Source organism: Coregonus clupeaformis, chromosome 10 (assembly GCF_020615455.1).
Source record: "Coregonus clupeaformis isolate EN_2021a chromosome 10, ASM2061545v1, whole genome shotgun sequence".
NCBI classification, from domain to species: Eukaryota; Metazoa; Chordata; class Actinopteri; order Salmoniformes; family Salmonidae; genus Coregonus; species Coregonus clupeaformis.
In genome coordinates, this window is record NC_059201.1 from 56143137 (window position 1) to 56204084 (window position 60948).

Consider the following 60948-nt stretch of genomic DNA (forward strand, 5'->3'; position numbering starts at 1 on the left):
GATAAATGAGGTGAAACAAAAGATCCCAGAAATGTTCCATACGCACAAAAAGCTTATTTCTCTCAAATGTTGTGAACAAATATGTTTACATCCCTGTTAGTGAACATTTTATCCTTTGTCAATATAATTGATCCACCTGACAGGTGTGGCATATCAAGAAGCTGATTAAACAGCATAATCATTACACAGGTGCACCTTGTGCTGGGGACAATAAAAGGCCACTCTAAAATGTCCAGTTTTGTCACACAACGCAATGCCACAAATGTCTCAAGTTTTGAGGGAGCGTGCAATTGGCATGCTGACTGCAGGAATGTCCACCAGAGCAGTTGCCAGAGAATATAATTTTCATTTCTCTACCATAAGCCAACGTCGTTTTAGAGAATTTGGCAGTACGTCACAACCGCAGACCACGTGTAACCACGCCAACCCAGGACCTCCACATCTGGCTTTTTCACCTGCAGGATCAACATAGGGGGGAGGAGTATTTCTGTCTGTAATAAAGCCCTTTTGTGGGGAAAAACTAATTCTGATTGGCTGGGTATGGCTCCCTAGTGGGTGGGCCTGGCTCCCAAGTGGGTGGGTCTATGCCCTCCCAGGCAGCGCCCCTGCCCAGTCATGTGAAATCCATAGATTAGAACATTTACATTTACATTTTAGTCAATTAGCAGACGCTCTCATCCAGAGCGACTTACAGTTAGTGAGTGCATGCATTTTCATTCTGGCCCCCCTGCCTAATGAATTTGTTTAAATTGACTGATTTCCTTATATGATCTGTAACTCAGCAAAATCGTTGAAATTGTTGCATGTTGCGTCTATTTTTGTTCAATATATTAATAATTTATAAGTAAAAAAATTGATGTACCAATCCCAGATCGCCCCTTTAATGGACTTAATTGAATAATTAAATCTGATGTCAACCAGATTTAATCAAACAGGCACCAACTCACATCTACAAAACTCTCCAATCCATTAATATGGAACAATATCACCACAAACTCTCTCGCTCTCTCTTTCTCACAAACACACACACACACAGCAGACACATACAATGTGTGATTGACTATAGGATATACATAAGGTTATCCTTGAAAGGATAAAGTGCACATTTGATTGTGATACATATCTCATAATAATCACTTACTCTCTCATAATTGACATCACATAATTATAAAGTACTATCTTACAATTATGATTTACTATCTCATTATTATGACTCTATGACTTAAATTTCTCATAATGACTTACTCTCTCATAATAATGACTTACTATCTCATAACTCGTAGTCAGATTTTCTTTTTTTGGTGGCGGGAATGAGCTTTCATAATAAGTGGTGTATATTCTATTTTATTGGCAAATTTAACATGGCCTTAAACCTTACTTAAGGTTAAGGTTTAGTGTGGGGACGTCCCAAGGATCCCAGATTGCACTAACGAAATGAACCCCACACACGTGTTTGAGAGGATCAAAACCGTAATGTATCATTGTGACTGACTGATCTACAAATAATGAGTCGTTATTTTTGATGCAAGGTGATTTGTAGATCAGTCAGTCGGCAGTCGCCTGCAGTCGTTTTAATGCGCTTGAACACAGCCATTGGGCTTGTTTGAGTGGTAAGGCTGAAGCATCCGACTGCAAATGAAAGTCCAGGAGTGACGTCGGGGAGGTGCGTCTGCTACAGCCGAAAGACGGATACTGATGTGGTTTTCCAATAGCAAGGCTCAGTGCAACATGGTTTCCACTAGTTATCACAGCTACAAAGTCAAACTCGGCTATAAAAAAGTAGCTATTTGGTCGTAATTTAAGGTTAGGCATAAGGCTTAGGTTTAAAATCTAATTTTAAGAAGATAAATTGTAGACATAGCCGGGGTTTATGACTTTGTGGCTGTGGTAACTAGTGACGACCGCGCAACGATGGTCACCGATTTGACAAAAGTGCTCCACTCGAACGCGCCCAATCAGTTCTCAGACAGATCAGTGCAGATCAGTGCAAACTTGTATTTAGGAAAATTACATCTTACAAAAATATAGATCTGTTTGGAGGAGCCAATACAGCTTTTATGGCAAAATATTTCTCCAACAACATATTTGCTTCATTGTTTTAGCGATAAAGGTCTATTCAACATAAATACAAAACATTTAATACAAGGGATAATTGAACAGCTGCAGATATACACTGCTCAAAAAAATAAAGGGAACACTAAAATAACACATCCTAGATCTGAATGAATGAAATAATCTTATTAAATACTTTTTTCTTTACATAGTTGAATGTGCTGACAACAAAATCACACAAAAATTATCAATGGAAATCAAATTTATCAACCCATGGAGGTCTGGATTTGGAGTCCCCCTCAAAATTAAAGTGGAAAACCACACTACAGGCTGATCCAACTTTGATGTAATGTCCTTAAAACAAGTCAAAATGAGGCTTGTGTGTGTGGCCTCCACGTGCCTGTATGACCTCCCTACAACGCCTGGGCATGCTCCTAATGAGGTGGCAGATGGTCTCCTGAGGGATCTCCTCCCAGACCTGGACTAAAGCATCCGCCAACTCCTGGACAGTCTGTGGTGCAACGTGGCGTTGGTGGATGGAGCGAGACATGATGTCCCAGATGTGCTCAATTGGATTCAGGTCTGGGGAACGGGCGGGCCAGTCCATAGCATCAATGCCTTCCTCTTGCAGGAACTGCTGACACACTCCAGCCACATGAGGTCTAGCATTGTCTTGCATTAGGAGGAACCCAGGGCCAACCGCACCAGCATATGGTCTCACAAGGGGTCTGAGGATCTCATCTCGGTACCTAATGGCAGTCAGGCTACCTCTGGCGAGCACATGGAGGGCTGTGCGGCCCCCCAAAGAAATGCCACCCCACACCATAACTGATCCACCGCCAAACCGGTCATGCTGGAGGATGTTGCAGGCAGCAGAACGTTCTCCACGGCGTCTCCAGACTCTGTCACGTCTGTTACATGTGCTCAGTGTGAACCTGCTTTCAACTGTGAAGAGCACAGGGCGCCAGTGGCGAATTTGCCAATCTTGGTGTTCTCTGGCAAATGCCAAACGTCCTGCACGGTGTTGGGCTGTAAGCACAACCCCCACCTGTGGACGTCGGGCCCTCATACCACCCTCATGGAGTCTGTTTCTGACCGTTTGAGCAGACACATGCACATTTGTGGCCTGCTGGAGGTCATTTTGCAGGGCTCTGGCAGTGCTTCTCCTGCTCCTCCTTGCACAAAGGCGGTCCTTCTGCTGGGTTGTTGCCCTCCTACGGCCTCCTCCACGTCTCCTGATGTACTGGCCTGTCTCCTGGTAGCACCTCCATGCTCTGGACACTACGCTGACAGACACAGCAAACCTTCTTGCCACAGCTTGCATTGATGTGCCATCCTGGATGAGCTGCACTACCTGAGCCACTTGTGTGGGTTGTAGACTCCGTCTCATGCTACCACTAGAGTGAAAGCACCGCCAGCATTCAAAAGTGACCAAAACATCAGCCAGGAAGCATAGGAACTGAGAAGTGGTCTGTGGTCACCACATGCAGAACCATTTCTTTATTGGGGGTGTCTTGCTAATTGTCTATAATTTCCACCTGTTGTCTATTCCATTTGCACAACAGCATGTGACATTTATTGTCAATCAGTGTTGCTTCCTAAGTGGACAGTTTGATTTCACAGAAGTGTGATTGACTTGGAGTTACATTGTGTTGTTTAAGTGTTCCCTTTATTTTTTTGAGCAGTGTATATAAAAAATGCTGACAAATATACTGAATAAACCAGACATAGACAAATCAATAGCTTTATTACGTGAAGGTTGATTCACGTCTTTGATAGAAAAAAAGGACATGGTCTAAGTTCATGGTCTATGCCATGAAGTACAATGTCATGTCCAACAAACTAAAACTAAACCAAAAATAGCTATAGTCATAAAAATATTTATTTAGCATAGAAATGACTTCACAATAACAAAGTGATCATCAAGCACACATGTTTTTAATCATAGTCAGCTAATCCAAAAAGACGACAAAATTAAATACATTTTGTAGTAAGAAATAAAATCACAGCAAATGACAAACATAAAAGCACCTGATATTGTAGAAACATATTACAATATAAAATTGAGAATACAGTCTTGTAGATGACCGTTCTATTACCAAGGGGCCATAGCCTGCCATATAGCCCCTTTTAACGTTACATTACTGTAAGGATAAAAAAAAAGGGCACATTTCTTTATCAAAGAGCACTGTTCAGTAGTTGTATACAATGACACTGCATCCAAAGCCACACAGGCAGAAGAGACATTGGCACTCTTGTCCAGTCGCTCGTGATTTGATATGACATGAATTCTTTCTGTTCTGTGGTTTTCTAGGCTTGCGTCCCAAATGGCACCCTATTCCCTATGTCGTGCACTACTTTTGACCACGGCCCTACAGTATATGGCTCTAATCAAAGCTAGTGCACTATACGGGGAATAAGGTGCCATTTGGGACGCACACTAGGATTTGATTTCTTCCCCGCACGCAAACTATAATTTTATTCCTTCCCCGAACTCTGGACCTCCATGGCCTTCTGCATCTTCTCAATCATCCATCCGGGAACCGTAAAAGGCTTTAATTCAATTGGGGTCATTTTCAGGTCGGGGCAATCTCTGGAAAAAACATCAAATAAACAACACACAACAGAATCATAATCTCATCCTGACACCAGTGTAACACCCATTGAGCTTGATTTAGCCTGTTTGAGCTGTAGGCTATGGCCAACTCATCTGTGGCCACCAGGTTAAGTGTGCCTGGTTTAAGAAGTGAATATCCATCGAAGATACTCAGTTCAATGACAGATTAATTGACACTTACTGGATAAGATGTGGGCCGACAAAATGTTTTCCTTACTTGTAATCGTCACTCAGAGAAAGGTCCTGGACGTCCTCTTCGATAAGGAGATAGGCCTATAAAATCATTAAATGTTCAGATTAGCTTGCATTTGTTCATACATTACAATATGTAGAAATCGCTCCGCCATTACCTGGTTGCTAAATTCTATCACGTTCGCTTAATTTCAGCTTCTGTGACAAAATAAGTAAAAGTGTAGAGAATCATACAATCTTAAACCACTGTGAAATATATTTTCAATAAGCAAAGATATTGTATTTTAAGCTGTTTGAAGCTAGTGCTTACGAAGCAGAAAGCAGCTTAAAGTAACTGTCCAGTGAAAATCTAACTTTTAAATGTTCATATTCTGTTAACGCATACCCAAATAATGTGGCCAATGCATAAATTGGAGAAGAAAAAAAAACTTCAAAAACCCCACCTCAAAGTTGTCTCACACAGACCGTTTAGAAAATGCTTACCATGTCATACTCCTGAGGAGGATGAGCTGGCCAATCAGCGGTCTAGAGGAGGATGAGCTGGCCAACTCACATTAATATTTATTATGACCAGTATACGCCCACAGCATTCTGTTGTTGGGGTATGCACACACCATTCCAACACAGAAAAGCAGCTTTTAACATACTAAATTACTATAAACCCAGCAGCGTTGCAGTTCTTGACACACTCAAACCGGTGCACCTGGCACCTACTACCATATCCTGTTCAAAAGGCACTTCAATCTTTGTCTTGCCCAGGGGTTCCCAAACTTTTATGGCCCACGACCCCATTTTGATGCGAAAATTCTTGCGGCCCCAACCATGTGAATAAAATTATGTAATTAACAGCCAATGTTTACTTTATTTGGGGCTGTGGCAGTCAATTGAAAAACATTAACAGTATTTCTGATTATCTTCTCAACTCACCATCACATACTTTTAAATGTGGGGCTATGACAGTCAATGAGCTGGCGAAAGGTACCATGAGTTTTTAATGGTGCTTTCAAAACAACTGGGAACTTTGAAAAATACGGGGTAAAATCATGAGCTCTGAGCTCTAGAAAGAGGCCCGAGTTCCCGAGTTGGAATTCCGAGTTGGATGACCATTCAAAACTATTTTTCCTAGTCGAAGCTTGTTTTTATCAGAGTTCCCAGTTGTCTTGAACGCACTGAAGTAGGAGATTTCAGAGCCCAGTTGTTTTGAATGCGGCATTAATGCTCAGAGGGAGACGGCAGGGTATTCCCTTTGAGTCAGGGCCCAAAACTCCTCCGTAGTGACCCGTGAATGCGTTGTCTGCAGTATTCGGTCACATGACAGCTCGATCAGCTGTTCGATTTCACTTAATGGCATGTCAACTGAGCCAGAATCACAGTCCAATGGATTGGGAAGTAGGTCCCAAAATGCTCTTCCAAGCATTGGAGGTGAGCAGTCATCACTCGAGTGGGACACTTACTGATGCTGTTTTCTGTTAGGAAGGTGGCATAGTTCGCTTTTAAAAATACTTCTTTCCTCTGAATCCACTGAGTCGGTCACTCATCTGTAGAATGTTTTTGTATTTCCCCTGCATGCTTGCGTTCAGTTCTTTCAGTTTCCCAAATACCTGTATGTCTGTTACATAGGCAAGGAGACATTTTCTTTTCATTATACAGAAAGTCAACCAAGTTATTTTTTTTTACATCCATTGTGAATGACAACAGTTCCTCTCTCAATGTGAAAACTCTTTCCAACACTCCCCTTCGATAACCACCAAGCCTTGGTGTGAAACAGATCATTGTCATGCTCTGATCCCATATCTCCACGTAGTTTTGTGAACAGGCGTGTGCGCAGTGGATGTGGTTTGATGTAGTTTACAATCAAAGTTACCTGTTGCAGTATATCGCAGAGTTATGCGCTCAGCTCTTTTGCCATCAGTTGCTCTCGGTGTATCATACAATGCGTCCATATGGCAGAGGGAGACACATTCATAACTAGAGTGCAGAGGCCTGCCTGCCGTCCCGCCATAGAAGGAGCCCCATCTGTGCAAAAGTCCACCAATCGATCCCACAGAATCGGTTTTTCGTCAATATAGCCACGCAGCACACTGAACATCCCCTGTGCCGTTTCATGCTCGGGAATCGTGAGACAGAACAATATGTCCTTGTGAAAAGCATCCCCCAACATGTATAGCGAACAAAAGTCAATGCATGGGCATCTCTGCCCTCACAGCTAACGTGAGGGCCGAGCTTAAGCTGGGGAGTTTGAGTCGTTCAGTCAGTTTCCTCTTGATTGCTAGCAATAGCATAAATTATTCGATTAACAGTGTTATCTGACAAAGGTATTAATGTGAGTTTATGTGCCTCTGCCTCCCTACACATTACTTTCACCATATCAATTGCGGCCGGTAATATCAAAGTCTCTGCAATAGTGTGTGGTTTCATAGCGTAGCGGGCTTAGCCATTCACCGTAGGAATGATTCAAGTGCAATGGTCTAAGGGCACTCTCTGGTTGAATTTTATCTTTTAGAGTTGAATCATTTTCATGGGGTCACGACCTCTAGTTTGGGAACCGCTGGTCTTGCCCATTCACCCTCTGAATGGCACACATACACAATCCATGTCTCAATTGTCTCAAGGCTTAAAAATCCTTCTTTAACCTGTCTCCTCCCCTTCATCTATACTGATTGTAGTGGATTTAACAAGTGACATCAATAAGGGATCATAGCTTTCACCTGGATTGACCTGGTCAGTCTGCCATAGAAAGAGCAGGTGTTCCTAATGCTTTGTACACTCAGTGTATAACTCACATTTGTATGCGAATTTGGAAGGGTCGTCCACAAAGACCTGTTTGTCCTTTAGCCAACTTTGCATGACAACAAACATGACAGAGGAGTTTGGCTAAAGCACAAAGAGATCTGCAACCAGGTTAGAGTTGGGTACAGAGCTCTTACCATCTTTCCACCTGTGGCTCTCATATGCTGTCTCTCTGCCAACCAGTGTTTGTCCTGAGCATCAGCCGCATACTGAAAACACACACAGACACACAGTATTATTACATCATGTAAGCTTTGTAATGGTTTATGGTAGGGGATACTGGGAGATGGTTGTCTCACTCACAGGTTGGTTAGCATAATAGAGCAGTGATGCAACCTTCAATGCACATGGCCATTACTTTCCAAATTTCTTTGACTTTTAGATTTGATTGATTACTGTTTATAATTTATTGTATCTGCTACCGCAATTCCGTTTTTAGCTCCCAATGTACATATGAAACAAGAGGTCATCTACCTGGTCCATTCATGTCAGCGTCACAAAACCTTGAGGCCAGGGGAATTTTTATAGGAGGTTCTAATAGGTGGACATTTTTTGTATTAATAGGATAGGCATAAAGGACTTAGAGAGAGGTTGAGACCATAGCAATAGAATGTTGAGGCATGATTAGAATGTTGATTACTTTCTATGATGACATAGATCATAGAAATTCTGCTCGTCGTTCCAATTCATCCCAAAGGTGTTCGATAGGGTTGAGGTTTGGGCTCTGTGCAGGCCAGTCAAGTTCTTCCACACCGATTTCGACAAACCATTTCTGTATGGACCTCGCTTTGTGCACCGGGGCATTGTCATACTTAAACAGGAAAGGGCCTTCCACAAACGGTTGCCAAAAAGCACAGAATTGTCTAGAATGTCATTGTATGCTGTTAAGATTTCCCTTCACTGGAACTAAGGGGCCTAGCCTGACCATTAAAAACCGCCCCAGACCATTATTCCTCCTCCACCAAACTTTAAAGTTGGCACTATGCATTCGGGCAGGTAGCGTTCTCCTGGCATCTGCAAAACCCAGATTTGTCCGTCGGACTGCCAGATGGTGAAGCGTGATTCATCACTCCAGAGAACGCGTTTCCACTGCTCCAGAGTCCAATAGCGGCAAGCTTTATACCACTCCAGCCGACACTTGGCATTGCGCATGGTGATCTTAGGCTTGTGTGCGGCTGCTCGGCCATGGAAACCCATCTCATGAAGCACCCGACTAACAGTTATTTTGCTGACGTTGCTTCCAGAGGCAGTATGGAACTCGGTAGTGAGTGTTGCAACCGAGGACAGACGATTTTTACCCGCTACGTGCTTCAGCGGTCCCGTTCTGTGAGGCCTACCACTTCGCGGCTGAGCCGTTGTTGCTTCTAGACGTTTCCAACTCTAGCAGGGAAGAAATTTGACGAACTGACTTGTTGGAAAGGTGGCATCCTATGACGGTGTCACGTTGAAAGTCACTGAGCTCTTCAGTAAGGCCAGTCTACTGCCAATATTTGTCTATGGAGATTGCATGGCCGTGTGCTCGATTTTATACACCTGTCCGCAATGGGTGTGGCTGAAAAAGCAGAATCCACTCATTTGAAAGGGTGTCCACATACTTTTGTATATATACTGTATTTAGAACCATTCACCTGGCAGTTCAAATCAAATCATCAAAATAAATATTTTTTGTCACATGCTTCATAAACAGGTGTAGACTAACAGTGAAATGCTTACTTACAGGCCCCTTTCCAAAGTTAAAACACATTCACGAAAATAGTCATGGCCTCTAAACCTTCCAGCTTTCTACTGGACCATATTCCAACCAAACTATTAAGAGCTACTTCCTGTGCTTGGCCGCCCCTGTGTTGAATATAATAAACGGTGTCTTATCCTCCGGATGTGTACCAAACTCACTAAAAGTGGCAGTAATAAAGCCTCTCCTGAAAAAGCCAATCCTTGGTCCGGATCTTTTTTTGGGTATAAAATCGGCCTATATCGAATCTCCCATTCCTCTCAAATGTTTAAGTAAAAGCTGTGGCTCAGCAACTCACTGCCTTCTTGAAGACAAATAATGTATACAAAACGCTCCAGTCTGGTTTTAGACCCCATCATAGTACTGAGATCGCACCAGTGACGGTAGTAAATTACCTTTTAATGGCGTCAGACCAAGGCTCTGCGTCAGTCCTTGTGCTTCTAGACCTTAGTGCTGCTTTTGACACCATCGATCACCACATTCTTTTGGAGAGATTGGACACCCTAAAATCGGTCTACACGGACAAGTTCTTGCCTCATTTAGATATTGATAAAATAAAAATAGTGACATGAGGAATAAATATAGTGAAAAACAATAACAAGTAAAAATAATATGGCTATATACAGGGAATACCAGTACCGAGTCGATGTGCAGGGGTACGAGGTAATTGAGGTAGCTATGTAGTGTGTACATATAGGTAGGAGTAGGGTGACTACGCAACAGGATAGATAATAGACTGAGCATGTTATGCGTGTGTGGGTGTATGTAGTGTGTTGGGATGTCAGTGTACATGTGTGTGAGTGTTTGTGTAGAGACCAGTGTGTGTGTGCATAGAGTCAGTGCATAGAGTCAGTGCATAGAGTCAGTGCATAGAGAATAAGTTCAACAACAACAGAAACATCACTTGAATCTTGCGCCAAAGACTTGTCTATTACTAAACGGTATTAGAATACATGTAACTGAAGTAAACAACTGTTGCCATATCCAAGGACAGCAGATATTATTCGTAAAAATAATGAAGAACTGTCTTCTTACTTTCCTGATAACTCTCCGTAAGTATTCACTACAAAAAAAAATATCTAAGCTAAATAGTTTTTACTCAACCTCTTAACATTTGTGACAAAATATATCGATTTTGATTCTAGACAGAGACAACAAATTTTGCATAAAATTTGAGAAATAAACCGGCATGTTCTCAGACGGTTTATTACTAATTAAACCGTCTGGAAAAAATTTATTTTAGTTGATGCTTCTTTACTTCTCTCTGTTTCATTGCTCTTATTTTGTTATTCAAAACACATTTGGGATAATGCAGTAGGATCAGATCTGTATGTTTGATATACAACCAAATGTACAACACGAGAGAGAGAAGGAAAGAGACCGCGAGAGAGATTTACCTTGAAGAGTTCAGCATGTTTGATGTAAATCCTTCCTCTGGTGCCACCCATTCCTAAAGCCCTACAGATAAGCAGGGATTTTGGGATTCATTAGAAACATACCATAAAAACAATGCAGACAAATATACAGTTGGACATTGTAACACTCCATGTAACTCATTTCCATTATCTTTCTATTTTTTGTGTGAGTCAATTGAACATTGTTAATTCTCCACTTACTTATTTGCTCTGGACCCAAGAACAAATGTGCTTTCTTCATTCAGTCTGGAAGGGTCCCACTGTAGAATATAAATTGATTGTATAGAGAAAAGGAATCATACTCAAATCAATGGGACATAATATTAACAAACTACCTACTTTTAATCTTGATTTCATCCAAAAAGGAAATATTTTGAAATATTAGAATGCATGAGAGAAATTAGTTTTAGTTCCATGGTAATCGATCGATGACTATCACAGAACTATGAAATATAGGCTAATTAATAAATGCATTAACAAACTCTCACCTTTGGTCCCTCACGCTTTACAGACTCCAATGTCTTGGGCCTGGGCCTACAGAACAGTGGAATATGCTGGGTGAACATGCATATGAATCATGGCATTTTACAGCATACATGTTTGAATATTCAACTTAAGCTTGATTTACATTGCTGAGATGCGGGACGACTAACTACCATCACTTATATGTGAATTGGAGTTTGAGCATTCATGCATCAGTGCTTTTACTTGTATTTTGCGTAGGTTTTGACAAAGAAAACAACTGTTCACTGGCAGAAAGGTGAAACCATGTCTTGTCGAACAGGAGCACACACTCACGCATTGCTATATGTAACAGGTTTGTCGTAAGAACCGACAGGAGCGGTTGGGCGCCCTTTCCGCTGGAAGAAAATACATTACCATATTGTCAGTTACTCTGGGTTTTGGGTACGTTTATTATTTTGATGAAGTCTAAAAGTTTATTCTACAAGAAGGGCAGACTAGGTTACCTTTTTTGGAATAGGGCTGGCCCTTTGACTGGACTCATCCTCCAGTTTCACCCGCTGTAAGAAAATAGATATTGTCGCTGAGATGGAAGTGACAGCGATAGCGTTCTCTACTTCCCCTCCAAGAACTCTATTTATGATTTAGAGGCAATAAGACTAATGCAATGAAATCAATCATTCATACTTCCAGCCAGCATCCTCACTTTCAAATAACAACATAACTTGTTGGAAGCGTGAATCAGTGTATCATGTTCACATTAAAACAACTTAACTTATGTGACAACTTCATTTATATGAGACTTGGGCTCTATCTAGATAAGTATTTCTGCAATCCCTTGCATCCTATCTCCTCACCTCCTTCTCAACCATAATGGAGGAGAAGTTAAGGCCCTCTCCTCAAATGCACTTTGCGAGGAATCGAGGAAAGATGGATTGAGAAAGAGACATCGTTCTCTTCACTCATTTAAAACCTTCCTTTACCTTTACTGGAGGCTCAGGCCCTGTTCTTGCGACTGCCGCTTTCTCCCCGTCTGAGAAGAGATGTTTGGCCTGACAGGGGACAGGAAATGAACATTACACATAGACGTCTCTGCGTGTTAACCACACAATCTACACAGAGATACTTCTTTAAAATACATTTAGCTGCTTTCTTACATTTTCCAGACAGTTTCTGCAGGCTTCTCGGATCAGCTGGTCGGTCTGAACGTCGTCCCCGACGTTCTCCTTGACGTTGCTGGCTGCTTTCTCGAAGAACTGCGGTAAAGAAAGTCATACTATGAAGACCGCTCTCCACAGAAGAAAGGAGTCACATTTCAGAGGCAAGTAAATGCCAAAGTATTTGAGCATATCAATGGCAAAGTAGTGACTTTGTTAGTTTACATTTCAGATTTGTTAAGGGTGTAAACCATTCCGCGCTCTCGTTAAATCATATGAAAAGGTACTATTAAAGATGGCTAATAAAAAGCATGAGCTGGTGCACACAAAACAAACATGTTCAATATGGAAGCTGTGTTGAGTAAGGATTCAACATTTGATCAAATCCCCTCGAGAGAATTACGATAGTTGAAGTTATGAGTAAACAAATGCAAGTCATGAGAGTACGCACTGCGAGGAGATATTCACTTAGCAATGGGATAATTGCCATTTCCAATGAATGGAAGTTGGAAGAGAATATATCCAGCAGACTCACCTTCATGTATTTTCTGAACACTCCCATAATGTCCTCATTGAAGCTGGGCTGTAGAACCGTTCGGAGGAGGTCCATGGATATAACAGGATCTGTGTAGCTAGATAGACAAAGAAAGTGAATAGATTAGCTATATCACAACGTTTGGAAAATATGTCTGTGAAGTCATTCTCACAAAACAAATCATCACAGTTTTTGCTCTGTACTAAAAATGCAATATCTTAAACTTGACTGCTGACATGCACAATATTTGGTATTGTATTACTATTAAAAGTGGACTAATTAACAAAATACTAAAAATGTGTTTGAGTGAACTATCCCTTTAACAGTCAGTCAATTTACCTCATGGTCATCTGTGAGCGTCTGCCCCTGCGATGGACCTGTCTGTGTTTTATCATGATGTTCCATGGATTCTGGAAGAAGAGGCAAAGGATGCACAGAGTCAGCCATAAAACACAAAAACAGACATTTTAATTGAGTGAAGCGTCAAAGCGGACAACCCCGCCCGGGTTCAGTTAGGTCATTATAATTCAAAACACTGCATTCTAATCTCAAATAAATCACACACACCTCGCACACTCGCCTTTGGTGAGTTTAGGCCATCACCAGAGTGAGTCACTGCATGAAGCAGAGTCATCATCACATTCTCATCACATGAATAAGGCTATGTTGATTCACACATTCCAGTACATTAAGGGACATCTTAAATACTAGGTAGATATCGCCCCAGTATCTGTGCGTTAGAGATGTCAACGATGAGTATGACGTGTCTAATCTCTAACACCCGGGAAGCTCCGATTCAAACTCCCATTAGACAGCTCTGCCAGCGTTGTCAAAATAAGTTTGTTACTCACAAAATATGGAGTTTAGCTGAGCAACTATCTTTCATTTACTCTCGTTACGGTCTACATAAAGATGTACAAGCAACCGAAAGAACGCCTCTTCGGCACCTCCAATTAGAGCCCTGCACGGGCATGAATTTTAAGCCTGAGCATTGCCTATGCCCACGACATTCAGGCCCTACCCTACCCTGGCATGATTGCTTATGCCAAATTTAAGGCCCTGCCTGAAACCAGAAATAACTTCCTCTGTTAGTAAATCCATTAGCTGCTCCTCTGTCTATCACTCACTCCCTGCACGCAGCCAGCTCGCTCTGCTCATGGCAGCTCTGAGTCTGAGTATCCATAGCAACAGCTCCACTTGGGCTGTCTGCTCAATGAAGAGACACGAGACCGCAGTTAGCCGTTAGCTACGTTGTCTCTCTAAACTTCCTGTCTTATATTTGATGAGGTTGAAGCACTTCTGACACCATGTTATGATCTTAGTCAGATATGACTGTCCTGAGCCGCAGAGAATGCGTAAATGGCTCAGCTTCAAAATGTTAGCGATCAATTTAGTGATACCCAAGCCCTGCCCGTACCTTTGTTATTGATAAAAAACAAGCCCTATCCTACCCTAACCCGATGTACAATGTAACGTATGATGTCGGTCCAGTAGGGCTCAGGTCTGTTAGCAGACCTGTTAGCTGTTGTAGATGTCCGACCTGTGCGTAGCAGTAATGAGTGATTTACATTGGAAGTGCAGGATAGGCATTTTTTGGGATGCTTGTAAATTTTTGTTTAGACCTTTTTTGGAAGTACATACCGGCCGTAATGGGAGTAAATGGAGATAGTTGCTCAGTGAAACTCCATATTTGGTGAGTAACTAACCTATATTGACATTACAACGCTTGCAAAGCTGTCTAAAGGGAGTTTGAATAGGAGCTTCCTGGGCATTGGAGACACATTTTACATTTTAGTCATTTAGCAGACGCTCTAATCCAGAGCGATTTACAGTTAGTGAGTGCATACATTATTATGTTTTATTTAATTTTTTTCATACTGGCCCCCCGTGGGAATTGAACCCACAACCCTGGCTAACTACCAACTGAGCTACATCCCTGCCGGCCATTCCCTCCCCTACCTTGGACGACGCAGGGCCAATTATGCGCCACCCCATGGGTCTCCCGGTCGCGGCCGGCTACGACAGAGCCTGGATTCGAACCAGGATCTCTAGTGGCACAGCTAGCACTGCGATGCAGTGCCTTAGACCACTGCACCACTCGGGAGGCTGATCTTCAACATCTCTAACGCACAGATCCTGGGGCAGGTAGATATTTAAGCAATAAGGCCCGAGGGGGTGTGGTATATGGACAATATACCACAGCTAAGCATTATCGGGACATACGACAGGGGTCTGGAGAACGGAACACTCATCATCGGTGCTCTCAAAACTACGAGAGTCCCGACGTACTGATCCTAGCTCAAGTTCTTAGGATTTCACCCCGCTTATGAAAATTCGTCTGGGACGAAAGAAACTTGTAGTGTATACCCTGCCTATAAACTGTAGAAATTACAATCGCATGACATCATCACCTCGCTTCCACGGAAGAGTTGAGGAATGAGCTCGAGCTGTCAATCTGCGACAGCTAGCCAGATAGAAGCACATTTAAGAAGACTCAGTTGTGCACTTTATCGTAACATGACTGTCTAGCAATCACAATTCGTAAGAAAGTATTATTTGTAATGCATGCTTAGCTTAGTGCTCACCATAGTTTGTATGGGCGGCTGTTCAACAGCATCTTGTTGAAGCCAATCCCTCCGTCCCTCACTTCGATGAGCACCCATTTAGCAAGTATTAATTTGAAGACAACAGTCTGGGGTGTGATGATTGAATAGATCCTCGCGGTAGCTTGCTAGTTGAAGACAGCGACCAGGAAAACTTTTCTCTGTCCGTCTCGACGCTGTTGCAGAAGTGGACAATTCTCAAATTGCGCTTTGATCTGAAATATGTTTGTCCTAAATAAGACTGGATGCTTTTCTAAATTCGTTACTTACTTGAGTAACTTTTTACAAAACATTCCAGCATCAAAAGCAAGTCTCCTCTTCTAACCGCACAATGTTTGTTTGACTTAGAGGATGTGGTTTCTAGAAACCAAAACGAACATATTACTGCCATCTATTGTACGGGAGGTACCAAAATCTATTCAGCGCACGCGTAAAAGCGTGTTCGTGTGACGACGGCTTATAAACCATTGCAGCCGCCATCTTTGTAGGGGCTTCCAGCAGCAATTTATGACGATCACCAAATATTTTGGAATATACCGACTATTCCGCTCTGCTGTCACCTGTTTTTAATCTAGGAATAACACCTTACTGGGTGCATATTGGCTCGTAACATTCAGATTGTAGTGACTACCATGACAGTATACGCTTTTCTTTCCCCAAAGTAATATCACAGATAGAACAATGAGCCAGATGTTTCACCGGATATAAGTATGAAGCATCCGGTTGGCATTTCTACTCACCACCAAATATGGTGATGAGGAAGCCCAGTGGCCGGCAGTAGGAGAAATCGCGCGAGATGGATTTTGGCCTACATTATGCTAATTTCCCCATCGATAAACGTTTGATCTCAATACAGTTTTCTGTTCCTAAAACTAGAATATGTTACGAACAGAGTGGACTAAGTTTTGTAGACTTGACCCTTTTCCAACATTTAAAAAAGATGCGTTGTTTAAGACTACAAGGCCAAACTGAGTTATTGCACTTCAGAGTACGTGTTCCCTAAGATAAATATGCAAATATGCTAGAACGCGCCAATCGCTAGCTCGATCTTGGCTCTGCCCATCCCCTTGCTTGTTCTGTCCACTATGATTAATTCGCTCCCATTAGAAAGGACAGGCTGGGTTAGTTCTACAAAATATTTGGTGATATATACAGTGCATTCGGAAAGTATTCAGACCCCTTGACTTTTTCCACATTTTGTTACATTACAGCCTTATTCTAAAATGGATTAAATTGTTTTCCCCCTCATCAATTCCACTCATTTACACATAATATACCCCATAATGACAAAGCAAAAACTGGTTTTTAGAAATGTTAGCAAATTTATTAAAAATAAAAACCAGAGGGCCTCCCTAGTGGCGCAGCGGTCTAAGGCACTGTATCGCACTGCTTGAGATGTCACTACAGACCAGGGTTCGATCACAGACTGTCACAGCCAGCCGTGACCGGGAGACCCATGAGGCGGCGCGCAATTGGCCCAGCGTCGTCCGGGTTAGGGGAGGGTGTGGCTGGCCGGGATGTCCTTGTCCCATCGTGCACTAGCGACTCCTTGTGGCGGGCCGGGCACCTGCAAGCTGACTTCGGTCGCCAGTTGTATGGGGTTTCTTCCGACACATTGGTGAGGCTGGCTTCCGGGTTAAGCGAGCAGTGTGTCAAGAAGCAGTGCGGCTTGGCAGGGTTGTGTTTCGGAGGACGCATGGCTCTCGACCTTCGCCTCACCCGAGTCCGTACGGGAGTTGCAGCGATGGGACAAGACTGTAACTACCAATTGGATATCACGAAAAGGGGGTAAAAGTAAAAAATAAATAAAAAAAGGAATAAAAAAGAGATATGTAAAACAACAGATATCACATTTACTTAAGTATTCTGACCCTTTACTCAGTACTTTGTGGAAGCACCTTTGGCAGCGATTACAGCCTTGAGTCTTCTTGGGTATGACGCTACAAGCTTGGCACACCTGTATTTGGGGAGTTTCTCTCATTCTTCTCTGCAGGTCCTCTCAAGCTCTGTCAAGTTGGATGGAGAGAGTCGCTGCACAGCTATTTTCAGGTCTCTCCAGAGATGTTCGATCGGGTTCAAGTCCGGGCTCTGGCTGGGCCACTCAAAGACATTCAGAGACCTGTCCCGAAGCCACTCCTGCATTGTCTTGGCTGTATGCTTAGGGTCGTTGTCCTGTTGGAAGGTGGAGCAGGTTTTCATCAAGGATCTCTCTGTACTTTGCTCCGTTCATCTTTCCCTCGATCCTGACTAGTCTCCCAGTCCCTGCCGCTGAAAATCATCCCCACAGCATGCTGCTGCCACCACCATGCTTCACCATAGGGATGGTGCCAGATTTCCACAGGACGTGACACTTGGCATTCAGTTCAATCTTGGTTTCGTCAGACCAGAGAATCTTGTTTCTTATGGTCTGAGAGTCTTTAGGTGCCTTTTGGCAAACTCTAAGCGGGCTGTCATGTGCCTTTTACTTTTACTAAAGGCCTGATTGGTGGGAGTCCTTCTGGAAGGTTCTCCCATCTCCACAGAGGAACTCTGGAGCCCTGTCAGTGACTATCGGGTTGTTGGTCACCTCCCTGACCAAGGCCCTTCTCCCCCGATTGCTCAGTTTGGCCGGGCAGCCAGCTCTAGGAAGAGTCTTGGTGGTTCCAAACTTCTTCCATTTAAGAATGATGGAGGCAACTGTGTTCTTGGGGCCCTTCAATGCTGCAGACATTTTTTGGTACCCTTCTACAGATCTGTGCCTCGACACAATCCTGTCTCGGACCTCTACGGACAATTCCTTCGACCTCATGGCTTGGTTTTTGCTCTGACATGCACTGTCAACTGTGGGACCTTATATAGACAAGTGTGTGCCTTTCCAAATCATGTCCAATCAATTGAATTTACCACAGGTGGACTCCAATTAAGTTGTAGAAAAATCTCAAGGATGAGCTCTATTTCGAGTCTCTTAGCAAAGGGTCTGAATACTTATGTATAAGGTATCTGTTTTTAATACATTTGCAAAAATGTCTCAAAACCTGTTTTCACTGTCATTATGGGGTATTGAGTGTATAGTCGTGGTCAAACGTTTTGAGAATGACACAAATATTAATTTTCACAAAGTCTGCTGCCTCAGTTTTTATGATGGCAATTTGCATATACTCCAGAATGTTATGAAGAGTGTTCAGATGAATTGCAATTAATTGCAAAGTCCCTCTTTGCCATGAAAATGAACTTAATCCTCAAAAAACATTTCCACTGCATTTCAGCTCTGCCACAAAAGGACCAGCTGACATCATGTCAGTGATTATCTCGTTAACACAGGTGAGAGTGTTGATGAGGACAAGGCTGGAGATCACTCTGTCATGCTGATTGAGTTAGAATAACAGACTGGAAGCTTTAAAAGGAGGGTGGTGCTTGAAATCGTTGTTCTTTCTCTGTTAACCATGGTTACCTGCAAGGAAACACGTGCCGTCATCATTGCTTTGCACAAAAAGGGCTTCACAGGCAATGATATTGCTGCTAGTAAGATTGCACCTAAATCAACCAATTATCGGATCATCAAGAACTTCAAGGAGAAAGGATCAATTGTTGTGAAGAAGGCTTCAGGGCACCCAAGAAAATCCAGCAAGCGCCAGGACTGTCTCCTAAAGTTGATTCAGCTGCGGGATCGGGGCACCACCAGTGCAGAGCTTGCTCAGGAATGGCAGCAGGCAGGTGTGAGTGCATCTGCACGCACAGTGAGGCAAATACTTTTGGAGGATGGCCTAGTGTCAAGAAGGGCAGCGAGGAAGCCACTTCTCTCCAGGAAAAACATCAGGGACAGACTGATATTCTGCAAAAGGTACAGGGATTAGACTGCTGAGGACTGGGGTAAAGTCATTTTCTCTGATGAATCCCCTTTCCGATTGTTTGGGGCATCCGGAAAAAAGCTTGTCCGGAGAAGACAAGGTGAGCGCTACCATCAGTCCTGTGTCATGCCAACAGTAAAGCATCCTGAGACCATTCATGTGTGGGGTTGCTTCTCAGCCAAGGGAGTGAGCTCACTCACAATTTTGCCTAAGAACACAGCCATGAATAAAGAATGGTACCAACACATCCTCCGAGAGCAACTTCTCCAAACCATCCATGAACAATTTAATGACGACCAATGCCTTTTCCAGCATGATGGAGCACCTTGCCATAAGGCAAAAGTGATAACTAAGTGGCTCGGGGAACAAAACATTGACATTTTGGGTCCATGGCCAGGAAACTCCCCAGACCTTAATCCCATTGAGAACTTATGGTCGATCCTCAAGTGGCGGGTGGACAAACAAAAACCCACAAATTCTGACAAACTCCAAGCATTGATTATGCAAGAATGGGCTGCCATCAGTCAGGATGTGGCCCAGAAGTTAATTGACAGCATGCCAGGGCGGATCGCAGAGGTCTTGAAAAAGAAGGGTCAACACTGCAAATATTGACTCTTTGCATAAACTTAATTTAATTGTCAATAAAAGCCTTTGACACTTATGGAATGCTTGTAATTATACTAAAAACACTGAAGCAGCAAACTTTGTGAAAACCAATACTTGTGTCATTTTCAAAACTTTTGACCACGACTGTAGATTGATGAGGAAAACCATTAATTTAATAAGTTTTAGAATAAGGCTGTAACGTTTAAAAAAAAGTGAAGGGGTTTGAATACTTTCCGAATGCACTGTAAGGGGAATGGAAAAACTATGGTATCTAATATTTTTAAGTCTGTGTGAGAGCTGTTCAAATTATGGTTCAAAGCCCAAAACATGGGATGTCAGCAGATAAATCAGCATCTTGAAGAGAGCCTGAAAACTATAACTATGGTGTGCTAGTTTATTAGAAATGCAAATAACATACATAGTTTGACACATTTTACTGGGAGCAAATGTGATTCAGTGCATCTCTATGCTGGTTCCAATGGAGAGTATATGTCACAACATTGATAATTTACTCAGAGGAGACTAGGGAACTGAATGAATTCAGCACATACAGTATTTACATTCTCCTGGTTCTTTCCCATAGGAATCACATTGAGAAAAACATTTATGGTATTACAGACGATCTACAGACAATAAATGACCATAAGGGTAAACCGATAGGGATAAATGAATGTATTCATACTCATCCTTTATGTAAAAAATCTATGAACCGATTTAAGAATACAAATATATTTGTTATGATTTAAGTGTCAAAAGTGTCATGCAAAATAAATTCCAAACATAAAATCTGCTCTTACCAGAACAAAAAAATAGAATTATAAAAATAAACTCAAGTAGTAATTTTGCTGGTTACACCTTAAGCATTACTAATGCAATTATACACACGTCTACTTTTACATACAATATATATTTATTTATTTTAATAACACTTTGGTTTAGTTTAAAACAATTTCTATGTAATAAACTGTATAATACATAAACAGATTTATCTTAAATTATGTTAAATTAACTCAAATAAAAAAATCATGGATAAACAGACAACATACAATTATTATTTTTGCTATTAGAGTTCAATACAATTGTGTAGCATAGAGAAAAATAACACGTACTTCATACCAATTTTCTGTACAATATCTACACTTTGTTTTGCTGGTGACAGAAACATACTAGGATCAGGGTATGTGACTGGTGATCAATGCTCAAATGACGAAGAACGAATGGCTAGAGTTTGTCTCCAGGTTGTTGGGCGCGATGCCAAACTTCCTGTAGTAAGTATTATGTTCAAAGAGCAAGACAACCATCATACATTTGCAACAGCATAAACATAACCTTGCCTTATCCTCCAGCCCCATGCCTAATTAGTTATCTATAAAAACCTCAATCCTAAGTATATACAAATGGGGCAAAGGCAAGTGATGATATCTAGTAAGAAACTTATGCCTAAACTCATTGTACAAGCATTCAGACTATAGATAAGACTTTATGCTGAGATGGCATAGTAGTGCGTGATGATCATAGTTTACAAGGACAGAGACAATTAGTCATATAATGAAGGAATTGTACAATAAACATTTGTAACTTCTCAAAATTTTTATACATTTATTCTCTCGACTAGATGACTGAGGCGAGTCGCTTTGACGGTGTCCCTAATGGCACCCTATTCCCTACATAGTGCACTACTTTTGACCAGAGCCCTATAAGCCCTAGTCAAAAGTAGTGCACTACATAGGGAAGATGGTGACATGTGGGACGCAACGTTGACCTTCTGTTTTGCCTTTTAAAAATGTACATTCATTGTGCTGCCCAGTGATGCGTTCTAATCTCATTCTGGTGTAAACATATAAAAATATACAATTGAGATTGAGGGATTAAAAACAACATAACTATTCTATGTTTCATGCCATACCACGCACTACAATGTGAAAATAATGCAACCAGGTTGAACACAATCACAGAATTCCCCCAAATTATGTTTAACATGGGTATAATTTACATCAGGTATTACTTCATTTAGTGCTTTTCCGTATTTTAGAGAAGTGTATAGGGTTATAAGCGAGGGGACGTACTGTATTTTGCTCAACAAGCCAGTTTAACACATTTTGCAGTTGTTTTGGATTTACACACAGCGCAGGGGGAAAGGCATAGTAATTCAGCTGTTGTTCGAGCCAATGCTTACTAATGGTTTACAACATATTGCCATTGTAAGATGTATTAATGGCCTGTGTATTTGCATTTATCGATAAAAAAATGCAGATATGGAAACGGTGCGGATATGGAAACGGTGCAGATATGGAAACGGTGCAGATATGGAAACGGTGCAGAGACTTGGCCAATATGGAACTACTACTTTGTGGTATGTGTGAACTGCATAACAATAGTCCACAAAGAAATGCAATGTCTTCAAAGCCCTCAATCTCTCTCATTCAATACTCTGAGGGTTTTCCAGACTCGGTCCTGGGCTCCCCCCTGGGTGCACGTTTTGGTTTTTGCCCTAGCACCACACAGCTGATTCAAACATCCAACTCATCATCACGCTTTGATTATTTGAATGTCCTGCTAGGGCAAAAACCAAAACGTTCACCCCGGGGGGAGCAGGACCGAACTTGGGAAACCCTGCTCTAACTTACTGATGGCTGTCCTATGTACAAGGATTGCCTCTAAACTGTTCGTAGGCTTAGAAACATAGCTGCCTTATCACCCAACGACACATCTCCCGTCTGTAAGGGATAGAGGGGATTTGGACAAACAAAACAACAACACTTTTCCAAGGACTTTTTTTTCAATTCCACACGTCAAAACTGACAGCCAAGTCCTGCTGTCCGGGAGCAGATCACAATGTATGTTCCAAATGGCACCCTATTCCCAGGGTGCCAGCAAAAGGCCAATGAACAAGGAATGGAATTACCCAAAATGACTGACGACGACAGCAACAATGATAGAAAAGGGAATCCTAGTACCGCTACCACTAGCTACATTAATAAAATGCAATGAGAGATACTACAGTAAATAATGACCAGAATCATAAAAACCTAGTAGAACTAATATGAAATAGTCGAGGCAGAGAAAGTAAACCGATTTTAGGGGGGAGGCCCTCCTTCGTAGGCTACCCTAGCGCCCGAGCAGTCCAGGGCCAAATCCTCACACCCCACTCTCTCAGCACCAGTTGTAGAGTCCCTCTCCCCCCTCCCCCATCCCTAAAACGCACTCTACTTTCACCCATGTCCCCTCCCCTCCTTTTAAATGCTGGCTGCCTCGGATGGTGGCGTAGTATTTTCCAGAGCACTACTACCACCACTACTGCTGTTTTCCTGGCTAGAGGGTGATGTGTCCAAACTGGCCGATCGCTCAGGTGCCGTCTTGGCGGCAGTAGAGTCTTTGTTGCCCGACCCCCCCGCACTGGCTGGGGAGGGCGTAGTGGGCGCAGAGGAGGTGGATGAGGGGACTGGGGAGCCCAAGGTTGGCTGGGAGACCTGGTAGGCTGCCAGCAGCTCCTGGATGCGCTCCGGCGTGGGCTCCCACTTGGCGAAGCCGGCGGCATTCTGCAGGAAGATGACCGCCGTGCCTTGGACTGCCTTGTAGTACATCTCCTCCCTGAGAAAGAGACGGAGAGAAAGACATTTAAACTCCAACTAGACTGCAACTACGCTAGTGTCCTATTCAGGGTGCATCCAGGAGCGTCCTTTTCGAAAGGGCAACTTGGGCAATCAGAACTGAGGTTATCACAATACAGTTTCACGTATAAATGTGACTCATTTACCTACCCCAGCACAGGACATAGACTAAAGACCAAGAGTGTGCAAAGCTGTCATCAAGGCAAAGGGTGGCTATTTAAAGAATCTCAAATATAACATATATTTTGATTTGTTTAACACTTTTTTGGTTACTACATGATTCCATATGTGTTATTTCATAGTTTTGATGTCTTCGGTGTGTGTGTCTGTGTGTGTGTATATATATATATATATATATATATATATATATATATATATATATATATATATATATACATACACTGCTCAAAAAAATAAAGGGAACACTTAAACAACACAATGTAACTCCAAGTCAATCACACTTCTGTGAAATCAAACTGTCCACTTAGGAAGCAACACTGATTGACAATAAATGTCACATGCTGTTGTGCAAATGGAATAGACAACAGGTGGAAATTATAGGCAATTAGCAAGACACCCCCAATAAAGAAATGGTTCTGCAGGTGGTGACCACAGACCACTTCTCAGTTCCTATGCTTCCTGGCTGATGTTTTGGTCACTTTTGAATGCTGGCGGTGCTTTCACTCTAGTGGTAGCATGAGACGGAGTCTACAACCCACACAAGTGGCTCAGGTAGTGCAGCTCATCCAGGAAGGCACATCAATGCGAGCTGTGGCAAGAAGGTTTGCGGTGTCTGTCAGCGTAGTGTCCAGAGCATGGAGGCGCTACCAGGAGACAGGCCAGTACATCAGGAGACGTGGAGGAGGCCGTAGGAGGGCAACAACCCAGAAGCAGGACCGCTACCTCCGCCTTTGTGCAAGGAGGAGCAGGAGGAGCACTGCCAGAGCCCTGCAAAATGACCTCCAGAAGGCCACAAATGTGCATGCGTCTACTCAAACGGTCAGAAACAGACTCCATGAGGGTGGTATGAGGGCCCGACGTCCACAGGTGGGGGTTGTGCTTACAGCCCAACAACGTGCAGGACGTTTGGCATTTGCCAGAGAACACCAAGATTGGCAAATTCGCCACTGGCGCCCTGTGCTCTTCACAGATGAAAGCAGATTCACACTGAGCACGTGACAGACGTGACAGAGTCTGGAGACGCCGTGGAGAACGTTCTGCTGCCTGCAACATCCTCCAGCATGACCGGTTTGGCAGTGGGTCAGTCATGGTGTGGGGTGGCATTTCTTTGGGGGGCCGCACAGCCCTCCATGTGCTCGCCAGAGGTAGCCTGACTGCCATTAGGTACCGAGATGAGATCCTCAGACCCCTTGTGAGACCATATGCTGGTGCGGTTGGCCCTGGGTTCCTCCTAATGCAAGACAATGCTAGACCTCATGTGGCTGGAGTGTGTCAGCAGTTCCTGCAAGAGGAAGGCATTGATGCTATGCACTGGCCCGCCCGTTCCCCAGACCTGAATCCAATTGAGCACATCTGGGACATCATGTCTCGCTCCATCCACCAACGCCACGTTGCACCACAGACTGTCCAGGAGTTGGCGGATGCTTTAGTCCAGGTCTGGGAGGAGATCCCTCAGGGGGAATTCTTACTGGTTGGTAGGTGATCAAATACTTATGTCAAGCAATAAAATGCAAATTAATTACTTAGAAATCATACGTGATTTTCTGGATTTTTATTTTAGATTCCGTCTCCCACAGTTGAAGTGTACATATTATAAAAATTACAGACCTCTACATGCTTTGTAAGTAGGAAAACCTGCAAAATCGGCAGTGTATCAAATACTTGTTCTCCCCACTGTGTATATATATATATATATATATATATACATATATATACATACACATACATACATACACAGTGCTATGAAAAAGTATTTGCCCCCTTTCTAATTTTCTCTACTTTTGCATATTTGTGATACTGAATTAGCAGATCTTCAACCAAAACCTAATATTAGATAAACGGAAGATAAGTGAACAAATAACACAACAATTACATATTTATTTCATAAACAAAGTTATGCAACACCCAATTCCCCTGTGTGAAAAAGTAATTGCCTCCCAGCTCTCCAAGGATGTCAGGGACAAGATTATAGACCTACACAAGGCTGGATTGGGCTACAAGACCATCGCCAAGCAGCTTTGTGAGAAGGTTTTTGACATGCGTTTGTCATTTTGTTGTTGTTATTCTGTCTCTCACTGTTCAAATAAACCTACCATTATAAGTATAGACTGATCAATGTCTTTGTCAGTGGGCAAACGTACAAAATCAGCAGGGGATCAAATACTTTTTTCCCCTCACTGTATACACACAGTACCAGTATATAAAACTGTAATTATTGTTCACATTCCTTGTGTATGGTCATATAGTTTGATACATTCATTGTTGATATTGTGAACCTCTTATATTTTTACCTCCTGTTTCAGGAAGGGATGTCACTGAGTGCTGCCCCTATATATAAGACCTTCCACCCCGACTGGGATATGGATGCCTGATGAAGACCTAAGGGTCGAAATCTTATAATAAAATCACAAGACCAGCAGTGTGCGGCGTTCTCCTTTTTATTTTTTATGAATTCACCCGCAAAACACCAGTGCACAACTGAGCAAGAGGACAAATACATTAGTGTCTAGTTTGAGAAACAGACGCCTCACAGGTCCTCAACTGGCAGCTTCATTAAATAGTACCCGCAAAACATCAGTCTCAACATCAACAGTGAAGAGGCGACTCTGGGATTCTGACCTTCTAGACAGAGTTGCAAAGAAAAAGTCCAGTGTGTGTTCTATTGCCCATCTTAATATATTATTTTTATTGGCCAGTCTGAGATATGGCTTTTTCTTTGCAACTCTGAAGGTCAGCATCCCAGAGTCGCCTATTCACTGTTGACGTTGAGACTGGTGTTTTGCGGGTACTATTTAATGAAGCTGCCAGTTGAGGACCTGTGAGGCGTCTGTTTCTCAAACTAGACACTCTAATGTATTTGTCCTCTTGCTCAGTTGTGCACCGGGGCCTCCCACTCCTCTTTCTATTCTGGTTAGAGCCAGTTTGTGCTGTTCTGTGAAGGGAGTAGTACACAGCGTTGTACAATATCTTCAGTTTCTTGGCAATTTCTCACATGGAATAGCCTTCATTTCTCAGAACAAGAATAGACTGACGAGTTTGAGAAGAAAGTTATTTGTTTCTGGCCATTTTGAGCATGTAATCGAACCCACAATTGCTGATGCTCCAGATACTCAACTAGTCTCAAGAAGGCCAGTTTTATTGCTTCTTTAATCAGAACAACAGTTTTCAGCTGTGCTAACATAATTGCAAAAGGGTTTTCTAATGATCAATTAGCCTTTTAAAATGATAAACTTGGATTAGCAAATACAACGTGCCATTGGAATACAGGACTGATGGTTGCTGATAATGGGCCTCTGTACGCCTATGTGGATATTCCATAAAAAATAGCCATTTACAACATTAACAATGTCTACACTCTTTCTGATCAATTTGATGTTATTTTAATGGACAAAAAAATTGCTTTTCTTTTGAAAACAAGGACATTTCTAAGTGACCCCAAACTTTTGAACGGTAGTGTATGTCAAATATTGTGTGCTATAGGTTGAAGAATAAACAAATGTGACTCTGGCTGACAACACAATACTTTGTTTCCAGCATTAGGACAGTTTTCATCAAGAAATTAAGTCTGCTTCATGTTTTGTTTCTTTGCCATGATACTTATAAGTATCACGATACTGTTATCTTGACAACCCTAGTCAGAACAATGGAAGTGACTCTGCGGCGTTGGACACACTCACTTCTTGCAGATGTGCTGCGAGCCGCTGCGGTACTCGTGCTCGAAGGCGGGCAGCGACATCTGGTGGCGGCGGAAGGCGCTGGTCTCCATGCGGTTGAGGGCTGGGGTTAGTGGATCTCGCCACTCCGGGACGAAGATGATGAAGGACAGGGGCTCGCTGGACTTCTCCAGTAGTTCCTACAGGGCATAGTACATTACTCAATCAAAACTTTCCCTGGAATTCAAAAGGGAACAGTTCAAAATTGAAGTCCTGCAGATGTTCTCCTAGTACATACAGTGGGATCTAAACAGATAGCGTGGTTTACTACTTTTGAAGTATGAACACATTGAACAAACTTTGATTGAGGGGTGAATGTTCACTTTAAATGGGTTTCAAGTTCTAATGTCACATGCACAAGCACAGTGAAATGCCTTTCTTGCTAGCGCTAACTCCAACAATGCAGTATTCAATAACAATGTAATACTAAATATAACAAGGTAGAACAAAAACACACTAGATATAAAAATAAGAACACGATAAAGTCAGGTCAAGACCCTGGTGGAGACGACGAGCATGCAGAAGAGCTTCCCTGAGACGGTTTCTGAGAGTTTGTGCAGAGATTCTTCCGTTTTGAAAAACCACAGTTTGATCAGTTTTCCGGGTGGCTGGTCTCAGACGATCCCGCAGGTGAAGAAGCCGGATGTGGAGGTCCTGGGCTGGCGTGGTTAAATGTGGTCTGCGGTTGTGAGGCTGGTTGGACGTACTGCCAAATTCTCTTAAACGAGGCGGCATATGGTAGAGAAATTAACATTAAATTCTCTGGCAACTGCTCTGGTGGACATTCCTGCAGTCAGCATGCCAACTGCATGTTCCCTCAAAACTTGAAACATCTGTGGCATTGTGTTGTGTGACAAAACTGCACATTTTAGAGTGGCCTTATTGTCCCCAGCACAAGGTGCACCTGTGTAATGATCATGCTGTTTAATCAGCTTCTTGATATGCCACACCTGTCAGGTGGATGGATTATCTTGGCAAAGGAGAAAAGCTCACTAACAGGGATGTAAACAAATTTGTGCCCAAAATTTGAGATCAATTATATTTCTGTGCATATGGAAAATTTCAGGGATCTTTTATTTCAGCTCATGAAACATGGGACCAACACTTTACATGTTGCATTTATAAGATAAACAGAATACTAGCAGCGTATATGATTATTGCATGTGAGTGGGTGTGTGTAGAGTCAGTATAAATATATGTGCATATTATGTGTCTGTGAACAAATGATGGAGTGTTTGTATGTGTGTTGGAGTATCAGTGTGTGTAGTGTGTAAGGCCCTGTGAGTGTGCATAGAGATAGCGCAAAAATAAGAATAAAATACAAAAAGGTAAACTCAGATAGCCCGTGTAGCCATTTTGTTAGCTATTTAGCAATGTTATGGCATGGGGATAGAAGCTGTTCAGGAACCTGTTGGTGTCAGACTTGATGCATCAGTACCGCTTGCCGTGCGGAAGCAGAGAGAACAGTCTATGGCTTGGGTGGTTGGAGTCTAACAATTTTCCGGGCCTTCCTTTCACACCGCCTGATATAGAGGTCCTGGATGGCAGGGAGCTCAGCCCCAGTGATGTACTGGGCTATCCTCACCACCCTCTGTAGAACCATGCGATCGAAGGGCGGTGCTATTGCCATACCAAGCAGTGATGCAGCCAGTCAAGATGGTACAACTGTATAACTTTTTAAGGATTTGAGGGCCCATGCCAAACCTTTTCAACCTCCTGAGGGGGTTGACTGTGCGTGTGTGGGCCATTTTAAGTTCTTAGTGATTTGGACTCCAAGGAACTTGAAGCTCTCGACCTGCTCCACTGCAGTCCAGTCGATGTGGTAGAAGCGTGCTCCCCCCGCACCGCCCCCCTCCCTGTAGTCCACGATCAGCTCCTTGGTCTTACTGATGTTGAGGGAGAGGTTGTTGTTTCCGGCCCCACACTGCCAGGTCACTAACCTCCTCCCTGTAGGCTGTCTCATCGTCGCTGGTGATCAGGCTACCACAGTTGTGTCGTCAGCAAACTTGATGATGGTGATGGTGTTGGAGTTGTGCGTGGTCACGCAGTCGTGGGTGAACAGGGAGTACAGGAGGGGACTAAGCACACACCCCTGTGGAGCCCCTGTGTTGAGGGTCAGCGAGGCAGAGGTGATGTTTCTACCCTCACACCTGGGGTCGGCCCGTCAGGAAGTCCAGGATCCAGCTGCAGAGGGAGTTGTTCATTCCCAGGGTCCTAAGCTTGGTGACGAGCTTGGAGGGGAAAATGGTGTTGAACGCTGAGCTGTAGTCAATGAACAGCATTCTCACATAGGTATTCCTCTTATCTAGGTGGGTGAGGGCAGTGGAGTGCAATTGAGATTGCGTCATCTATGGATCCGTTGGGGCGGTATGCAAATTGCAGTGGGTTTAGGGGTTCTGGGATGATGGAGTTGATATGTGCCATAACCAGACTCTCAAAGCACTTCATGATTACTGATGTGAGTGCTACAGGGTGGTAGTCATTGTGGCATGAATAATTAGAGTTATTGGGAACAGGAATGATGGTGGTAATCTTAAAAGAATCTCAGACGGGGACAAGGAGAGATTTAAAATTACCGTGAATATACCTGCCAGTTGTTCTGCTCTGAGAACGTGCCCTGGAATACCATCGGGCCCCGCGGCCTTGCAGGTATTGACCTGATTAAAGACTTTACTTACATCGGCCTCTGCGAGCGAGATCACCCAATCTTCTGTGTTGGTGGCAGCCCTCACACCCGGCACGATGTTGTTATTGTCAAAGCGTGCATAAAATGCATTGAGTTCGTCTGGTAGTGAGGCATCATTGGGGAAATCATGGCTGGGTCTTCCTTCGCAATCTGTAATGGACTGTAGCCCCTGCCACATGCAGCGGGCGTCGGAGCCTGTGTAACATGACACCTTATTCATATATTGTCCTTTTGCTCGTTTGATGACTCTGCGGAGGTCATAGTGGGACTGCTTGTACTTTTTCATGTCCTCAGCCGTAGCCTCATGGTTGTTTGCGGTAGCCCTATCCTTTAGTTTAGTGCCAACCTCAGTGTTAATCCAGGGATTTTGATTGGGGAAGCAGCGAACCTTAACTGTGGGGACAACATCACCGATGCATTTCCTAATGAAGTCTGTGACGGAGGTGGTTAGCTCGTCGATGTTATCGGCGGAGTCCCGAAACATATTCCAGTCAGCGCTAGCAAAGCAGTCCTGTAGCATCATCTCTGATTCTGGAGACCATTTTCTCAACAGAGCAAGTCAATGGTAATTCCTGTTTGAGCTTCTGCTTGTAAATGTATGGATGTCAGTTTTCCTGCTTGGCTATAGCCTAGTACAGTTCGTTAAGTGCCAGCGTGTTATTTTTCTTGTCCTGAGGTGGAATGTATACAACAGTCACGATAATAGCTGAAAACTCCCTCAGGAGGTAAAAGGGTCGGCATTTGACCATCAGGTATTCCAAGACGAGTGAACAATGGGTCAACACTTCTACTGCGCTCAAGTCAGCACACCATTTGTTGTTTATGAAGAGGCAAACCCCTTCCTCCCTCGATTTCCACAACTTCACTGTCATGTCGGCACGGTGAATGGAGAATATCTTGTCTGAGAGCCATGTTTCAGAGAAGCTGAGAATATTGCAATTTTGAGAGTCCCGTTGGTAGCAAAGCTGCTATCGGAGGTCATCCATCTTATTATCAAGTAACTGTACATTGGCCAGTAGAATGTAGGGAAGAGGTGGTCGGTTCTCCCTTCACCTTAATCTCGCCAGGATCCCCTTCTCTTGCCACTGTAACGTCGGCATTTCCTCTTGGGTAGCCCGAAAATTGGGTCAGATTTACAGAAAGATCCCAGGGCAGATGAGTCGAAGTTGAAGCGGGTATTGAGATAAGTAACTGCCGATCAGATGTTCAAAAGTTATTGTCGGATGTAAGAAATGATAGCGGATACATTGAGAAAATTAAGTAAAATAAAATTAAATAAAAGAATCACAAAATAGCAATGTTGAGTCGGAGATTGCAAAATGGCGGCCATCCAGCAAGGCGCCATCTTTTCAACTAGTGATCAAGAAAAAATGACTAAGGAGGAGCACCTCAAAGTGTGTCACCATGGCATCCATCAGCTCCTCACAGAAGGGAGGGTTGGCCTCAAAGGAGCCACTGGCCGGTGAGAAGTTCAGGAAAGGCCTTGGAGGCAAAGAGAACATTTTAGAACAGAGTCAAACTAGAAACCCATAGATTAACCTCTACGGGATCGGTGTCCCGTATACGGGACGGTTGAGCTAACGTGCGCTAATGTGATTAGCTTGACTGTTGTAAGTAACAGCAAACTTTCCAGGACATGGACATGTCTTATACGGGCAGAAAGCTTAAATTATTGTTAATCTAACTGCACTGTCCAATTTACAGTAGCTATTACAGTGAATAAATACCATGCTATTGTTTGAAGAGAGTAAACAACAACAAAAAACTAAGCACGGCAACTGGTTTGATACATTCACCTCTGAAGGTAAATAATTTACTTACATTCAGTAATCTTGATCTGATTTGTCATCCTAAGGGTCCCAGAGATAAAAATGTAGCATAGTTTTATTTGATAAAATAAATTTTTATATTCAAATGTATGAACTGGGTTCTACAGTTTGAACCCCTGCTGTCTCTTGCGCCACACCCACCCCGCCCGACCATCTAGATATGTGAAAGTTAGTGTATAAGCTAATGATCCATCATGTATGACATTCCTGGGAGTGTGTAAACTTACATTTTGCATTACCATATCATGTTTGCATGTTCTCTATAGTTATGTACTTGAAAATGTATCAATTGACCAATTCGGCACATTTGGGCAGACTTGATACAAAAAATCTGAAACTTTGCACACACTGCTGCCATCTAGTGGCCAACATGTAAATTGCATTTAACTGCAATATTATATTGTGGCCTTGCTCTTGCATTTCAAAAAAACGCATGTTGTTTTGTTTGTATTATCTTTTACCAGATCTAATGTGATACATTCTCCTACATTAATTTCACATTTCCACAAACTTCAAAGTGCTTCCTTTCAAATGGTATCAAGAATTTGCATATCCTTGCTTCAGGTCCTGAGCTACAGGCAGTTAGATTTGGGTATCTCATTTTAGGCGAAAATTGAAAAAGATCGTAAGAGGTTAACAAATGACTAAAAAGTACACGGACCATGCCTCGGTGGTCTCTGTTTAGTTGAGATGGGGTAGACCAGTGTTTCTCAACCCTTTTTTGTGTCAAGGACCGGCATGCTATAGTGTCAGGGACCTTACATTGAAACAAGCATTGTAAATCTGACCGAATTAGACTCTCTGGAAATGGTCAGCAACATGCCACGGACCGGTGCAGCACCATGGACTGGAGGTTGAGAAACACTGGGGTAGACCACATATAATGACGTATTGTTTGGGATGAGAAGTAAACCATAAAAACATTTATTTAAAAAAACCTACCCCCTGGATCCAAAGAAGCCATCGGTGTCAGGGAAAGCCGAGCAGAACTGCTTGAAGTAGGAGTTGAGCGGCGAGGCGAAACACTCAAAGCTCACCCCAAACTGCTTGTTGAGTGCCTCGAAGACAGGCACAGGAAGGGCCCCCTGTAAGCCCATCCCCTCATTCACCCCGGCGCCAAACATCACCTGCACAACAAACAGTGACATCATTAGCACAATAAACGATGACATCAGCACAACAAACAACAGAAAAGAAGTGAAAAGGAGAAAGAGCAACAAGAAGTTGGAGGGGATGGTGGACTATAAGAGCATTGCCTCCCAACAGATAGCTTCATATCAATAATACTACTTTGGCAGTGAAAATAGAGGAAAAGCTTTAAAGAAAAATAGAATGGGGGGTAGGAAGTCCGATATACCTGGTATCTCTTGATAAGGCACCATATTCGTGACAGGAACTTTTCGAACCTGGGATCGTCGATGCAGCTGTATCGGTATAAGAGCTCCTGGATAGAGGGGTGAGTATTTTAGCAGAGAGCATGTGCCCAGAGGCGATGCTAGTCAATTATATCAACCACACCTTCCAGGATTAGTTCCCGGCAGTTTCTCAAACAACTCAAACTGTGCAAGTATCAACGCACCTAAAAATTGTGTGTGTGTGTATACTTAACGTCAATGTCATGCACTCAGAACCATTGCCATATCCATATATTTGGAGAGTTTCTCCCATTCGTCTCTGCAGATCCGCTCAAGCTCTGTCAGGTTGGATGGGGAGCGTTGCTGCACAGCTATTTTCAGGTCTCTCCAAAGATGTTCGATCAGGTTCGTGTCCGGGCTCTGGCAGGGCCACTCAAATACATTCAGACACTTGTCCGGAAGCCACTCCTGCGTTGTCTTGGCTGTGTGCTTAGGGTTGTTGTCCTGTTGGAAGGTGAACCGTTGCCCCAGTCTGAGGTCCTGAGCGCTCTGGAGCAGGTTTTCATCAAGGATCTCGCTGTACTTTGCTCCGTTCATCTTTGCCTCGATCCTGACTAGTCTCCCAGTCCCTGCCGCTGAAAAACATCCCCACAGCACGATGCTGCTACCACCATGCATCACCGTAGGGGTGGTGCAAGGTTTCCTCCATACGTGACGCCTGGCATTCAGCCTAAAGAGTTCAATCTTGGTTTCATTAGACCAGAGAATCTTGTTTCTCATGGTCTTAGGTGCCTTTTGGCAAACTCCAAGCGAGCTGTCATGTGCCTTTTACTGAGGAGTGGCTTCCGTCTGACCAATCTACCATAAAGGCCTGATTGGTAGAGTGCTGCAGAGATTGTTGTTCTGCTGGAAGGTTCTCCCATCTCCACAGAGGAACTCTAGAGCTCTGTCAGTGACCATCGGGTTCTTGGTCACCTCCCTGACCAAGGCCCTTCTCCCCCGATTGCTCAGTTTGGCTGGGTGGCCAGCTCTAGGAAGAGTCTTGGTGGTTCCAAACTTCTTCCATTTAAGAATGATGGAGGCCACTGTGTTCTTGGGAACCTTCAATGCTGCAGAAATGTTTTGGTACCCTTCCCCAGATCTGTGCCTCAACACAATCCTGTCTCAGAGCTCTACAGACAATTCCTTCGACCTCATGGCTTGGTCTTTGCTTTGACATGCACTGTCAACTGTGGGACCTTATATAGACAGGTGTGTGCCTTTCCAAATCATTTCCAATCAATTGGATTTACCACAAGTGGACTCCAATCAAGTTGTAGAAACATCAAGTATTTTCAATGGAAACAGGATGCACCTGAGCTCAATTTTGAGTGTCTTTGCAAAGAGTCTGAATACTTATGTAAATAAGGTATTTCTGTTTTTTTATTTGTTATAAATTTGCAAACAAATCTACAAACCTGTTTTTGCTTTTTCATTATGGGGTATTGTGTGTAGATTGCTGAGGATTTTTTATTTGTTTTAATCCATTTTAGAATAAGGCTGTAACGTAACAAAATGTTGAAAAAGTCAAGGGGTCCGAATACTTTCCGAAGGCACTTTGGTACTTTTAATACTATACTACACATAATATCTTTGCTACAACATATTCCTCACCAGCTTGGCGAAGTAGCCACGGTTGACCTTGACCATCTCTCCCTTGTAGCGTAAGCAGGCGATGTCGTTCTCAAAGTGCAGCTCCACGCGGGGCTGGGTCGTCGAGGGCAGGGCCAGCCGGACGGGGTAGCAGTACACCAGCCTGCCCTGCACCTCGGCTGCCTCTGGGTCTGAGAGGGGAAAAACAAAAATAACAGTAAAACAAAAGTAAGTAAGAAAAAAACATGAAAACACTAGTCCACCATGGATATTGAGAATTGCTTCAATTCAGAGTAAAACCACAATATCAACAGAATTTTGGATATTCAAGTAACAAAATGTTGGGCACTGATATAGAACGACTAGAACAGACATTCCCATTCAGACTCAATATATTTATATGGTTGTGCACCAAAAATAAATAGATAATTAGGGATGTGCATATTTTCCTTTCAAAATTATTCGAAATACCTTATTTACAAAGTATTCAGACCCTTTGCTATGAGACTCGAAATTGAGCTCAGGTGCATCTTGGTTTCCATTGATCATCCTTGAGCTGTTTCTACAACTTGATTGGAGTCCACCTGTGGTAAATTCAATTGATTGGACATGATTTGGAAAGGCACACACCTGTCTATATAAGGTCCCACAGTTGACAGTGCATGTCAGAGCAAAAACCAAGCCATGAGGTCAAAGGAATTGTCTGTAGAGCTCTGAGACAGGATTGTGTTGAGGCACAGATACCAAAAAATGTCTGCTGCATTGGAGGTTCCCAAGAACACAGTGGCCTCCATCATTCTTAAATGGAAGATGTTTGGAACCACCAAGGCTCTTCCTATAACTGTCCGCCCGGCCAAACTGAACAATTGGGGGAGAAGGGCCTTGGTCAGGGAGGTGACCAACAACCTGATGGTCACTCTGACAGAGCTCCAGAGTTCCTCTGTGGAGATGGGAGTACCTTCCAGAAGGACAACCATCTCTGCAGCACTCCACCAATCAGGCCTTTATGGTAAAGTGGCCAGACGGAAGCCACTCCTCAGTAAAAGGCACATGACAGCCCGCTTGGAGTTTGCCAAAAGGCACCTAAATATGCTCAGGCCATGAGAAACAAGATTCTCTGGTCAAGCAACCACTCCCCCATCGCTGACTAGAAATGAGCTATAACTGGGCTAATAACTCACTTACTAGCAAAGAATATGAACAAATGTGCACACGTGGCTACATGCAGCTCTCACTTTGATCTGAAAACAAGTGCATCTACTCGCAACCACTCATGCTGTAAACACAGTTCAGTTCAAAGTGAATGACAGATCCATATATGGCAATGGTCTATTTACATATAGTGATAGTGCAGCTCTGATTGGTTATGGCGTACCGGTCTGTGTAGAGTATGTACCTAAGTCGTGCCTGTCAATGCAATAGAATCCTACTCCAATGCGCTTTGCCTACAAGAAAATATCTTGCTTCGTTTGTTTTGTTGTTTCGGTATGTTGTATTGAAAGTGGCTAATATTGCGTTGATTCGATCACAATTCCCACAGTAGAGGGAAACATGGTTGATAGTGTTAACTAAAAGGGGAAAACTAGAAAGTTGAGTGAAGTTCAATCTCGTGCTTCTCTGCATGGGCTGATATTTCTTCTGCACAGCAGTCCCGGGGGAGCTGTGCACCCGCGCATCTTAGAAGGAACATTGGTTATGGGTATGCTTGTCATCGGAAAGGACTAGGGAGTTTTTTCTGATAAATGAAACAGAATAGAGCTAAGCACAGGAAAACTCCTAGAGGAAAACCTGGATCAGTCTGCTTTCCAACAGACACTGAACAACAAAATATGGATTAAGTAAAGGGGTATGAAGTAAAGGGGTATGAATACTTAAACTGACTGTTTAAAGCAAAACTATCAAAACTATTGCTGATGGTGAAACTGAACAATCAAACTGAAATCTATTGTAAGCCCCGTTCAGCAGGTATAGCCAGATGAGAGTTGAGTCTCCGGTAACTTACTTTTATTCGGGTAAAACAAGATTTTCAACAGTGCATAGATAACAATAACCTAGCAAATGATATAGGTTGTCACTCAACTAATAAAGCCTAATATCACGCAAGCCATTTTAGCATTTGAATGCTGAAGGTGCCGCGCAGATGTGAACGATCAGGAACAGGGTCATTCCTCATATCAGTCAGCGCGCGAAGCCGGGGACAGTTTGACTAGTCTACTGATATTGCCTGGGGTTGTTCAACATGCTAAATTAATTGTAGATTAATGACGGTCAACGCAGTTCGACACTGAAGGAGATGAGGTATCAGTTTTCACAAAAGATGAGAAGTATTTTCGCAAGGTAGAAAGAATGTAATATGAACCCCAAAAAACTTTGTGAACCGGCGATTCGTAATGTGTGAATCTATTTCCTGACCGATGCATGCTACATTTGGATCGGTTCGTCACAGCGGCCGTGGGTGGGGATAAATGGATGGAGTCTAGCCTAGTGTGCGGAGTCTGAGGAGATTTCGCTAGTTAGCACGTCTCACCCGTGATGTTGCAGTCCTTCAGCATGGTCTGGTGGGCCTGACGAATACGTTGCACGTACTCTACTGAGATGTGGTAGATCTTCGTACAAATTCCCTCCACTGAGTCTTTGGCTACCGCCGTTACATGGGGACCACACTGTTTCCGTAAGTGCTCCAGACGATCCTGAGGGAAAAACACTAGGTTTCGGATATGCTTTTCAACAGATACATGTCAGTGTACATTCCATTGAGGTGAATTTATACAGCAATGGATATTTTTTTGTTGTTGCCACATATATACATACAGTATGCCACACTTCTAAACCACACACAATCTACTACACACGAGCTCACACACACACACACACACACACAAACACACACACTACTCCTTGACTACACACACACATTCTACTCCTTCACTACACATACACACCATGTAGTCCTCTTTACTGGCCGAGTTGTCTCTCCGTAGCCAGTTCATGGTGTCCTCCGCATTCCATTTCACAACCTTCCGGCTGTCTGGTGTGGCGTTTCTAACAGGACATAAAACACACCGGTCATTCTCCAAGCAAGACAAAGCGTTTCAAACCAAAGAGCCGCTCAACTAGCCCAATCAATCTCCCATATAAATGCTTTATTTTTTTTATTATTTTCCCCTCTTCAGTTGTTTTCCTCACATCTATCCAAGCTGCCACTCAGTCAAGACAGTTGGGGAAAGAGACGGGACGGTTTTGGTTTAGCGTACAAGTGCAAACCCAGAAGCTGTGGGTTTCTGCTTCAGGTCTATAAATGCTATCTATGTAGGATGCCAAAATACCGAGACATTGTGTTGCTTGTTATGTTATGAGCTGGATCTTGCAGTCAAAGCGGTGGTCTTAAAAAAAATGCTGAGCCATCACTTGAGTTATATAACTTATCGGCTATATATAGTACATTTTAAATTGTCAAGGGGCTTTATGTAGTGGTGTGCCAGAACATATTAGTGGCTCGAATTCTTTAAGACAGCTTCACTGACGTCATACTTGGAGCGACATCAAAGAATATCAGGCCATATAAAAAGGGAATTTGTCTAATTAACTCTAGTGTGCCAGAAACACCTACCTCGAGTCAATCATTTTCTTGGCAGCTTCGGCGTATTTGAATAAGAGTTTTCGGGCCTCCTCTTTGTACTTGATGCGGGACAACCTGGCATAAGAAATAACAAAACTGTAGTAAATGAAACAAAGCGTTGAGAGGAGCCACTGTTGTCCAAATTGAAATGCTAAGACGACATTTAAATGTATTGACATTTCACATGCAAAAACAATTGCTCCTTGTGCAACATCAGACAACTTAATTTACTGTATTGAATCAAGCCATACAGACGTTATTATAGAGTAGACTATAATCGGTATGTACAGATCAGACCTTTGTTCAAATATTATATTTGACATCTTTCAAATACTTTGAGCGTTTGTTTGAGCCTGCCTGGAGTGTCCGATTGGCGGGGTTTGCAGTTGTGGGTCTATTCCATTGGTTCCTTTGCGCCAGGCAAGATCAAGCAAGCACAGATTTGAAGCCAGGACTGGTACAGATAACCCTTTCCCACTGACCTGATGGGGATGTCGTTCATGACCTCTCTGAACATGGATGGGGAGATGATGGGGTCACAATCGCTGGGCAGTAGGGGGTCGGGCCCTTTGTCCAGCACCTTGCGCTCCAGCAGCCAGCGGTTGAAAGACTCCTGTGGGGGCTCGATACCTATTAGAGAGGGGGAAAGCCCATTGATCATCAAGGTTGAGGTCAGCCGAGAATAGGAACACCTGGGTTGTGTTCACTAGGGCATAAATATGGGAAAACATTTTAATCCATTTCACAATGGAAAATGAAAATGAGCGTTCCTTATTGTAAAAGTTCAGCCAGTCCCTCCGTTTCAGTCCGTTGTCTTCCGTTTTGTGCCTAATTAACATGACCCTGGGCTGGAGTAAAAACCTGCGCACCCTGTGGCACTCCAGGACCAGGGGTGGTGAGTGACCACAACGGCTTGAAAAATATTGAGCATTGTAGAAAAGAAAAGTGACACCTCAGCATTGTTTTCAGACAGACACCTCAAGCTCATCTAGAAAGCAAACATCTGACAGCATAATGGGGAGGCACCTTGAAAAGTAAGACATTAAGGTAAGAAAAGCAATCATTTTTATTTAAAGCAATGTTTGACTTGACACAACGCCAGTTGTGTGGGTAATGTACCTTCTCGTTGGTAGCAGAGCTCTTGGTAGTGCTGCCGTAGCTTGGTGGTGAGCTGGGAGCGTTGGAGCTCAATCTCCGGGTGGGGAGGTAGATGGTTGGCGGGAGCTCGCTCTCTGATCACTGCGTTCGTCTGAATGTCCAGGTCCCAGTATATTCTACAACAGCAACAATGACAGACATACTCAGTATTCATATCCATAAAGAAATAAATGAACTCACTACAACACATTTCAATAGAAAGTTAGCAAAAATAGATACGTTCTTGCTTGCTACCACGGAAAGATAAATACCTGCCTATTTGTGGAAAAATCACCCTGATTCTTTAGTCATATCCCAGTTTACCCATTTTATGGCCCTGCCTATGCCAAATGATTTGTTTTTTTTAAATTATATGAGCAAAACATATTTCACTTTATTAGGAATGTCAAGCCAGACAGAATTAAACGTACTTATTTATATAATGAATATGAGTTTGGGGGGTTAAAATTATTAAATATTAAAGCATTAGACCTCTCACTAAAAGCATCAGTCATACAAAAGTTATACTTAAACCCGAACTGGTTCTCCAGTAGATTAGGAAGAATGGTTCACCCCTTGATCAAAAATGGCCTTTTCCCCTTTATCCAGATTTCACCCTCTCACTTTCAGTTAATTGATAACGGAACCATTTTCTAAATATCGGTCTTTCTAAAACAAGCCATACAAAGCTGGTTTCATCCCCCAAAAAAGACAGGACAAATATTACAACAAATATTAAGGTTAAACTCAAACATACAAATTGATCACAAAAAAACATTATTTACGGATATTTTATTTATTTAAAGGAATTTTTTGTTAAATGATTTTATGAATAGGAACGGTGGAGTTGTCAGATGTGCAGTTAACAAAAAAATATGGAAATGTTTGCTCTATCCGAAATTACAACCAACTGATTGCAGCATTACCTAATACAGTGGCTTGCGAAAGTATTCACCCCCCTTGGCATTTTTCATATTTTGTTGCCTTAAAACCTGGAATTAAAATGGATTTTTTGGGGGGGTTGTATCATTTGATTTACACAACATGTCTACCACTTTGAAGATGCAAAATATTTTTGGGGTGAAACAAACAAGAAATAAGACTAAAAACTGAACTTGTGTGCATAACTATTCCCCCCCCCCCCCCCCCCTCCCAAAGTCAATACTTTGTAGATCCAACTTTTGCAGCAATTACAGCTGCAAGTCTCTTGGGGTATGTCTCTATAACCATCGCACATCTAGCCACTGGGATTTTTGCCCATTATTCAAGGAGAAACTGCTCCAGCTCCTTCAAGTTGGATGGGTTCCGTTGGTGTACACAAATCTTTTAGTCATACCACAGATTCTCAATTGGATTGAGGTCTGGGCATTGACTAGGCCATTCCAAGACATTTAAATGTTTCCCCTTAAACCACTCGAGTGATGCTTTAGCAGTATGCTTAGGGTCATTGTCCTGCTGGAAGGTGAACCTCTGTCCCAGTCTCAAATCTATGGAAGACTGAAACAGGTTTCCCTCAAGAATTTCCCTGTATTTAGTGCCATCCATCATTCCTTCAATTCTGACCAGTTTCCCAGTCCCTGCCGATGAAAAACATCCCCACAGCATGATGCTGCCACCACCATGCTTCACTGTGGAGATGGTGTTCTCGGGGTGATGAGAGGTGTTGGGTTTGCGCCAGACATAGTGTTTTCCTTGATGGCCAGAAAGCTCAATTTGAGTCTCATCTGACCAGCGTACCTTCTTCCATATGTTTGGGGAGTCTCCCACATGGCTTTTGGCGAACACCAAACGTGTTTGCTTATTATTTTCTTTAAACAATGGCTTTTTTCTGGCCACTCTTCCGTAAAGCCCAGCTCGGTGGAGTGTACAGCTTAAAGTGGTCCTATGGACAGATACTCCAATCTCTGCTGTAGAGCTTTGCAGCTCCTTCAGGGTTATCTTTGGTCTCTTTGTTGCCTCTCAGATTAATGCCCTCCTTGCCTGGGCCGTGAGTTTTGGTGGGCGGCCCTCTCTTGGCAGGTTTGTTGTGGTGCCATATTCTTTCCATTTTTTAAATAATGGATTTAATGGTGCTCCGTGGGATGTTCAAAGTTTCTGATATTTTTTTATAACCCAACCCTGATCTGTACTCCACAACTTTGTCCCTGACCTGTTTGGAGAGCTCCTTGGTCTTCATGGTGCCGCTTGCTTGGTGGTGCCCCTTGCTTAGTGGTGTTGCAGACTCTGCACGTTTGGTGTTCGCCAAAAGGCATGTGGGAGACTCCCCAAACATATGGAAGAAGGTACTCTGGTCAGGTGCGACTAAAATTGAGCTTTTTGGCCATCAAGGAAAACACTATGTCTGGCGCAAACCCAACACCTCATCACCCCGAGAAAACCCATCTCCACAGTGAAGCATGGTGGTGGCAGCATCATGCTGTGGGGATGTTTTTCCATCGGCAGGCGACTGGGAAACTGGTCAGAATTTAAGGAATAACAGATGGCGCTAAATACAGGGAAATTCTTGAGGGAAACCTGTTTCAGCCTTCCAGAGATTTGAGACTGGGACGGAGGTTCACCTTCCAGCAGGACAATGACCCTAAGCATACTGCTAAAGCAACACTCAAGTGGTTTAAGGGGAAACATTTAAATGTCATGGGGAAACATTTAAATGTCTTGGAATGGCCTAGTCAAAGCCCAGACCTCAATCCAATTGAGAATCTGTGGTATGACTTAAAGATTGCTGTACACCAGCGGAACCCATCCAACTTGAAGGAGCTGGAGCAGTTTTGCCTTGAAGAATGGGCAAAAATCCCAGTTGCTAGACGTGCCAAGCTTATAGAGACATACCCCAAGAGACTTGCAGCTGTAATTGCTGCAAAAGGTGGCTCTACAAAGTATTGACTTTGGGGGGGTGAATAGTTATGCACGCTCAAGTTCTGTTTTTTTTTTTCTTATTTCTTGTTTGTTTCACAATAACAAATATTTTGCATCTTCAAAGTGGTAGGCATATTGTGTTAATCAAATGATACAAACCCTCAAAATATCCATTTTAATTCCAGGTTGTAAGGCAACAAAATAGGAAAAAAGCCAAGGGGGTGAATACTTTCGCAAGCCACTGTAATAATACTTTTATGAAAAATATTTATTTTTAACTTACAATCTGTAGATACTATGGGATTACAAAGGTTCAGAATTTATGTGAAACATCACAGGAAAGTTGAAAAATATATGTCACATAGAAATCAAAAGAGGGTGGTTATCAGAGATAGGTGGGATGGATTGAAATTAGCTGAGGGGTGGGTTTAAAAGCTCATGTTCTATAATAGTTATGACTGAAAACACGATAATGTATATACTGTATGTGTTTAAGTACTATATATCCAGATGTAATGTAAATGTATATCAAATAACTATATTCTTGCTATGTAACTACTGTTGGAAAAAAAATAAGTGCCATGTATGCAAAATGTGTGTAGAATGTACATGTAAAACAAAAAAAAACTGTAAAAACAAAAGTTATGTTTGTCCTCCGAAGAGGGCAGGTGGTGGATGCGGCAATATTTTCTTTAACAAAAAAACAGAAAATACGACAGAGCCTGTTATTCACCATGCTTGTCATTTCAGCTTTATAGAACTATTATCAACTAAGGTTCTACGTAAAATCCCAAAACAAGACAAAAAGGAGACCTGCCTGCCCAGTATATCGACGAGATAAATAACACTTTAGTGAACTGTAGTCAGGGTGCGAATTATGGGGGAGCCAGGGGGGGCTTAGCTCCCCTGTTTGAGACATTAGCTACCCTAAATGCAACATAAGTGAAACTTTGTTGGAGTCTCTAAATAATGCTAATTTAACCATTCTCCTATATGATTTACAGTGGTAAATATGAAAATAAAAGCTTCCAAATTCACTTCTCTGTCATGGTTTAAACCATTTATTTATACACGACTGCACAAACTGTCTCCCTGCCAAAGCTATACTCACAGTAGGGCTGAATTTCGGCCTCAGCTGAGCTCCTTTAAACGCATAGATTTTCCTTTGTTTGCCACGCGCCCTCGATAAAAATTGCCTTTATCCAATGCATTAATTTGATTTATCCGTTGATTTATCATTGTTTGCTTTTGTCAGTCAGCTAAAATAAACTAAGCGCTCATTGCTTAGTTTTTCAGGTGTGCGTGGGTATTGTGGTGTTCTCCGTGCCGTCCGTGGCCAGAAGAAGTAGACCATTTATTTAGCTTTACTATTTTCTATCAATATTTGTTTTCTTTCCTATATCAGCTGATGATGGTCACCAATATTGCTAGATAACTAGCCTACAACTAGACACCAATGCGCATCCAATCCATCCAACATTAATGACAGTAGGATTAGTCTCCTGAGTGGCGCAGTGGTCTAAGGCTCGCAGTGCTAGCTGTGCCACTAGAGATCCTGGTTCGAATCCAGGCTCTGTCGCAGCCGGCCGCGACCGGGAGACTCATGGGCGGCGCACAATTGGCCTAGCGTTGTCCAGGGTAGGGGAGGGAATGGCCGGCAGGGATGTAGCTCAGTTGATAGAGCATGGTGTTTGCAACGCCAGGGTTGTGGGTTCGATTCCCACGGGGGACCAGTTAAAAAAATAAAAATATATATATATATATATATATATATTCACTAACTGTAAGTCGCTCTGGATAAGCGCGTCTGCTAAATGACACAAAAAAAAAAATAATACAAAAAATAATAGTTGACTCTTTCGGTTAGAAGCATTTGATTTTGCGATGGCATAGGTCTACATTATTTTGGATTTGTGTGCCCATGAGAACTGTTTTCATGGCGAAAAATAATGAAATGTTATGTAGGCATAGTTACACTTACTGCATTTTCTGAGATCCAGGAATCTTACAAAGTTTAAGTGCAATGTTCTAATTCAATTGTTAAATGCTTAATAATTACAAATAACACTGTCATGAATGTCATTAATGTAAGGAAAGAAAGGTAGTGTTTTATGTCACACGATCTGTGAAGACTCCATGCATTCAACTCATGAATTATGGACAACTCATGAACTAGGGTGTAAACATGTTTTGATTCAACTTGTATACTGTATTATATTGAATGTAGGCTACCTGTTCTGCATGTGTTCATGTGTGTCAAATTTCCTCGGCTGAGAGGGTAGGCTACCGGCGGTGGTGTAGGCCTACTGGAGGGTAAACACAACTAAACGCAGTTTACCCACCAATGCATATAAAATAGGCTTGGGCGGTATACCAGGGTATTTGGAAATAGCCACGGGATGGTTTTTCAATACTGTCAAAACTATTTATTTGAAGTATATTTGTAGCTATTTTAAGTAAATACCTGCAGTCAACTTATGCAATGGTTAGGAGATTTACATTTTACATTTTAGTCATTTAGCAGACGTTCTTATCCAGAGCGATTTACAGTTAGTGAGTGCATACATGTTTTTTTTTAACGAAACGAACCCACAACCCTGGCGTTGCAAGCGCCATGCTCTACCAACTGAGCTACACAGGGCCTGTAGCTCCCCCGATAAAGCAGATCGCGTTCTTATTTCACCGGCCATATTATTTTACATTATGAAGCTTACTTAGTTCCCCAGCACAGTTGAGCCAGTCATGTGTTTGTTTGTAAATAGCACAACAGGAGAAAGCGGAAGTAGGTGAGTCCAGCTGTGTATTGACAGGGGTCGCGTTTTATATTGAAAGTCAACAGTATTTTTTTTGCTTCAATAGAATGATCAGGGACCTGCAACTATAGTTTTCCTTCACAGAAAATACATTAGTGCAACACATTCGACATAAAATAGCTTCATTTGGCTGGCAGCCACACAAGTAAATGAGCTTACAATGTAATGTTCAGGCCTATCATAGAAAGAATATAGCCAGCTACATTTCCTAATGTTTTGCTTAAAGTTAATCTTGCATTGTACGTTCGGAAATTCTCATCCGAACTGAAACACAAAATTAGTCTATGCCGAGCAGGAATTACAATAAGAAGCATTCTAGACATTATATTTCTTATGCGTTTTATGTTTTTTTCTGTGAAAAATGCAGAATTATGCGTTAAACTTGCTATTTAAGTAAGTGGCTGAATAATAAGGTGACAGGGAATCATATTGTGTTAGCTTTCTGCCGTGTTTGAGAAGGTAAAGCCCTTTGGAAGAGTTATTTGTACAGCTGCCACTGCTACAGTATCTTGATTTCCTTATGTTTTTCTCCTCTGTTCTCACCCGTCTGCTCCTCCCCCCTCTTCTCCGAGCAGAGCAGGCAGGCCCGTTGCCCTAGAGACTCCAGACTCCACACAGACACAGCCTGTAGACATGCTGCTGGAGAGCCAGTACTGCATGCATCAAAACTTTGTTCATTTGCACAATGTTTCTCGTTCACATTCGCTTGTAAAATGTCCAAACTCATACCTATATAACTTTATGAGCTGGATTACAATTAGTTTGTTTTCGTTTGTGCTCGTTAGCATATTTACCTAGCAGCCTCCATGCAAATTCACTATTACTTGTACTAATTTTGTTAGCATTCTGGTAATGTTTTTTTGCGTTTTTTGGAGCCCACTTGTGAACTAAACTGGTAATACCTTCAATCCCAGGGTGAGAGAAGGCCGGTATGAAGATATGAAAATCTGGATACCGCCCAACCCTAATTGAAAGCATAGGAAGCGTTTACTTTTTTCACCGCGACCGGTAATCCGAGTTTACCCAACTATTACTTTTACCACTACATCACTGGCTACAGGTATGCTTATTTGAAGTTCAAGGTAATAGGCCTACACATTGCAGTCTAGTCTAGTAAATTGACCTTGTGTGTTAGGGTGACCATCCCGTTTTTTCCCGGGACAGTTTCAGCCCCATTTCAGGCTACAAAAAACGTCAATTTGTCAGCAAGATGCATCAATTAATGTAGGCCTAATCAATAGCTGAATGTCATTAGGAACACTTTTTGGTGTTTTGTAAACAGCTGTCTATTTCCATTCATCAAATGGTATACATGCATTGCACTGTTTGGATTATTTTGGAGTGGATGAACATGCACAGATAGCCTACGTTCTGAAGGGATTTGTTTGACAATCTGATGAAAGCATCATGACTGGTTGTGTTCATGCCACATTAAAAGGCAATTCATTTTTACCGTTAAATTACATATTTATTATTAGGTCCATAAAAAAAATGTCATGTCACAGTGTAATTCACACTGACTGTAGTGTACTATAGGCTATACAACCATTTATAGACACACAAGCAGATCAGCATATTATGCTACAGCAGAATCAACACTCCAACACGTTTCGACAAAACAGGTCTTCCTCAGGCAGCGTTCTACATAACATGACATAACAAAGGGCCAGTTTCTCTGCCTAGTCCTGGAATAAAAAGCATGGTCAATGGAGAATCACCATCGAAATAGCTTTTTAGTCCAGGACTACTAAACTTTAAGGAGCAGGTTAGCGTTTTTCATCATTAACCTTGTTCTGGAGGGAGCTCTGCAGTGGTCACTAGCTGGCACAGCCACAAAGTCATAAAATCTGATTTTAAACCTAACCTTAAACACAATGCTAACCCTAATGCCTAACCTTACATTAAGAACAAAAAGCTAATTTTTGATTTCATGAATTTTTACAATATAGCCAATTTTGACTTTGCAGCTGGCCCATCTAGCGGAACATCGCTCAGTTCTGCCTCAAGGACAAGACTCATCCCAATAAACGTCAACCTGTGTCAGAGAAATCGTCCCAAAAACTGGCAAATGAGCTGTTGGGATGAAGATCTGAGTCCGTACACCATGGTAGTGGTCATTTTAATTTACATTTTTATCAGTTGAAATGGACATGGGGCCATGGGATGTCTACATTTCGATTCCAGTGACTGATGTGTGGCTGTACTCACACGGTGGGACGGTATAGGGCCGGTGCGGGCTGCCCTGGCTTGTCCTCTGTGCCTGTGGTAGAGTTCCACGGCTTTGCCCCAGAGGTAATGGGTGAGATGGGCAATGTGGGTGTCGTTGGGGTTACAGGTATACCAATCTCAATCTGTCAATGACACAGTCACATATTGTATGAAAAATGTATGCACTCACTAACTGTAAGCTAAATTACTAAAATGTCAATATAATGTTGGATTAGAGTGACAAAGACGAAATATTCAAAAAAAAAAAAACGTATGAAACAATCGACAGAGACAAGGGGCACACCATATGATTCTGCTTAAACATTACTTTCCTGCTGTCAAATGTAAGAGACAGCACTGTGTAGTCCAGTAGATATGCTCGAAAATGTATCACTTTGGTATAGAAGCATGAAAATTGTCACTTGTATAATTTCGCGGCATTGACTGTAAGAAACGTGCTCTGCTCAATGACTCACCTTGGGCCTCTTGAAGCTGTTAGGACCCCCCTGGGCGGCCTCCTCCGACAGGCATCTCTTGCGCTGCCCGTTGCCCACGCCGGCGTCGCCTGCCCCCTCCGCCGAGGCCGGGGCAGCATTCAAACCCAGCGGGTCGGACTACAAAGACAGGAACAAACAGGGCAGCCGCCGCGTTAGAAAATTGCTGGAGTAGAGTGATGTTGATATAATGCAAGGAGGTCTTAAGGTTCAGACCAAGTTCCATCAAGAGACAGATACTGAGAAAAGAGAGCCTAAGGTACTAAGAACAGAACTAAACAGAAACATTTTCCCTCAGTCCCAAATCAAGAAGCTATAACCATTTTGCACTCACAATGACATCTTGCTGCCCCAGGACTGGCATCTCCCACATCGACTGATTGGTGAAGCGGTTGAACCAGTAGGGCCGATTCTCCCGCTTGCTCCAGCATTTTGACCAGCCGGCCTGGACGAGCTCGTCTGCACAAACAGGAAAGGTGTCAGAAAGGTCAAATCTATCTCGTCTGGTTCTTCTCACTTGTAAGTAGCAAGTCAACATAGACAGAGACAGTATCCTTTCCTTCCTCAGCACTGATCTTAAGCCTCATCTATACCCTACGTACAGTATCCTCATCTATACCCTACGTAAAGTATTCACACCCCTTTACTTTTTCCACATTATGATGTGTTACAGCCTGAATTCAAAATGGATTAAATTGAGATTTTTTGTCACTGGCCTACACACAACACCCCATAATGTCAAAGTGGAATTATGTTTTTCAAATAAGTATTTAACCTTTTTGTTATGGCAAGCCTAAATAAGTTCAAGAGTACAAATTTGCTTAACAAGTCACATAATAAGTTGCATGGACTCACTCTGTGTGCAATAATAATGTTTAACATGTTTATGAATGACTACCTCATCTCTGTACCCCACACATACAGATAAATTGTAAGGTCCCTCAGTCGAGCAGTGAATTTCAAACACAGATTCAACCACAAAGACCAGGGGATGTTTTCCAATGCCTCACAAAGAAGGGCACCTATTGGTAGATGGGCCAAAATAAAATAAAAAGCAGACATTGAATATCCCTTTGAGCATGGTGAAGTTATGAATTACACGTTGGATGGTGTATCAATACACCCAGTCATTTCAAAGATACAGGCGTCCTTCTTAAATCAGTTGCCAGAGAGGATGGAAACCGCTCAATTTCACCATGGGGCCAATGGTGACATTAAAACCGTTACAAAGTTTAATGACTGTGATGGGAGACAACTGAGTATGGCTCAATATTGTAGTTACTCCACAATACTAAACTAATTGACAGAGTGAAAAGAAGGAACCATGTACAGAATACAAATATTACAAAACATGAATCCTATTTGCAACAAGGCACTAAAGTAATACTGCAAAACAATGTGGCAAAGCAATTAAATTTTTGTGCAGAATACAAAGTGTTATGTTTGGGGCAAATCCAATGCAACACATTACAGAGTACCACTCTCCATATTTTCAAGGATAGTGGTGGCTGCATCATGTTATGGGTATGCTTGTAATAGTTAAGGACTGGGGAGTTTTTAGGATAAAAAAGAAACGGAATAGAGCTAAGCACAGACAAAATCCTAGAGGAAAACCTATGGCAAGACCTGAAAATGGTTGTCTAGCAATGATCAACAACCAATTTGACAGAGCTTGAAGAAATTTGAAAACGATAAATGGGCAAATGTTGCGCAATCCAGGTTTGGAAAGCTCTTTGGAGACTTACCCAGAAAGACTCACAGCTGTAATCACTGCCAAAGGTGGTTCTGCAAGGTACTGAGATATTTCTGTATTTCATTTTCAATAAATTAGCAACATTTTAAAAACATGTTTTCACTTTATTATGGGATATTGTGTCTATCCGTGTGATAAAAAAATATATTTAATCAATTTTGAATTCAGGCTGTAACAACAAAATATGGAATAAATCAATGGCTATGAATACTTTCTGAAGGCACTGTACGCATGGACGAACTACATGTAGCGTCGCAAAATAGCGTTGAATAGCAAAACTACACAGACGTTTGCAGCCCTGCAAGTCATAACTTTGTAAGAACACAGGATCCCCATTTTGGGTAGCTTTCTTGCACTTCGTACCTAGGGTATACATTAGGCTTAAAAATAACTGTACAGGTGGGTATCCTCTTGCCAAATGGGATTCTGGCATATTGCTTTCACTTATCCTGTATCGATAAAGAAAATGGCAGAAAAGGAAGCTAATTTCAAACTATTGTGAATGTGAGGGTACATTAAATACTGGCATCATTTCTTTTAAAGGTATTCTTTTTAAGAGTGGGGCAGTCCCACTGCTTTTATATATGTTTTGCTTTTTTATTGAAGAGATATTAAAGTGTTGGAAAGACAGGGAAGATAGGGGTGGTGAGTCAAAAGGGCAGTGGGCCAGATTCGAACCCATGCCGACTCCGGGATCAGTGGCTGTAACCACTGGACCACACAGCTCATTGGCATTATTATTTTACCATACAATGAATGCTTGGAGAGCAGAGTTACGGCATATATGCACTGCTTGTTGTCATGTCACTAGGGCTATCTTACCTGGCAACTCTGGCATGGGCTTGCTAGTTGAAGGTGAGACAGGAGACCCCTGTGTGGCAGAGCCTGTGGGAGACATCACCATAGCAGTGTCCCCCTTCACTGTTCCGTGGTTCTCACTTGACATCTCTCCTCATCTGTCCTGTCCTGAAAAGAGATGGTGCAAAAATAGCCAAGGGGTTTTCACTTAATTTGCCTGGTAAAGTATATACTGTGTACTTTTCAAATGACAGAACAATGAACCTAGCATGCTAGCTGTTTACTATTCTTAAATGTGATCAAATGTAAACTGTTCCATAATCTCCAAGGTACCCAGGGGGTGATTTGACATGCTTTCCGAAATAAGATTTTAATTCAAGGGATCAAGCAAGATATTCTATGCTATAATGGCGGTCCGCAAACAATCGTTTAAGGTGCATGCCACCACCTACTGTGCTGGACTGTGCGATCAATCATGTTTTGCTTCATTCTGTACTCCTAAGAAAAAATAAACAACAAAATCCCTACTAACTTCTAAGAAGCCCTCCCCCATACCCAAACCCCCCCACAACCCCATCAAAATGTTCCTCTGTCATGCTGAGACAATCCATCTTTAGGATTATTCAGCATTTAAAAAATAATGTCGACAGTAACATCTGCTACACCTATTAACTCTGTTGCCGGCATTTCTGCTTTCAGTAGTGTTGATAACCTTTCCAATGAAAGCTATGAAGTCAATTTTATTTCAAGTTAAGTTTTTGTTCAGTGCACTGCACAAGTACAGTGAAATGCTTTTCTTAATGGTCTTTCCCAATGCAATAATCAATATCAGTAGTACTATAAAAAAATTAAAAAGTCAAGTAGAACAAAAACACACAAGAAATAGAAATGAGGCCTCCCGATGTGGCGCAGTGGTCTAAGGCACGGCATCGTAGTGCTAGCTGTGCCACTAGAGATCCTGGTTCGAGTCCAGGCTCTGTCGCAGCTGGCCGCGACCGGGAGACCCATGGGGTGGCGCACAACTGCCCCAGCATCGTCCAGGTTAGGGGAGGGTTTGGCCGGCAGGGATGTTCTTGTCCCATCGTGCAATGGCGGGCCGGGCGCAGTGCACGCTGACACGGTCGCCAGGTGTACGGTGTTTCCTCCGACACATTGGTGCGGCTGGCTTCCGGGTTAAGGGGGCATTGTGTCAAGAAGCAGTGCGGCTCGGTTGGGTTGTGTTTCGGAGGACGCAGGGCTCTCGACCTTCGCCTCTCCCGTGTCCGTACGGGAGTTGCAGCAATGGGACAAGACTGTAACTATCAATTGGATACCACGAAAAAGGGGTACAAAAAATTACAATGTGCAGGGATACTGGAGTGGTAGGGTTAGACATCAGGATATATGATAAACAGAGTAGCAGCAGTGTATATGATGATTGTGTGTGTGTGTGTAGAGTCAGTATGAATGTGTGTCAGTGTGCATAGAGACAGAGGAAACATTTTAATAAAATAGAAGGGTCAATGCAGATACTCCGTGTAGCCATTTTGTTACAGACGGAATTTAAAATAGATCACATTGAGATTTTGTGTCACTGGCCTTCCGGGTTAAGCGGGCATGGTGTCAAGAAGCAGTGCGGCTCGGTTGGGTTGTGTTTCGGAGGACGCAGGGCACAATACCCCATAATGTCAAAGTGGAATTATGTTTTTAGAAATGTTTACTAATTAATTAAAAATGAAAAGCTGAAATGTGTTGAGTCAATAAGTCTTCAACCCCTTTGTTATAGCAAGACTAAATAAGGTAAGGAATATCCTTTTGAGCATGGTGAAGTTATTAATTACACTTTGGATGGTGTATCAATAGACCAAGTCACTACAAAGATACAGGCGTCGTTCCTAACTCAGTTGCCGGATAGGAAGGAACCCGCTCAGGGAAACCATGAGGCCAATGGTGACTAAAACAGTTAAGAATTTAATGGCTGTGATGGGAGAAAACTGAGGATAGATCAACAACATTGTAGTTACTCCACAATACTAACCTTAATGACAGAGCGAAAAGAAGAAATCCTGTACAGAATAAAAAATATTCCAAAACATGCATCCTGTTTACAATAAGGCACTAAAGTAAAACTGCAGAAAATGTGGCAGAGAACTTTATGTCTGGAATACAAAGCCTTATGTTTTGGGCAAATCGAATACAACATCACTGAGTACCACTCTTCATATTTTCAAGCATGGTGGTGGTTGCATCATGTTACGGGTATGCTCGCCATCGGCAAGGACTAGGGAGTTTTTTTTAGAATAAAAATAAACTGAATAGAGCTAAGCACAGGCAACATCCTAGAGGAAGACCAGGTTCGGAGTTGCTTACCAATGCGACATTGAATGTTCCTGAGAGGCCTAGTTACAGTTGACTTAGACCGGCTTGAAAATCTATGGCAAGACTTGAAAATATCTGTCTAGCAAAGATTAACAACCAACTTGACAGAGCTTGAAGAATTTTAAAAAAAATAATGTGCAAATATTGTACACTCCAGGTGTGCAAAGCTCTTAGCGACTTAACCAGAAAGACTCAGAGCTATAATCGCTACCAAAGGTAATTCTAACATGTATTGCCTCAGGGGTGTGAATACTTACGTGAATGAGATATTTCTACACTGCTCAAAAAAATAAAGGGAACACTAAAATAACACATCCTAGATCTGAATGAATGAAATAATCTTATTAAATACTTTTTTCTTTACATAGTTGAATGTGCTGACAACAAAATCACACACAAATGATCAATGGAAATCAAATTTATCAACCCATGGAGGTCTGGATTTGGAGTCACCCTCAAAATTTAAGTGGAAAACCACACTACAGGCTGATCCAACTTTGATGTAATGTCCTTAAAACAAGTCAAAATGAGGCTCAGTCGTGTGTGTGGCCTCCACGTGCCTGTATGACCTCCCTACAACGCCTGGGCATGCTCCTGATGAGGTGGCGGATGGTCTCCTGAGGGATCTCCTCCCAGACCTGGACTAAAGCATCCGCCAACTCCTGGACAGTCTGTGGTGCAACGTGGCGTTGGTGGATGGAGCGAGACATGATGTCCCAGATGTGCTCAATTGGATTCAGGTCTGGGGAACGGGCGGGCCAGTCCATAGCATCAATGCCTTCCTCTTGCAGGAACTGCTGACACACTCCAGCCACATGAGGTCTAGCATTGTCTTGCGTTAGGAGGAACCCAGGGCCAACCGCACCAGCATATGGTCTCACAAGGGGTCTGAGGATCTCATCTCGGTACCTAATGGCAGTCAGGCTACCTCTGGCGAGCACATGGAGGGCTGTGCGGCCCCCCAAAGAAATGCCACCCCACACCATGACTGACCCACCGCCAAACCGGTCATGCTGGAGGATGTTGCAGGCAGCAGAACGTTCTCCACGGCGTCTCCAGACTCTGTCACGTCTGTCACATGTGCTCAGTGTGAACCTGCTTTCATCTGTGGCGAATTTGCCAATCTTGGTGTTCTCTGGCAAATGCCAAACATCCTGCACGGTGTTGGGCTGTAAGCACAACCCCCACCTGTGGACGTCGGGCCCTCATGGAGTGACCAAAACATCAGCCAGGAAGCATAAGAACTGAGAAGTGGTCTGTGGTCACCACCTGCAAAACCAGTCCTTTATTGGGGGTGTCTTGCTAATTGCCTATAATTTCCACCTGTTGTCTATTCCATTTGCACAACAGCATGTGAAATGTATTGTCAATCAGTGTTGCTTCCTAAGTGGACAGTTTGATTTCACAGAAGTGTGATTGACTTGGAGTTACATTGTGTTGTTTAAGTGTTCCCTTTATTTTTTTGAGCAGTGTATATTTCATTTTCAATAAATTTGCAATCAATTCTAAAAACATGTTTTCACTTTGTCATTATGGGGTATTGTGTGTAGATGGGTGAGGAAAAAAATGCAATACATTTTGAATTCAGGCTGTAACACAACAAAATGTGGAATAAGTCAAGGGGTATGAATACTTTCTCAAGGCACTGTACTACGAGAGCAGCCAGGGTTGCTCCATCAGTCTGCCTAGTCGTTCCACCAATCTGTTTTACAGCGTCTGCATATGAGACATCATGATTGATTCTATATCTCTGGGCCTCTCTCTGCACCTGGCATCCACCAAATGCTGTGTTCCCACCCACAATTACAACATTTAGCCTTCACATTGTTCCCACAGTCACCGTAATCATGTTCCCTTCCACATTTGGCACATATTTTCTTTCCTTTACACTGTCAAATTGTTTATTGATCACTGCTAGACAACCATTTTCAGGTCTTTCAAATAGATTTATGTCAAAACTGTAACTCGGCCACTCAGGAACATTTACTGTCTTCTTGGTAAGCAACTCCAGTGTAGATTTGACCTTGTATTTTAGGTTATTGTCCTGCTGAAAGGCAAATTCATCTCCCAGTGTCTGGTGGCAAGCACACTGAACCAGGTTTTCAACTAGGATTTTGCCTGTGCTTAGCTCTATTATATTTATTTTTTATCCTGAAAAACTCCCCAGTCCTTTACGATTACAAGCATACCCATAACATGATGCTTGAAAATTTGGAGTGTGGTACTCAGTAATGTGTTGTATTGGATTGCCCCAAACATAACACTTTGTATTGAGGACAAAACGTTTTTTTGCAGTATTACTTTAGTGCCTTGTTGCAAACAGGATGCATGTTTTGGAATATTTTTTATTCTGTACAGGCTTCCTTCTTTTCACTCGGTCAATTAGGTTAGCAGTGGCGATCCGTTATTCAGGGCAGTTTTGAGCCACACAATTTTAGCAAAAAATAAATAAAAAATTTGCTTGCCTGTTTTGCATGTTATTTAGGCATTAATACGTGTCACATATCAGTTTGCAAACAAAGACACAAAATAAAAACAATCATTGAGTTAATTAAGCCGCATACAAACATGGTCTCTTTTTTGCTTTCTTGAGTAAGGCAGCTCCAAAATCCAGGTGTTTCAGCCTAGCTCAGTGCTTTCTGTGGTGGTGGGGCAGCCAGCGGAAAATACGGAGCGTAGGTGTTGGCAATGTTTTCTAGTTGCGCCGTGATTGGCTCAGTGTTCTGTCACTCATGGGGACACTACGTCACCGCCAAGTGTAAGGGTAGAGCTCGAAAATTCAAGACCCTTGGGTGCTGCCATAGAGTTACATTAGAAGTGCCCATCCAAGAAGGCTCAAGGTCATTGGCCACAGATAAAATGACGTCAAATCCCGTTATATCTACAGTAGCTTTGATTGGACTGATCATGTCAACATGATACTTTCAAAATCTTAGCTAGCAGTCATCATCATGAATCAAGTCGACAATCTACTAGCAAATCCTTTTTAATCCTTGTCATCTGAAGATAAATAATGAAGAGAAATTATAGATAAAACGTATCGGTGCTCATCGGCCATTGGACATAAACATTACACAACAAGTTGGAAATCACAAATTCAACAATGAGTGGTTTGGAAGGAATCAGTGGCTAACTGCAAGCATTGCAAGGCAATCACTAGCCTGCTATTCAGTGGAGTGGCTGTGTGGTCCCAAATCTGGGATACAGGGTCTCTTTTCCAAGTTTAAAATGATAAACATTCATCATTGGCCATGCTGTCAATGAAGCATGATTTGTGCCGCGCTCAAAACAATTGTTAACTCGGGAACTGCGAAAACTTGACTTCAGTGAGTTCAAGACAACTGGGAACCCAAGGAAAAAATGAGCTCCGACTGTGAAAATACGTTTTGAACGGTCATCCAACTCGGAATTGTAAATCCGGAACTCGGGCCTCATTCTAGAGCTACGACCTGAAGATCACTGAAGTCATCATGATTCAACCTTGTTTTTTTCCCGAGTTCCCAGTTGTCTTGAAAGCACCATAAATCCAGAGAATGCCAGACTTTGCCCACGAAGGACCGCCGCGCCACCTTCCTGTTCAAGTGAGCACAGCACAACAAGGTGAGTCCAAATATGTATTGTATGCTGCTGCATAAATGATGTAATATGCCAGGAGAAATGTATACTGTAGCTAAGAAAGTAATAATAAGTGTATGTTGTGTAGTAAGCTGTTAGTAGCCCATGTGCCACCCCTAATCATTTGGGATATTTTCCCCTCTTAATTTCGCCTACTGTTCTGAATTGGTGGTGCACATGTAGCCTATAACCTGTTTCAGAGAAATGTAATCATTGAATATTGTAAGAGCTTTCATTGTCTGCTTATATGCCCCCTTTATTTATCCTACGGTTCTGACTTGGTATACAGGGAGAACACTGTAAAAATGGCCCATGTTCTGAATTCTGTCGCTGTACATTTCAAAAGTGCTAAACAAATAGTTATTGAATACGTCCGTCGTAGCTCGCTCATTAATGTCTTAATCGAAATTACGGATTGCTTCTTATCCGCTTGTCGTCCCCTTATGCCATAGTTTTTACATCTCAATTGTCAGTAGAAACCACATTTGTTTAAGCAAGTCAGCCATATCAGCTGTGTTTCGCTGCCAGACAAGGCTACGCTGATAGCCAGGTGTAGCAGTGGTAAGATGTTGGGACTGCTGTTGGGACTCTGCTGTTGGGACAGCTTTATGTAGGCCCTAACAGTTTGTGGGAACAGTTTGACACCGTTATAGTGCAATTAATGTATTGTTTAGTGTTGTGTTGTGGCTTTGCTGGCATGCATCCCACATTATTTTTTTTTGCCCCACCAAGATTTACATGCCAAAATCACCACTGTAGGTTAGTATTGTTGAGTAACTACAACGTTGATCTATCCTCAGTTTTCTTCTATCACAGCCATTAAACTCTGCAACTGTTTTAAAGTCACCATTGGCCTCAAGGTGAAATCCCTGAGCAGTTTCCTTCCTCTCCGGCAACTGAGTTAGGAAGGACGCCTGTATCTTTGTAGTGACTAGGTGTATTGATACACAATCCAAAGTGTAATTAATAACTTCACCATGCTCATAGGGATATTCAATGTCTGCTTTATTTTTATTTTTTACCCATCTACCAATAGGAGCCCTTCTTTGAGAGGCATTGGAAAACCTCTTTGTGGTTGAATCCATGGTGAAATTCACTGCTGGACTGAGGGACCTTACAGATAATTGTATGTGTGGGGTACAGAGATGAGGTAATCATTTTACAAAATGTCCATGCAACTTGTTATGTGACATATTAAGCACATTTATTTAGGCTTGCCATAACAAAAGGGTTGAATACTTATTGACTCAAGACATTTCAGCTTTTTATTTTTTATTAATTTGTGAACATTTAAAAAACATAATTCCACTTCGACATTATGGGGTATTGTGTGTAGGCCAGTAACCAAAAAATCTAAATTTTATATATATTTTAAATTCAGTCTGTAACACAACAAAATGTGGAAAAAGTAAAGGGGTGTGAATACTTTCTGAAGGCACTGTATAATGTGGGGAGGTTAAAATAATAACAAAAATCTACCAAATCTATTAATTTTATAATGTTCATTACTTCTCCTTGCCATTCACCTGATGACAAGATGTGAAAAACATGTTTTTGCTAACATATGATGGGGTTCGCCGGTTTGCAGGTCCCTTGGCAAGAAAAGGTTGAGGACCCCTAGGTTAATCGGATTGGGTATAGTCCTATAAATGAGGCCCTGTGGTCACATCAAACACCATCATAACTTCACGCTCTCTTCGCCAGAAGAGCCACTGCTTTCAGTAAGTAGCATGGTCTCTCTTTTTCCTATTACTTTCCACGACAGAACATTCAGGTACTTTCCACTACAGAACATTCAGGTTCTTGACCTCATCCTCCGGACCCATATCATCAGAACGATCATCCATATTAATCGCATTCCAGCACATCGGTTGCTTCTCCAACCGCCGCATCCTCACTAGCCTACTCGCAGCGTTCAAAGGATCTTCGCCTGGTCATATCATTTCATTGTGGTTACTTTTCAACAAGTAAGACCTCTTGATTGTCCTGACATTTCTGCATTTACAGTCTGGAGTGAATGGTAGCCTACTAGTGTAGTGGTAATCATTCAATGAATGAATGATAGAACCCATTCATCCAGACCCGTAGCGAGCGCATAAGAGAATGAGATAATAAATTAGCCAGACTAGTGTTTCTAGGGAGGTAACAGTAGCTAGCTAGATTGTGTTGTACTTCCACAAGGTGTTATTGGCAACATAGTGCACCGACATATATCGTCATAATCTCCGTCAAATCCCTCCGAACCAGCAGAGTGAAACCAGCGGTGGGGATTACGCTGGTGAAAATAAACTAACTAGCTAAATCAACATGAATGTATTATGTATAAAACATGTAGCTAGATAGTTAACGTTAACTGGCTAGCTATACCTATGTATTCTAGTACCTAGTGTTTAATTATTAATTTGATGTCCTTTTGATTAACATAACACATCAAATTGACATCTTGCAGATGCGTTTTCTATCTTTCTCGTTGATAACAGAAATGAGCAAAAGGACACGCATGCGCTGTTACACCGCCCACCCCAGTTAGAGCCGCCCGAAAACAAACACGAAGGAGGAGGGGATAACATCGGGTAGCTGCGCTACACAATAAAAGGCAACGGCAGCATCTCGGAACCCAAGTGGGGGATACGTGGAAAACAGATAAAATACGGTAGGATACTGTACGAAACGGGGTTATTGAGACATAAAAATGACGAGAATTAGTAAGGGTACCCGTGTATGCTGTCAAAATAGGCGTATCTGAACTCCTTTAATTTCAAACGCATACAAATATTTAGGCGCGCACTTTTGTTGAGACAAGATGGCGCGCGATATCCAGTCATTGCCACTGAACCCCTTGCAGACAATATTGTTTGTTTATTTCGTGCATTGACAATGCGTGCACATTTTTAGTGGATAATATGATACCCTGCGTATTCCACCACCTGTCCATGCCCTTGCTGTATCGCTAATGTGGTTATTCCCCTTACCTTATAGAGGTTTGTTAGGAACCTTGTATAGCCTTTGCTCTATTCAATCCGGACCTGCCTCCGCCTCTCACTCCCCACCTTCTCCGCCATCTTGTATCGGGGACTCGGGCCTTGGTATTGCGCACGCGCAAGTTTAGTTGTCGTTCTAGGCAACATTGAGAAGTAGCCATATGTAGAAGGACATTTGTAAACGTCGACATACAGTGGAAGCTTAGTAGCTAGTTGTTCAGAACTTTGCTTGTGAAAGTAGTCATGAAAAAACACATTTGCAAAGTCGTCTGAACTATTTAACCAGTAATACTCCGATGGAATTACGAAATAATATCGAATTATGTGCACTTTTGTTTTGTGCAGTGCCTACTTTTTCGATTGATACAAGCCATTATTAGTGACATGCTCAGTAGTCTATGTATTTATTATAATGTTATTAGAAGATGTTGTATTATGCTTATGTGATGATACCATGTCAAACAGATTTATGCACTCATGTCTTTGTTGCATGTGAAGACTAATAAATGAACAACTTTCAATTAATGTTGCTATTCTGTCTCTTTATTTGTATTGTTCCATTATGTGTGCGCTGAATGTTAAATATTATAAAATGTATAACACATATTTTTGTTATTGGTAAAATAAAAGTTGCAGTCCTGGTAATAGGCTAGAGGAATTTCAGAGGTTTCTAACAATCAACACCATCTGTTCCCTGCACATGATCTCAATAAATCACTTTTTTATAATTGATTACTGTGCCTCAGGTGTGACTGGGTTGTTTGAAATGTGCATGCCCACAGTGTTACATCTGGGGTGTAATCATTAGTCCAAATGGTTGCAAAACCGAACAACTAAAATGAGAAGTTTCAATTGGACAAATTCAGGTAGGTCCCTCCCCGTTTCGTTCTGTTTGCCGTTTAAGAAACGTTTTAAAACAGAATCAGCGTAATTAATACGCCCCTGATATTTTACCACAGACATGCAGGTCAGGAGAAAAATCATCCCACTTTTTCACCATACATTATGTCAACACTGACATCTGGTTGTGTATGGATGTTCTGTTCTACAATGGCCATTCAAATTATTAAACATGATGAACATATTACTTCTTGCACCTTTTGAGCACATTGTAATTCACCCATTCAATTTGATACGGTAGCCTACAATTGTTGCAGACCCCCATTTAGCTCATTTTTAAATATCCTCCCACTTCTCAGAACGGCTCTTTTATGTTAAGATATACATAAAAGAAGTGAGCTGAGCCATCATCGTGGTAAGGAGCTGGGAACCATTAGGATCTGTTTGGTCCAGAGACCTAAATGGCAACAGCTTAACGCTGT

The 60948-nt window shown here is 42.4% G+C and overlaps 2 protein-coding genes across 2 annotated transcripts; both read right to left on the minus strand.

The window, feature by feature from the left end:
- Positions 1 to 3780: 3780 nt before the first annotated feature.
- LOC121575583 (deoxynucleotidyltransferase terminal-interacting protein 1) lies at positions 3781 to 15964 on the minus strand. The gene is made up of 13 exons (XM_041888771.2): positions 15538 to 15964; positions 13292 to 13362; positions 12953 to 13049; positions 12418 to 12516; positions 12244 to 12312; positions 11767 to 11820; positions 11597 to 11658; positions 11287 to 11332; positions 11000 to 11058; positions 10781 to 10841; positions 7789 to 7860; positions 4887 to 4942; positions 3781 to 4645 (listed from the first exon to the last, which is right to left on the minus strand). Exons 1-13 carry the CDS (start codon positions 15613 to 15615, stop codon positions 4531 to 4533), a joined length of 939 nt encoding a protein of 312 aa, XP_041744705.1. The 5' UTR covers positions 15616 to 15964; the 3' UTR covers positions 3781 to 4530.
- Positions 15965 to 20359: 4395 nt separating this feature from the next.
- LOC121575585 (mRNA (2'-O-methyladenosine-N(6)-)-methyltransferase) lies at positions 20360 to 60145 on the minus strand. The gene is made up of 16 exons (XM_041888772.2): positions 59618 to 60145; positions 50697 to 50840; positions 48456 to 48580; positions 48104 to 48241; positions 47628 to 47770; positions 39733 to 39887; positions 39096 to 39243; positions 38605 to 38688; positions 37937 to 38036; positions 37522 to 37684; positions 35016 to 35185; positions 33365 to 33451; positions 32950 to 33134; positions 31567 to 31660; positions 27457 to 27632; positions 20360 to 23579 (listed from the first exon to the last, which is right to left on the minus strand). The coding sequence occupies exons 2-16, from the start codon at positions 50818 to 50820 to the stop codon at positions 23225 to 23227; spliced, it is 2247 nt and encodes a 748-aa protein (XP_041744706.1). The 5' UTR covers positions 50821 to 50840; positions 59618 to 60145; the 3' UTR covers positions 20360 to 23224.
- Between the last annotated feature and the right edge of the window lie 803 nt (positions 60146 to 60948).

Excerpts from the sequence above, each read along its gene's own strand:
- LOC121575583 (XM_041888771.2), bottom strand. The coding sequence starts at position 15,615 with ATGGGTGCTCATCGAAGTGAGGGACGGAGGGATTGGCTTCAACAAGAT. Across the intron at positions 11,059-11,286 it reads TAAAGCGTGAGGGACCAAAG|TGGGACCCTTCCAGACTGAA; the intron begins GTGAGAGTTTGT and ends TATATTCTACAG. Across the intron at positions 4,646-4,886 it reads TCTCTGAGTGACGATTACAA|AGATTGCCCCGACCTGAAAA; the intron begins GTAAGGAAAACA and ends TGTTTTTTCCAG.
- LOC121575585 (XM_041888772.2), bottom strand. The coding sequence starts at position 50,820 with ATGTCAAGTGAGAACCACGGAACAGTGAAGGGGGACACTGCTATGGTG. Across the intron at positions 48,242-48,455 it reads TGGGGCAGCAAGATGTCATT|TCCGACCCGCTGGGTTTGAA; the intron begins GTGAGTGCAAAA and ends CTGTCTTTGTAG. Across the intron at positions 39,888-47,627 it reads GCCCTATACCGTCCCACCGT|AATATACTGGGACCTGGACA; the intron begins GTGAGTACAGCC and ends TTGCTGTTGTAG.